Source organism: Macaca mulatta, chromosome 8, assembly GCF_049350105.2.
Source record: "Macaca mulatta isolate MMU2019108-1 chromosome 8, T2T-MMU8v2.0, whole genome shotgun sequence".
Taxonomy (NCBI): Eukaryota; Metazoa; Chordata; class Mammalia; order Primates; family Cercopithecidae; genus Macaca; species Macaca mulatta.
Window position 1 is genome coordinate 84,925,644 of NC_133413.1, and position 72,089 is coordinate 84,997,732.

General features: G+C 37.5%; 1 protein-coding gene across 4 annotated transcripts; it reads left to right on the forward strand.

Annotated features, from left to right (window-relative positions):
- The first annotated feature begins 824 nt into the window (after positions 1–824).
- GDAP1 (ganglioside induced differentiation associated protein 1) lies at positions 825–16,957 on the forward strand. Of its 4 annotated transcripts, none has more exons than XM_015145594.3 (6): positions 825–1,369; positions 1,679–1,871; positions 10,487–10,660; positions 11,930–12,024; positions 12,990–13,104; positions 14,067–16,957. In XM_015145594.3, the coding sequence occupies exons 2-6, from the start codon at positions 1,766–1,768 to the stop codon at positions 14,447–14,449; spliced, it is 873 nt and encodes a 290-aa protein (XP_015001080.2). In that variant the 5' UTR covers positions 825–1,369; positions 1,679–1,765; the 3' UTR covers positions 14,450–16,957. The 4 variants fall into 4 exon arrangements, with proteins under 4 accessions (XP_015001080.2, XP_077799965.1, XP_001086782.3 ...); XM_077943839.1 differs by having other exon boundaries at positions 1,679–1,726; XM_001086782.5 differs by having other exon boundaries at positions 825–1,000.
- Positions 16,958–72,089: the final 55,132 nt, after the last annotated feature.

The window sequence follows — 72,089 nt, forward strand, 5'->3', positions numbered from 1 at the left end:
GTTATAAACAGAATGTTTATAAGGCAACTGAACCTGTGACTAAGACTGAGTGCCTACAGTGTGACAGGGTGTTCTGAGTGTTTAACATTTTATTATTAATTTTTCACAAAAATCTTATGAGAGAAACAATAAAATTATTATTCTTACTTAGAAAATGGAAAAACCAGGACATGAACTTAGGCAGTACTGTTCTAGAATTTTTGTGTTTAACAACTAGGCTATTTTATATCGCCATTGTTTATTAGCTGTTTATGACAAACAGTTTTTTTGCATGACTCCATAGTGGCATCTTTTTTTTTCTTTTACAAAGCACAGTTATCAAAATCAAGTACTTAACGGTTTATACAAGACTATTCTCTAATCTACAGCAGTTAGTCAAATTTGAGGAATTAGTCCACTAATGTCATAGTAGCATCTTCTAATGAAAACTCATAGATCCTTTTCCTGTTGTTTTGTCGACCGGAACTTCCTTTCCAAAAAAGGAACAGGCTCTAAGAGCAACCCTAAGTATCTTGGGAAATTGCTGCTTTTATACCTGAGCAACCTCCAAACCGAAGAGTAATTTGCTATCACCATTTTTCCTTACGGCCCTTCATAACCAGGGTCTCATATTTTTGATTTTTTTCTTCTAAAAAAGCCCAAAACAAAAAACAACCGTTCAATTGCACCTCCCAGGTGCACTCGCAGGCTTGCCAGGGGCTTTCCGGGCGCAGACCAAGCGTTTTCGCAGACTCGGCCGCCGGCGGAACTACATTTCCCAGCGGGCCGCGCGCCCTCCTTCCGGCAGGCACGGCTCAAAACCCGGAAACGCTTTGCGGGGCAGTGTGGGAGGCAGAAGCCCAGGGCGGACAGGCCGGGCCCACCCGCGCTCGCTTACCCCGAGATGGCTGGGAGGCAGGAAGAGCAGAGAGGGAGCCCGCCCTTGAGGGCGGAAGGCAAGGCCGACGCGGAGGTTAAGCTTATTCTGTACCACTGGACGCATTCCTTCAGCTCTCAAAAGGTACAGGCCTTGGCGGCGGAGGGTGACGCGGATCGGGCTTCAGCACTGGGACAGCTCCTGCTGGGTCCGGCTCAGAGAATCCGTTCCACCTAGAAACCCGCCTCCAGCGTCCTGACCCTGGGCAGGCCCTCCCTCCAGGATGCCCCCCGGTGGGGAGCGGGTAGAACCGGTCTGAGATAATCTTATGTGGCTATGACCCAGGCTCTGCCTCTCGCGAAATGCGACAAAAAAAGCATCATTTTCAGTATTTAGCCTGGAGGCCTTGCCTGCTGGGCTTCGGAGAGAGGCAGAGGGAGGTGCCTTCGTGCACCCTTATCATCTGCGATCTCTTCTGCTCTCTCGCATTCACTTTCTTCAGCAAGAGCTGATGTACGTACATGTCAGGTTCTTTTCTGGGGAGGGCGCATAATCAGGTTTAGGACGCCAAGAAAGTGGTGGTGATGAGGAGGGTGACTGTTTAATGAATACAGTAAGAATCATTTCATTACTTATTTTGTGTTCTCTTAATTTGTTGAATATTGTTCTGTACTTGTTAATTCCAGGAATAGGAATTGTTAAAACGACTGTTGAAAATGTCAGTAACACAGGGGAGCCCAGAAAGGCTGCTTAGCGGTGTCCAGGGAAGTCATTTAATTGAAAGCTTACACGTGTTGTAGTAACCAGTGTGAACTCTTCCAGGTGCGCTTGGTAATTGCTGAAAAGGCATTGAAGTGCGAGGAACATGATGTAAGTCTGCCCTTGAGTGAGCACAATGAGCCTTGGTTTATGCGTTTGAACTCAACTGGAGAAGTGCCTGTCCTTATCCACGGGGAAAACATAATTTGTGAGGCCACTCAGATCATTGATTATCTTGAACAGACTTTCCTGGATGGTAATGTTAAGGCTACTTGTGATTTCTTGGATGTACTTTCAACACAACTATGTGTTCCCTTTCTCTTTTTCTCTCTCTCCTCTCTTTCTCTTGTGTCATGATGGTGGTTTGGGATTAAAAACCTTTTCCATTTCCATAAGCACACAAATAGGTCGATAACAAATTTTGTATAAGCTAGTATAATGCTACTTAAAAGAATTTCATTCAAAGTACAAATGTTAATGTTGAAACTTAAAAAAAATTCACTTGCAAAAAACTGCAGATGTGTGGTTTGTGTTGGAGATTTCTTAGCCTTAAATTCATAATATTCTAAATGTGCACTATGACAATTTCATCGAATAAACCAAATGGTTTCACCTTAAAAACAAGGGGGGAAAAAGAGCAACAAATCTTAAAGGAGAATAGGATGTTAGTATACCTGAGTTCTTTGCCCCAGTCACTTCTGAATTGTGTGAATTTTATATATTTACTAAGGAATTGTAGGGCTTAAATTTGTATAGTGCATTTAGGTAAATCATTTATTGACAGCTTGTTATGTGTCAGACATTTTATAATTTCTATACTATGTTGTCTTCAGAAGAATCTGAGACAAGTTATTCCCATTATGTACATGAGGAGAAAGCAACAGGGTTGCCCAAAGTAATATAGCTATTGTATGGCAGAATCTTTGGTCTCCAAAGCCTTCATACTATACTGTCTCCCATAGTCCTTGTCACTTACACATTGTCTTGCTTGTTCCTAATAGTAATCCTTTGAGGTGAACTGTAGCTGCAAGGATTTACCCAAGATTACACAGCTGATCACAACGGACATTGTTGAGAGCAGAACAGGGGGCTCAGAGCTTCCAGCTGAATGCTCTTCTAAAAAGGCTGTGTGAGATTGTTACTTTTCATCTGCTACCAGTTATGTTGATGTTAATAGGGTAGGGTGAAAGCAGAGCCTAGCCCCAAACTACAGGAAGCTGACAAAGGAAATTACTAGGACAAAAAAAAGTCTCAGGTACTTAGAAGGAAAATGAGTATGAGGCCTAGATGGTGGGCAGTGGGGCCGGGGAAGCCCAGGGAATTAGATTAGCAATGGGCTACCCCTGTTCTTAATCTAAGTGCTAGTCCCCTAGGATTGTGATTGGAGGTTTTAATTAAAGGTAGCTTTGGCCTAAACCAAAACATTTAATGAGGTACTTTCTTTTCATCTTTATTTGCTATTCCTTGTAAATTAATATGCTGGGGACTGTACTGAAAATGACGACTAGTTCATTTAAGACAATTTTTCTTAATCTTGAGCTTTTTGGAAATGGATAAGTCTGTTAATAATTTGTATTTCTTGGGAGATGTAATTATAATTGAACAAAACAAAATAATTGTGTTAATAATTCTATTTTAAATGATAAAAAACTTTAAAAAGGTATTCTAAATGGAAAATCCCATTTAAGTTTTTTGGTAGCATTGCTTGAACTGCTTCTACTATCATCATTTACCTCCTCCCTCCATTCCTTACACTGTTTTTCCTCTAAGAAATTCAGTGATATAAATTATATTTACAACATAGTAATGTTACCAATTATTAGGTTTTCTTACAATTTTCCTTAGTCTTTCTCTTTTGCTTTTAGTACAGAATCATAACAAAGCAGAAATATGTTCTGTGTCCTGCTAAGTTGTATTTAAATAACCAAACAAAGGAAATGCTAAATTCTTTTGGTTACTATTTATTGAATTAGAAGAGAAGGCACTGTAGGCTGTGACAGGATGGAAATACGGAAACCGCAGACTTTAATTCTGGTTGAAATATTATTGTAACTCAGCAATCAAGAGTCCTAGCTTTTAGTCTGACGCTGCCACTAACTTGTTGAATCTTTCAATCAATTGGGAAGGACAAAAAAACGATTAAGGGACCCAAAACTTATGGTAGATAGGAAGACAGCAAGAGAACAATAGTTTATATAAATCAAGGCTGTTATATAAATCAAGGTCAAGAAGAAGTTTATCTCAGAGTACTGAAGTTTTAAAAAGTGTTATCACAATTAAGATACTTTAAGAACTCATGGGGAATGAAAGACAACATAGACTAACATCCTATTGTCAAAGACAGGGAAAAGTGAATTCTAGCAATCCTTGCTACTTACTGTATGTTCCCATTCACCAGCAGCACTGGCATCACCTGGGAGCTTGTTAGAAATGCAGAACCTTAGGCCTCTCTGCAGATCTATCAAATTAGAATCTTTGTTTTAACAAGAGCCCCAAGTGATTCATATGTACATTAACGTTTGAGAGTACTGCTATAAATTAGTGTTTAGTTAAGTAAGCACTGGTGTAAATTACTGTCTTTAAATCTGGCAGAAATCTAGAATAGATTGTGAAAAGTTGTTTAAATATGTTTAAAATTTTTGTGTATCTCAGTGAAAGGAACCAGTTTAAGTTTTACACTGCTGGAGAATGTCCCTAACACTTTTAAAAAACTGTCTGTTGCGTGCCAGGCATGGTTCTAGATGTAGTATATCTTGATTTAAGTAGAACATTTGAGATTACATTACATATACCCTTGTGGAATAAAGGAGCAAATATAGCTAGAGGATTGTAATGCACATTTGCAGATGAATAAAGTACCATATTAAAGAATATTAATTTATAGATTTCTTATACCAGATTACCTCTTCAACTGTAGACTCTGATTTTACTTATAATTGTTTTTATACTTTATTTTAAATGTTTGAATTGTACACCACTGTATGTACCATGAGGTTGGGAACAGTGTATCTTATTAAAAACTATCCCCAATGCCTTATACAGTGACTGTTTCTTAATAGGTGCTTAATAAATATTTTGAATGATTAAAATGAGTGAATTATTGAAACAGATGTTAGCCTGGACAGGAATCCCTTGTAATGTTCTTGTAGGCTTCTGTTTTGACTTGAGCCTAACAAGTCAATGATTTGAATAAAGACATAGAAGAAGTAAGATTACGTTTGTGAATGACAGAAAAGATAGTCAAAATGATGACTAGCTTATAAAATATTTCTTATGGAAATACAACAAAATGGAAAAATAAGATAAAGTTTAACAAGACTAAATGTAAAATGAGTATGAGGAAAATGGGTATCAGGCTTTTGATTTAAAAAACCCACTGCATTCCAAAAGAATAGGGCACCTGGTTAATAGATAGTAAGTTACCAATGTTAAATGGCTAGTGTGATTTCAGGTTCTTTGAAAATTATAGATTTTATTGAGAACAGGGTGAGTTGTAACTCTCTGCATTCTGAGCTGTTTGGAATAGTTGGCATTTTGTCCAATTATGGATGTAACTTTGAGGAATGTTGATGAGATAGAGTAAGTGGGTGGATTTCATGAGGTGTGCAGTTGCCCATGGTCATGACAGGAGACTGTAAGTGTAACCATTCCTCTAAAGAACAGAATTTAGTGAACTAGTATGTCCTTCACTGTTATTTGCTGTCCCCTGTTATCGATCCAGTGGGGATTATGCCAAAAATGATGACTTGCTGATCTGGAGACATTTCTCAACTTTTTTGTGTTTATAGTTACATGTTTATATCCTTGTACTTTTGGGATAGTTCATTAAATAATTGGTAGTTTGATAGCTGAGGCAATCCTTTTCAAGTCATAGTCTGAAATAGTGAATATCTGTTGGATAATGGCTATGTTTGATTATTTTTTTTTTATTGGAAAGCAGTCATACGGAAGAATGGTATAGACATGAATGATGTTCCTGAGGGCAAAACTTGGGTCAAATGAGAAATTTAGAAGTATTCAGTTATGGCTGCTAAACTAAGAGCTGGCCAAGAGCTGTCTCTTCATTTATTCTTTCAGTAACCATTTATTGGGTATTAATTGGGTGTAGGGTCCCGGGATACTTCAGAGATATTTTAAAGATCCGAAATCATTAGAAGCTTGCTAGTCTTCAAAGATAATGTCTTTCTATAAATTTGGTGATAATTCCAAATCTGTTCTTAACATATACATGTGCTATTACTGTCCAGTTTTATAGACTCTTCCATGTACATGATACCTCTTTCAGTCTGGGCATGTGGTGAAGAATAGTTATTTTACAGCAAGCAACTGATAAAGCTAGATGAGGTATGAGAGCAAGCAAACTAGGTAAACTGAGGAAGAATGGATGGGACAAGGTGAATGTATGCACAAATATGGATTTTTCAATCTAGCTATTGTACTCATAACCTCTTTAAATAAAATTTAACTTGGCTACTAATCAAAAATATATGAAATAACTATAAAATACTAGAACATATGTATTACTACCAAGTAACTCTGATAACGTGGAATCAAGAATAATGGATTTTTGTAATTTAATACAACAGTTCCTTGAACATCACGTTCATGTCTTATGTCTAGGTATATAATTTATTCTTAGGAAATAGAATTTAGTTTGGAAATAAACTATTCTAGTATGATATTAAAATCACATAAATCTTATTAGGATATCTAAATTTATAGATAATATTGTCTATAAAATATATCTAAATATTACATTTGAATTTCATCAAATGTAACATTTAAAAAGAATGTTAATTCTGGTGTCACTGTTATATTAAAAATAGTTATTTAAGGAATTACCAATTAACATTTATCTTTATGTTCATCAAGAAAAGGCTCTTGTGTATAGTTGAATATAGGCCTTTTAGCACGTAGACTGAAATTGCAGATTAGCACAAAGTATGGAGAAAATATACCATATGGCATGGAAAAGAATATCAGTCTTTATTGTGTCAGTAAAAGTTGCTTTAAAGAGTAACATTTTTTTCTCTTTGTGATTTGTCCAATTTTAGCAGACAAGTGGGGGGTATTAAAATTCAGAGGCCCTCTTTCTATATTATGTGTATCTGACAATTGGAACTGTCTGATAAAGGAGTTTTTGCTTCCATTATTACAAATGTTTCTGTTAAAAGTCTTAACTATAATACCAGTTAAAAGTAGTTAAACATAAAATTTATTGACAATAATGCTATAAATTTGTCTCAAAATCCTGGATGCATACAGTGAACTGATATAATTTGACACCAGGTCTTTTTTTTTTTTTTCCCTCCTCATCTGTATTTAGATTTGCTCTTTCTAGTTCCAGAGTTATGACAGTATTGAATTGTAATCAGTTTGCAATCATATCTTTTGCCTCAGGTCATAACTTAATTGTTTAACACTATTGTGTGTGTGTGTGTGTGTGTGTATGTAGATATATATTTATATATCTCTATATATTTGAGACAGTCTCACTGTGTCTCCAGGCTGGAGTGCAGTGGCATGATCTCTGCTCACTGCAACATCTGCCTCGCAGGGTCAAGGGATTCCCCTGCCTCAGCCTCCCGAGTAGCTGGGACTACAGGCATGCACCACCACACCTGGCTAATTTTTTGTATTTTAGTAGAGATAGGGTTTCACCATGTTGGCCAGGATGGTCTCTTGATCTCCTGAGCTCGTGATCTGCCCGCCTCGGCCTCCCAAAGTACTGGGATTGCAGGCATGAGCCACCACACCCAGCCCCTTATTATATATTTTTAATAGCCTAGTGTGTGACTAGTTGAAGGGTACAATATTGTTCAGCTGTGTTATGCATATTATATACTGATGCAATCACTATACAGTCTAAGTAAAATAAACAGCAAAGGGCTAGAGTGAGGAATGAAATATAATCTGTTTCCATTGAGCTAGTAAGGGAGACTTGAAAATTATACAAACAGACCTAGGGGAGTCTTTCTTGAAAACAAGGCATTCCTGCCTTTGCTAGGAAACATGGGTAACCAGAGTAGTGAATTTAGTAAAATAATGAAAACTTATGCCTTTAAGCCCCTAATTTCTTTTTATTTTTTTACTCTTGGGAAAAACCAAATGTAATTTTTAAAAAAAGGCTCAGAGCCATTGTTATTTTACTCAGCATTACAGGGACTTGAGAATGTACAGACCCGTTTGTCTCTATTACATGGCTGCATAATGCTTTTATTGTTTCTTTCTAATTTTATTTTTTGCTTCTTTTGGTTTCCTCTGCTGTTTATCAGATCTTTCTGTTTTATATCTATCTGCTGGTTTATAATTTGCTGCCTAAATTTATGTGTAATATAAAACTTGTCCCCTACTCAGTTCTTCCAGAAAGTTGGGTCTTGTGCCAACTTATTTGTTCTTCCAGCTTAATACCAAGCCTGATTTCCACTATTGCAATCCCACTCCCCAGTGCTGGCACCTCCTCTCATTGCCTGCTTCTTAAAACTCCGTAATTCTCTATTCTGCCCCGGTATGCCTTATGTTGCTTTCCCACTCCTGGTTGAGGCAGATTACTGAGAAAAAAATTCTTGCTTTTAGTATTTTGATAAAGGTGCTTTACGGAAGGACTGGAAAATAAAATAGGATGGGATTGAGAGGGAAGATCTCCTGTATAATTCAAAGGAAATTCCCAGTTGTCCTTTGAAAAATTCTTTTATCAGAAGCAGCAGATACTGCTGTGCTTCGGTTTGAGGAGGAGGATGGCAGCACAGTGCCCCTGTGATACTGGACAGGGCATGGTTGACACTAACGAAGAAAGAAAGATGGGAAGATAACTTGGGTTCAGTGGGTGCTCTGACAGAGTGCTTCAGGAAATGGTTAGATAGTAACGGCACACTGAGTACAAGAAAATTATTTTCATGGATTTAAACATTTGTCCTCCTTGAAGAATTTGGGCTTGGCCTGATGGATCTTCCCCAGAAAGCAATTAGGCATTGTTCTTCCTGTTCTCATTCACTTTTCTAGGAAGGAAATGGTATGCTGTTCTGGAGAGAAGCCCCAGGGCCTGGCACCAGAAAGCAGCCAGAGCCACCAGCCATTACTTTGACCTTTTGGGAAGCGTTTGAAAATGTACTATTTATGATTATTAGCCTGAGGTTCTTGGACCCCTAAAGCATTAGTTCTTAAACTTCTTGGTCTCTACACCCCTTTGTCTTTGAGGACACGAGAGAGCATTTTTTTAATGTGGATCATGGCTATCAATATTTACCATTTAGAAAGCAAAACTGAGAAAACTTAAACTATTAGCCTACTTAAGCACAATCCCACTAGCTGTCAGAGTGATAGTGTCATGTTTCCTGTAGCCTCTGGAAACTTCTACTGTATGCTTGAGAGAGACAGTAAGAGTGAAAAAGTAATTAATGTCTTAGTATTTCCATAAAAACATCTTGACTTTGTAAATCCCCCAAACGTGTTTTAGGAAAACCCAGGGATCCTCAGACCATAGTGTGAGAACTGTCGCCCTTAGGGGTTTATGAATAGAATTCAGGATATTTGAGATCTTGGATGGGGAATAATTGTAGCTCTAATATTTAAAGCAATTATTTCCTTCCATTGGCAATGTAGGCACAATCCATGGCAATATCAGGAGTGCCTGCGGCTTTGAAATCCAATGGAAATCACAGATATGTTCATGGTTAAGTTATTGCAGATATCTTAATACTTTGAAATTGTGATAGTTATTAGACCTGACATTTTTTAGGGACAGTTTGAGAGCCAGAGGGTAGGAAGAGATTCTGAAGGGACATAGTCCCGACCTTTGGGTTGTATCCCTCACTTTATTCTTTTTGGATAGTCTCTGAAATTAAAATCCTTTGAAGATGTTATGATGGTATAATCAAAGAGAACATTACATTAGGAATCAGATGACTGTAGTTCTAGCTCTGCTTCTAATTAGCTGTGGGATCTTGTGAGAAATTTTCAGCCCTTGTTTCACAGTATACGTGTTAACTACTGCAGCGCTTCTCCAGCTCAAGTAATCTATGTAATAACTGGAAATTTTGGAATGTATTCATTATAATTTATTAGACACCTACTACATGTCAAACATTATACTAGGCACTGGGGATTTAACAGAGAGCAGTACATGGTCCCTGCCCTCAAGGACTCTACAGTCTGGATTTTAACTAGCAAATAAGGATGTATGTAGAACCCACTTTCTAGAGATAATTGTTAGAAATTCCTGGGGAAAGTGTACCTGTGATATTTGAGCAAAGGCCTTTCCTGTTCCATATAGACTGTCATTTCACATTCACATGTGTCAGTAGGGTCACTCTTGATGTTGGTTGGCACCTAGAAAAGAGTAACCCGTGATTATCTTCTCATAATGAGTCCTCATTCAATTAACCAAACTTTGAGGGCCTTAAGTGTGTGGAGAACTGTGCTAGACTCTGGAATGCAGGTTCCTTTCCCTGAAGACAGTCATGGGGTAAAAAGATGCAATGAATTACAATGTGATAAGGGCTGTAATAGAGTGTGTATAATGTGTTATGGATGTATAGAAGAAGGCACATGTGAGCCAGTCAGATGTTGGCAGTTGTAGGAGGTTAGGGAATGCTTCATGGAATAAATGGCATAAATAATTGGGCCTTGAAGGCTGAGTGCAGTTTGCAAGGTGGAGAAATGAGAGAATACCAGTGTGATTATAGTTTGGGATCTTGTCTGGTGCATCAGGCCATTTCAAACTTTGAATGTCTGCGGCGAGGAGACAACGTTCTTTGAATATACAGATATGTTGAAAATGTTAATGATGAGTGGTTAGTGTTTTTGTTTTGCTTTTGAGGGTAACAACTCATTTGTAACATTTTCTTCAATATTTGTATGTGCGTATTTTAGAAAGAACACCCAGATTAATGCCTGATAAAGGAAGCATGTATTACCCACGGGTACAACATTACCGAGAGCTGCTTGACTCCTTGCCAATGGATGCCTATACACATGGCTGCATTTTACATCCTGAGTTAACTGTGGACTCCATGATCCCGGCTTATGCAACTACAAGGATTCGTAGTATGTAAACATTTTAAAGACCTGGAATTCTGTCTGACACTTTCTTTTAATTCATTCTGAGACCTAGCATGTCTCATGGTCACTAAAAGAAAATTGGCAATAGCGTTGTTGAGTTTGCTTCATGGATGTGCATGTTATGGATCGATCCATGAACCAGTCGCATTAATCTGTGCTTCACTTGCTCAGTTGGACATTTATTGTCTATAGGACCTGATTTATCAACTCTTGGCTTTTAGGACCAAGCTTGGGTAAAACTCAAAAGAGTGAATTATGGAAAAGTAAAGAATATAACATATTCTCATGAACAGATGGACTAAGAATCTGAAAAGCTGGGATCTGCCTAGGATTATGGGCACTTGAGTTCATGTTTCTGGTCCTTAATTGTTGTTTCGTTATGTGAGCAAACTGGACTAGAGGGTGTCTAACTATTACTCTGTCTCTATGTTCAGTGATAGGAGATTTATTGGGATTGAGTTGCGACATCCAGCTTTCTGCCTTCCTCCTGTCATGAGGATAGAGTCAGTGCATGATCTGTGGAGCAGGAGGTGTGCTTTATAGCACAGATAATTGGGGATAAGAAGGGAAAAGATGGTGGCAGTGGTCACACTTTGGAAATGTTGATCAGAAACACTCAAACTCAGATCTTCTAAATCCAGAAACCATGTTTCCCCATTATATGATACTCTATTATTATTATTATTCTTTTTTTCCTTTTTGATACCCCTCCTTTTCCTCTCCTCTTCTCTCCCTTCCTTCCTTGTCACCACTTCCTTTTTCTCCCTTCTTTTCCTTTTCCTTCTCCACTGCCCTCTCTTCCTGCTTCTCTTTCCTCTTATTCCTCCTCCTCCTCTTCATAAGTACCCTTTATAGGATGTGAAACAAGAGTTTTGAGTATAATTCTATGACCTGCAGTCAATATTTTTTTAAAATAAGCCTTTTTCCTCCCTTCATATAGGAGTTCATTATAGAAAGCTTGAAAGGTAGAGGAAGGCAGAGCAGCAAGCCTGCACTGAGCATTCTAAAGTGCTGGGCCTTGCTCTAAGTGCTTCCCATGAAGCTTCTCATTTAGTCTTCACCCTGCATGGCAGATACTCTTATGGTTCCATTTGAAAGATGAGGAAACTGAGGCACAGACAGGGTAAGCCCAAGGCAGAGGAGCAGGGCATGAGCCCCAGAGCTCATGCTCTTGCCATTGAGTTTCTCTGCTTCTTGTTTCTGGTGTAGAAGGGAGAAAGTAATTTTCTGTTTCCAAAATGTTTTTATTGTCAGGCCAAATTGGAAACACAGAGTCTGAGCTGAAGAAACTTGCTGAAGAAAACCCAGATTTACAAGAAGCATACATTGCAAAACAGAAACGACTTAAAGTAAGTCAATCAGCTGTCCTCAGTTGACACACACTGCATGGAGTAAATGTTCTACTTTTTGTAAAGTACCGCTATTTCTAGAATATTGTCTTTTAAATATTGCAATTTACTAGTACACATGTTACCTTTGGCTTATGTTCTCCTATTAGAAAGAACTTTTTATTAGACTTGATATTCAAACTTGATGACAAGTGCTTAACAAACAGATATTGAGCATGCTAGTTGCCAAAAAAGTTATGAAATGCAAAGGAAGTTCATAACATATTCTAGAATCTGTCATTTCAGGTATTCCACCACCGGAAGTCCTCACTAGACCTACATCCCTCCATGTGTCACACTGACTCGCTTTGCCCCCTGAGGAGCATGCTTTATGGTCAGCCTTTCTTCTTCTGTTGATTCCTTCCCTGAGCCCAGCAACACACACAAGCTTCTCTCATATTAAAAGTGTAGAAAACGGCGGCACTCCCAACCTTCCCCAACTTCCCACCTTCCTTTATCCTATCTTAGCTAAACGAGCTCCTCAGAAGAAACACCTGCACTCACAGTCACTTGACTGATTCTCCACTCACCCTTTAACTCCTTTACTCGGACTTCTTTCTCATCCCTGACCTTTCAGCTGCTCTTTCAATTACAGCTGCTGCAATTCTTTTCCTGAGTTGGGCTTGGCAGACAGCTCTTCATGTCCCTCCCATTCTTTGCCTTCTCGGGTCACCTGGCCTCATAGGAGCTGCCAGTGAGTGGTGGGTCTGCTCCTGCGGCATTTTCAGAGATGGGATATTTCCTTTCAACTTAGCTCTTTTTTTTTTTCCTGAGTTTTTCTATTTCTTCCTGTTGTCTAAAATAAACAGGCTGAACTCTGTAAGAGTTTGTATCTGCTTTGCTTTACCTAGATTTATTTTTTTTAAAGGTGTAAATAATCTGTTTTGTTTTATTTTATTTTATTTTATTTTTTGGTGGTTGATTAGTCAAAGCTACTCGATCATGACAATGTCAAGTATTTGAAGAAAATTCTTGATGAGTTGGAGAAAGTCTTGGATCAGGTTGAAACTGAATTGCAAAGAAGAAATGAAGAAACCCCAGGTAGGTTCTCATTTGTATTCTTTTTCTCTTTTCGACATCAGTATCATTCATGGGAACATTCTTAGGTCTCACCAAAAACGTTCTGTAATCTGCTTTTCATTATTGTTTTTCACGGGCAGTTTTAATTATGATAGCAACAATGATATTGCACCCAGAAAAAACCAGGTGTCTAATTGTAACTCACCTACATGAAGTAGTCTGCATTTACATGAAGGATTTTTCTGCATAATTTCAATTATGCTTGGGAGATTTTTACCTAACTGTTTTACAGATTTGTAATTATAGTAATTAGTTTGGTTGAATAACTTGAGTAATTGCTTGAATGTTCCCTCTAGTTTTTTCCTTAGGCAGGGAAACAGCCTCCAGTCTAAAGTGTAATAAGGGGGCCAGCACATGGGCATCTGTAAACTGGCTGGTAAGCATGCACGTGCCAGTGAACTGGCTTCAAGGTTAAGACATAGGTGTATACACGTGGGCCATTTATGCTACTCTGACTAGAGTTGAAGACTGTTACCTGTCACAAAAGCTCTTCTGCTTTAAGTGACTAAGAGCAGTAGCCACTGAGTGATGTTTCAGACTCAGCTTTATGAATTTCTCTAAAGCAGAACTGTGTTTATAAACAAGAAGGAAGTGTCTTTTAACGAACTTGGAGGCTCCCATCCCCTTAGTGTCCTTTACAAAGTGATAAGCTCAAGTGGCTGCAGTCTTACATAGGGACCTGGATGGCTGACAGACGTCAAGCAAGTCTCCTTTGGCCTAGGATACATTTGCATGGACTTTTTTTTTTTTTTTTTAAAGCATGAAATTACTCTCTGAGTGTGGCTGTCAAGAAAATAAATACATAATGGCCTTCATCTTTTGGTATACTCACACTCACTCGTAAGGCTGAGACCACTGATACCAGCTGGAGTCTGTCTGTAGAGTGCTTGCCTCTAATTCTCTATGTCCCTTTCTCTAATTAGAAGAGGGCCAGCAACCTTGGCTCTGCGGTGAATCCTTCACCCTGGCAGACGTCTCACTTGCTGTCACATTGCATCGACTGAAGTTCCTGGGGTTTGCAAGGAGAAACTGGGGAAACGGAAAGCGACCAAACTTGGAAACCTATTACGAGCGTGTCTTGAAGAGAAAAACATTTAACAAGGTTTTAGGACATGTCAACAATATATTAATCTCTGCAGTGCTGCCAACAGCATTCCGGGTGGCCAAGAAAAGGGCCCCAAAAGTTCTTGGCACGACCCTTGTGGTTGGTTTGCTTGCAGGAGTGGGATATTTTGCTTTTATGCTTTTCAGAAAGAGGCTTGGCAGCATGGTATTAGCATTTAGACCCAGACCAAATTATTTCTAGGTTTGTTGGGATCTTATGGTGGCAGCTCATCCAAGCATTTAGCTAGACCCTTATGATTGCCGATAGCTCTCTGAGTCTGTCTTATTGAGTAGTTAGCAGTATTTTTTCCTAAAATTCAGAAGTCATCTTTGTTACACAATACAGGGGTTCAGATAGCAATAGGACACAAAATTGCTTCATTCTACGACTGCCAGCTCCAGGCAGAGATAGGAAGGCAAAGAGATAAAAGGAAAAATGAGAGAATGAAGTCTGTATAGGGTAGAGCAATAGAAAGTAAACTTTGGGTGCCTCCAAAATTCATGACTGTCTGTCCCATTGGTAAACCTCACATTTAGTTACTTGTGGCCACTGCCCACACATACACTCCTGTAATTGAGAACTCTTAGGAGAGGACTAGGGAATCACTGGGGATAGTGGGCTGGAGAGAACCCCAGGCTTTATATGTATAGCATCTCATTTGACATCAGCGTTAATTTTAAATGCTTATGAATCACACACATTGCTTTAGTAAGATTAAGTGCTTATATACTTGGAAATGTGATGCTCATTGGAACACATCTGCCTAGCATTTATGTAAAAGTCTTAAGTGATATTAAGATGATTCCTTACCATTTCAGATGGTCCACAATTTGAATTACCAAGTGGTAATGGTTCCTTACTGTTTTAGATGGTGCCTGTGAGATACCATTCCTCTGGATGGTCATGTCCAGTGGGAGGTAGAAAGGGTGGCCTCTATAGCCCTCTTCGTGCACGTAAGTGGCATTTATGTGAATGTCCCAGCTAATCACTAGCATGTCATATGGCTGGGTAGTGGGTATTTTGATGACCTGGGAGCACCAAATATGTTCATTCTTCATTTGGGGAGGCTGGTGTGTTAACACAAAAATTGTTGTCCAGATCTTTCATCTGTTTATGATATTAACAAAAACTTGTTAGAAAAGTCTAGTCTTAGCACTTGGCAGTTAATCTAGGGAAGATGAATTAAAAGGATAGATAGTGATGCATACCTGTATTCATTCATGTATGTTTAAGGGATTTGGGGAGGATACCTCAGTTCATCTGGAAGGGATAGTCCCAGTGTGTCCCATGAATAACCACGGAACTGCAGCAAATGGTTTGTGCTCAGAAAAAGTCTTTCATGGTCACAAGAAGGCACCCTGGAGCTGGCCGTGAAGGCCTTAGGAGCCATTTGTGGTGTCTGGTGGGTAGCAGGCATAGAGATGATGTGCCGAGGTCCCTGTGAACAACAGTAGCCAAAGAATGTACTAACTTTATCATTAATAGGAAAGGCGCATGCCTAGGAAGCAATGACTTTTTGGTGGTAAAATGATTCTTTAATTCTATTTTGATGGACTATAATTCCATTTCGTGACCTAGTTATATTAGAAAACCTTGATGAACTATATGTTCCCGATTTACAAAAGATTACTAAGACCTCCAGAGTAAACTCAATCAGACAATAATTGAGTAGCAGCTTTTTAAGTAGTAACATTTTAAATTTGCACATTAGTGTGTCATCATATGGAGTGTCTGAATCTGTTGCTGGTACATACCAATCCATATACTCATAAGAGCCATAGAACTTATTATTCATTAGTTCATAGTGTTTGAGTTCTTTATGTCACTCTGTTAGAAACAAGAACTGAGTCGTGAAGAAATAAAAATTGGATTTTTATAAAAATCTCTGAAGGATATTTACCTGTGAAAAGGTTGTTAATAAAAATTAGAAGTCCATGGTTAACTTTTCCTTCAATTTATATTATTCCTGAATCATAGGGAATCTTTATAGAATGTGTTTATAATTTCCTTGTACAGTTTCTTTGGAAATACATTAAAGATAGTGGCAATTTCACGTATTTCATGGATACTTGAGTTTATGCTTTTAAGGCGTTTGTTTAGGGATACAATGACCACTAGATGTCGCTGTTCATCCAGTAGACTAAGATTGGGTGTTCTTTTTGTTCACCAACTCTTCTAAAATGTTTCGAGCAAAGATAGTAATGACCTCAGTTTCTAGAATAAGGGCATCTTCATCAGATTATTCTTCTGTTTAAAAAAAAAGCTTGAGGCAAATGTGACTGATTTCTAATGCTTTGTAAGGGATTACAGTATCACACAATGTCAAGCTAGAGTTAAACACATTATTAGCTAAATAGGCACTTATATGTATTTTCTTTTTCATGATTATTGGTGACTGGTCAATGTACTCCTCAATTTCCAAAATTTGTATACATATCACAATTAGAAAAATGCCTGAGGTACTAAAGTTATGTTGGCTTTTTGTGTCTTAACACACATAAATACTATTGTTATTGCGACAGATGCCTTTTGAATCCATTTTCCATAATTGCAGATAGTTGTAAATTGCTTGCTCAATTTTTAGTAATTATTGCTGTTGACACCAGCGTTGTAGATTTTTGGTGTTGTTGAATGCAATAGAGAGACCAAGACACTATTCTGTAAGATCAATAAAAGTATTTGGAAAATAAATATGAACCCTAAAACAAAGTACTCATTTTGTAATCTTTTTTGGAAAACAGATATTTTGTTTCATTTAAAATCAAAGCATCATGTGGTAATTAAAAGGGTAAAATAAGCAGAGGTTAGGTATTCAAGATATACTTAGCTATAGGATGCCATATTTTCCTTATAACAAAATTGCTGACTCTTGCTTCATTTAAATATACACACTTAAAATGAATGGCAGCCTAAAGAGTAACATGGATCTCTCAAAAAACAAAAACAAAACAAAAACAAATTGATCCTGCTCATTAATACAGCTCTTTTGCAGGCAGCCACCTACCATGGGAGAGCATGAAAATGATGAACACTGAGTATTTATCTTTGCAAAATAGTTTTCTTACATGTTTACTGGGTTTCAATTATTACTCATATTTATGTATATTTTTGACATAGCTAATTTTCTTTTATTGAGTATGGATTATGAATATTCAAATTACCTTCCACATTTCTAGCTTGGTAGGCTTAGCCATTCTAATCAAGTAGAAATTGAGTACTTTCATTTTACACTGAACAAAGCAAAGTAAATGCAAGTCTAATTGGCATTGTTTTCCTTGAATTTACAAACAAGACCAAAGGGAAACAATACTGAATACTTGTGGAAAGTCACCCGAATATCTAACTTCGTAGTCTGCTCAGAAAAGAAAAACAATATGGTAAAGACATGAAGGTCAAATTAATGCAATACATAAATTAATATTCAGATATAACCATCATATTGTTTATGCCTATTGGTCCATTTACTTGATCTCTGCTTACCCATATCAGAATGTCTTGATTTTTTAATACTCCAGAACAGTTGTTTTACTAGGTGGGGTAGTAGATTCCAAACAAAGTGAGGAAGTGTAATTTCTAGTGTGAGGATAGTAGTTTTAATTATGTAGTACATTGTGAAAATGAAGAGAGGGAATGAAAGAACTCCGTTTATGGATTAGAAAGACAGTGGATGGATGACAGCAGTATCCTTTATTGATTGCACCTAAGTTGGGGCCTGACTGTTAGGAGGGAGGAGAGATTGGCATTGGTGAGAAGGCAGTGGGGTAAAGCAGCTCTGTAGCACTTGAGACAAAACATGCCTGCGGTGGGCCTTGATATACTCTTTGATTCAAGTAGGGTCGTGTATCTATTTCATTCACATTACCTTGTCATAAAACTCCTTTGGGAAAGTTACAAGTTTTTGTCTTCAGTCTTTTACTTTATTCCTTATGCATTGATTCCTTATTTACAAAGTGCTGTCATTAAAATCCCTTAGTAGGAGAGCCAATAGTATGGGTAAAAATATGAAGATCTTAGTGAAACATAATGAAAGGGTCAGGTTTCCGTGCCAGAAACAATATTCACATCCATGTATGTAAGTTAATTTTTAACAAAGTAAAATTTCAGATGTATGGCCAGCATGTATAAGTATAGCTTTTGGTATCTTCAGATTAAACTACCTTTTGAATTTAAGAATCTGATACTCAACAAAATTACTTGTAAACATTGCCAAATACGTGTCATAAAAATATAATGAGGACAGGTTTTCAAGAGCCTACATTAAATTCAGTGCTCAAAAGAAAATGAAGGTTTGCATTATGAAAATGATATGAACTAAAAATGATTAGCTCTAAAAGCAGAAGTGGCTGCATTGTAAAAATTCTTATTGCTCTGCTCATTCCCTTGCAACGTGATGTTATAAACTTTCCCATCAAGAAATAGCATCTGCAGAGCAAGACTACACGAGGCCTATCAGAGAGCAGTTTACGAGAGATGTTAGACATCAAGCAGTGCTGAAAATCACTGGAGGTTCCTTTCAGGTAGAGAGGAGGGCCTCATTAGCACCTTGTTAATCCCCTAGTCAGGAGTAAGGACCATGGCATGGAGTAAGGCTTACCAGCATTTTTCAGTCTTGGCCCTATTGATACTGTAAACCAGATAATTCTTTGTTGTGTGGAGCTATCCTGTGTGTTGTAGGATGTTTACCAGCTTCCTTGGCCTTTACCTCCTAAATGCCTGTAGTGCCCCCCACCCCACTTGTGGCAACTCAAAATGTCTTCAGATATTTCCAAATGTCACCAGGGGAGGAAAATCATCTCCAGTTGAAGACCACAGCTCTGCACCCATCCTAAAAAAGCCTGAAACCAAGTCATGACAAGATCTGCAAGGGAGACATATTCTGGGGGTTGATTTCTGCCAAGTCAGAGGCCTAGTCAGAGGTTTTTGGGAAACATCTTGGACTTCTACGTGCCCTCCATAACAAAGCATGGGACAAGACGTACACAATTTAAAGGTGACTAGCCAGTAACTGGACTGCCTACTAGAACAAGAATCAACATGCTTCCGAAAGAAGATAACAGAATCCAGAGTCTCTATAAGGTATCACTAACAATGTCCAGGACACAGTAGAAAATTACTAGATAAGCTAAGTTACAGGACTATAGTTGAAAAAAGTAATAAATAGATATGACCTAAATGTTGGATTTAGCAAATACTTTAAAGCAGCTAACAGACAATATATATTTATATAATTAAAAGAAAATGTCTGATTGAATTGACAGAAAATCATGGGAGAGAAATTAAAACCATTAAAAGAAACCAAATGGAAATTTTAGAAAATTATGTAAGTGAAAAATTCACTGGATGGGCTTCACAGCAGATGGAAGATGGCAAAAGAAAGATAAACAGAACCTCAGGAACATGTGGAAAATATCAGCTGGTCTAATATATGTATTATGGGAGTTCTAAAAAGAGAATAAAGAATGGGGCAGGAAATATGTGCATGTGTGTATATATATATTTCATCCCATATTTTCCCAAATTTGATGAAAAAACATTTACTTGCTCATCCAAGAAAATCATTGAACTCAGTGAAAGATAAATACCAAGAAAGTCTCGCCTAGACATATCATTGTCGGACCACGGAAAACAAAAAACCTTGAAAGCAGTCAGGGGGAAAAAAAAGATACACACAAGAGAATGATGATAAGAATGTGTGCTGACTTACCAGAAATCATGGAATGCAGACAACAATGAAAATGTCTTTCAAAGTGCTGATGGGGTGGGAAGGTGTGGTGAGGGAATCCTGCCAATTCAAAATTTTGTATCCAGAGAAAATGCCCCTTAAAAAGTTGGGTTTTTAAGACACTTGATTTCATGTAAATTGAAGCCGAGAGAAGTTGGATCCAGCAGACCCCTGCAAAACCAAAAAATGCTAAAGGCCTTTTTCAGGCTGATGGAGAATGATACAAAATGGAAACCAAATCCACAGAGAGGGGAAAGAAAAGGAGTGCCAGCAATGTCGAATAATGAGTATATATAAAGACTTTTATTGCCTCGTAATTTCCTTAAAAAGGTAACTGTTTAGAACAAGAATAATAGCATTATTATGTAAAATGTAAATTTCTGGGCTCTATAATACATGTAGAAGTAAATATATGAAAAAAAGCACAAAGGTTGGGGGACGTGGATTAATGGAATTATACTACTGTAAAGCTATTAGGTTAGTGATATGTAAAGAATGAAGTGTGAGAACAGATGTGCCAAATGAAAAGTATCAGGTGGGAAGTGTGAGGAAGGAAGTAGTGTCAAGGGTGAAGTAGTGCAATTTTGACACTGAGTAAACTCTGATAACACATTGTTAGCTCTGGAGGAACACTAAAAGCAAATTTTAAAAATCCCTAAGAAACACATAGAAATAAAATGCCAATGAAATAAGCAACAAAACAAATAGAAAGGACAAATGGAAAACACATAGCAAGGTGGTAGACTTAAACACACCAAGGCAGTAATTGCATGATATGTAAATGCAAATAGCATTAAATGTAAAATGTTCCAATTGAAGGTCAGAGATCAGATTAGATAAGAATGGAAGACACAAGTATGCGCTATCTATGAGATGTACTTTAAACATGTATAAAAACATAAAAGTATGGAAAGCGATATACCAGGTGTATAGCAAGAAAGGTGGTATGGCTATATTAATTTCAGAAAAAGTGGAGTTTAAGACAAAGAGTTTCATAAGAGACAGAGGGACATTTATGAATCACAAAAGAATTAGGAAGACATAATCACATACATATTCATCCAAGAGCTTCAAAATTTATGTGGCAAAATCTGACAACCAATGGAAAAAGTTAGTTGGAGATTTTATCACTATTCTCTCAGTAATGAATAGATCAAGTAGACAGAAATTCAGTTGGGATATGGAAGATCTGAGCACACTGTCAGCCAAGTTGAGCTCATTCACATTTACTAGACATACTCAACAACTGTGGAATAAACGTTCTTTTCATGTGTGTATGGAATGCTCATCAAAGTAGACATATTCTAGGCCATAAAACAAATCTCACTAAAGATTCAAAGATTTTTATGTTGCAGAGTATATTCTATGACCATAGTGGAATTAAATGAAAAATCAACAACTAAACTATTTTAAACATTTTCAAATATTTGGAAATAAGTAGCACCTGTGTAACCCATGGCTGAAAGAAGAAATCATAAGGCAATAAGAAAATATTTTGAGTTGAATGATAATAAGAAGACACTTCAGAATTTGTGAGATACAGCAAAGGCAGGGCGTAGAGAGAAATTTGTAGCTTTAAATGCCTGTTTTAGAAGAGAAGGAAAGTTTACAATTTTTCATGTAAATTTTCACTTAAAGAGCTACAGAAAGAGGAGTAAATTAAACCCAAAACAAGTTTAAACCCAAAATAAGTAGAAGGGAAAAAAAATCAGTGCAGAAATCTATGATATAGAAACAAAAATTAACAAAGCTCAAAATTCATCATTGGAAAGATTAATAAAATTGATAAACCCCAAAAGGATGAATCAAGAAATACACAGAGAAATATAAATTACCAATATCATGTAATACAAATAGAAGGGATGTCACTACATATCCCGCAGAGTTTAATAAGAAAATTAAAAATATTAGGAACAAATGTTGCTGATTTGGCAACTAGATAAAATTGACAAATTTCTTGAAAAATACAACTTCTCGAAAGTGACCCAATAAGAAATGGACATTTGGAATAGCCATATGCCCACTAAACAAATTGAATTTGTAATAAAAAATAACCATTTTACAAAGAAGACTCAAGGCCCAAGTGGTTTTATTAGTAAATTCTATCATGTATGAAATGAGAAATAATGCCAACTATACATAAGTTTTTTAGAACATAGATAAGGGAGTGCTTAACAAAATTGTCTTATGAGACCAGTATAACCCTGATACCAATATCTGACTTAAATAAGAAAAAAATGGGGCCAGATGTGGTGGCTCACACCTGTAATCCCAGAACTTTGGGATGCTGAGGGGGATGTCACTTGAGGTTAGGAGTTCAAGACCAGCCTGGCCAACATGGTGAAACCCTGTCTCTACTAAAAATACAAAAATTAGCCATGCATGGTGGTGTGCACCTGTAATCCGAGCTACTTGGGAAGCTGAGGCAAGAGAATCTCTTGAACCCAGGAGGTGGAGGTTGCAGTGAGATTGTGCCACTGCATTACAGCCTGGGCCACAGAGCAAGACTCTGTCTCAAAAAAAATAAAATAAAAATCAGAGATCAACTGTTCCTCATGACTGTAGATTCAAAACTCCTCAATAAAGTATTGGCAAATCAAATTCATTAATATATTTAAAAAGTATACATCATACATTATAGCCAGTAGAGTTAGTAGAGTTCATTTAATGGTTGCAAACTTGGCTTAATGTTTGAAAATTACACAGTGTTATTAACCACATTAACCAAATAAAGATGAAACATCATATAGCCATCTCAGTAAATGCAGAAAAAGATTTGATAAAATTCAGTACATATTCAAGGTAAAGACATTCAGGATACTAGAAATAGAAGGAAACTTCCTCACCCTGATAAAGACATCCATGAAAAATCCAAAGTTAATATTATGCTTAATGGTGAAAGACTGAAGTTTTTCCTTTTTGTAGATCAGGAATAAGGCAAAGGTATCTACTGTGATCACTTCTACTTGTTATCCCATGGAGTAATAGCCAGTGCAATAAGGCAACTAAAAGAAATAAAAGGTGTAAAATTTTAAAGGAATAAGAATTTTTTTTTTCTATTTTTAATTGATATGATTATTCCTAAGAAATCTTCTAAAAAACGCTTAGAAATATTAAATGAAGTTAGCAAGTTCTCAGAATGCAAGATCACCATATAAAACTCAATTGTTTTATTTGCACTAACAACATACAATTGAAGAATGAAGTAAAAAATTCCTTTCGTAGTACACCAAAAAAGGTAAAACACTAAACACTTAGAATCTAACAGATGTATAATACAGCCACATTGATATCTTCAAATAATTGATAAGAGAAATTAAAGAAGACTGAAATAAATAGATATACCATATGCATGGTTTGGAAAATTAAATATTGTTAAGAAGTCCATTCTCGGCAAATGTATCCGTAGATTGAATGACGTGCCAGTCACCATTACAGCAGTCCCCTCTTCTTTTAAAATTAAATCGACAACTTTATTCTAAAATTTATGTGAAAATGTGAAGGACATATTAATAGATAGCTAAAACTATTTTGAGACACACCGGAGTTAGAGGGACTTTTTTTTTTTAGACAGTCTCGTTCCGTCACCCAGGCTGGAGTGCAGTGGCGCAATCTCAGCTCACTGCAAGCTCCGCCTCCTGGGTTCACGCCATTCAGCCTCCTGAGTATCTGGGACTGCAGACGCCCGCCACCATGCCCGGCTAATTTTTTGTGATTTTTAGTAGAGACGGGGTTTCACTGTATTAGCCAGCATGGTCTCGATCTCCTGACCTCGTGATCTGCCCACCTCAGCCTCCCAAAGTGCTGGGATTACAGGCGTGAGCCACCGCACCAGGCCAGAGGGACTTTCATCATCTTAAGACTCACAATAGGCTGGCTCTGAGTGCAGTGGTGTTTACAACTAATTGATCACAACCAGTTACAGATTTTTTTATTTGTTTCTTCTCCACTTCCACGGCTTCACTTGACTAGTCTTAAAAAAAAAAAAAAAAGACAAGAAATCTATAGCATTCAACCTAGTATGGTATTGGCATAAAAGTTGACATACAGATCAATCGCACAGAATAGAGAATTCAGAGTAGACCTTCCATGTGTGGTCAACTTTTTTTCTTTTTAAAGCATAGGAGTCAATTCTGTTTTATGGGAAAAGAGAGTCTTTTCAAAAAATGACACTGGAATAAGTAGATATCCACATTAAAAACATATACCTCAATATTAATCTTAAACTGTACACAAAATTACTTTGAAATCTGTCATGGACCTAAACAGAAAAGCTAAAACTATAAAACTTCTACAAGAAAATAAAAAAAGCTTTTCCATTTTGAGACTGAAAAAATTACTAGAAAGGACACAGAAAAGTATTCACCATAAAAAATGATAAATTAGATGTTATCGAAGTTACAACTGCCTGTTTTCTAAAAGACACCATTAAGAAAATGAAAAGCCAAACCACAGAATCTATGAGAATATTCACAATATACATGCCTAACAAAAGATGTATAGTCAAAATATATAAAGTGTACCTCCAGTTCAATAATAACACAACAAACAACTCAATAAAAATGGGTAAATGCTTGAATAGACGCTTCACAAAGAGGATATGTGAATGGTCAGTAAGCATACACAAAGATGCTGAACATTGTTATCAGATCTCATGTAACAATTGGATTCTGTTGAAAATCAAATATGCCAATCATTATACTAACATAGAAACTATTAATATACAGTCTAAACCAAATCCAAATTAAAACCACAATAAGATACTACTTTATATCTACTAGACTGGGTAAAATTAAAAAGGCTGACAATACCATTTGTTGACAAGGATATAGAGCAACTGGAACTTTTATAAATTACTCAAAGAAGATAAAATTCACATCTGCTTTGGAAAACAGTTTGGCAGTTTCTTACAAATTAAAAATTCAGTTAATATATGACCTAACAATCTCCCTGTTAGGTATTTATCCCAAAGAAATGACAACCAATATCCACATGTTTATGCAGGCTTTCACTTCACTGTTTATAGCTGCTTTATTACTAGTAGCCAATAATTGGAAACTTTTCCAAAGGTACATTGTGGATGAATGAACAAACCGCTCTATTCATACAGTGGAATACAATTCATAGATAAAAAGAACAAACCATTAATATGTACACTAATATAGATAAATTTCAAAAAACATGCTATGTGAGGAGGTAATGGGCTCACACATCTTACTGAAACCCAAGGATGACCATCAGTGGCCCAGAGCCCTGAACTTGTCCTATGTCTGACATGAGTGAGGGTCTCCCAAAATCAGTGTATCAGTGCCATTTTGGCAAACTAATCTCATGTGATTATGTGAAAGAAAAACTGTGTTGGTCAGTGGGAGTGATTTGCCTACCAGGCCACTCTCCTGGAACTGGACCTGACTGTGGGATTCCAAGACACTCTCCTAGGAGCACATTTTAGTGTTCCTCAGGGCATCTGGTGACCCCACATGAAGGTTAGATGGAGAGCATCCAAAATGGGAGAAAGAGGGCCAGAGTCCATGCAACTCCTGGTCTGAGCTCAGCGTTCTTTACCTGGATGACATTGCTGGCCCCAGCCAGTCCCACCACCAGAGGTGGATTGAGAAAATATTGGGAAACACTCTAAAGTGGTGGCCTCCCTGGGGTGTGGAACCCACACTTCTTGCTTGAGTCTAAGGGCAGTACTAAGAGAGGAATGTTTGATTGGTTCAGTGGGCTACCCTTGATTGACAAGGATTGACAGTATATGATACTGCCATTAAACTAGCATCAATTATCCTTAACTTAGTATCACTGCCAAAGGATTCTGAACCAGCAGAGGCCAGGTGGCAGCACATAACTAACAGAGGAAAGTTGTACATAATTACCAAAATGAGGAGGATCTCAGGCAAGTATACAAATGGGAGCCCTTGGCCCATACATAACTATCTCATTTCTCTTTCCACCTGGGGGCCTCACTCACACATACGTATATATTCCAATATGCACATTTCGTACTGTACAACCACACAACCCACTTCCTCTGGGCCACCTCTTGGGTCTAGAGGAATGCATACTAGCAGCATGATCTACCCTTGACAGGAAAGACTTAGGGAAGAGTTGCATGTAGGTTATAGAAGTGGACTCAGGGCTAATTGGGCAGGGAATTTCATAGTCCCTGGTCCTTGGAGTATGAGTGTGAGCCTGGGAGGGCGTGTCCTGTTGGCTCTATGGACTCTTACAGGGAGGGTTTTGGTTGGAGGCTGGAGCAGTCTTTCATTAAATGTGAGTCACAGAGAAATCTAAGGCAAGGGTCATGTTTGTCTGACTTTCAGAGTGATAGTGTACGTGAGGAAAGGGATATGGAATCCTCATATTAATTTCCTGGCATGTGGAGTAAGAGCCACTGTGTAGGAAGGGCCAAGTAGAGGCCGACAATGTTGTAAAAGTGTCCTGCAACACTGCAAATCAAAATGGCAAACTAGAAACCATCTTACATCCTCAGAGGAATTCCAGAGATGAGTGTTGGCATCAAAGACTTAGAGGATAGTGGTTCCCTGTTCACATCACCTGTTTTGACCTTCCCAAACCGAATGGTTCATGGTGGATGATTGTATTATTACATAGGAGCCCTACTTTTAGCAGCTGTGCCAGCTGTGGTATCTTCATTGAGACGTATGAAAACTTCTTCTGGCATTTGAAATGCAGCTATTAAGTTGCAATTCCCATATGTGAAAATGATAGAAAGCAGTGTCTTTTATGTGGGAAAGACAAAAGTATGCCTTTCCTGTCTCGCTCCAGGGCTATGTTAATGTTCTTGCTCTGCATCTTAACATAGCAGGGATCTGGATCAGTTCAACATTCTGTTGAATGTCAAGCTGGTCCTCTTTTGTGGTGACAGGTTAATTGGACTTGAATAGAGGTTGGTAGGAAGTACTCTACTTGCCCAAGAATGACATGTGTCAGAGAAGAAAAACATCCTAAATAGGAGCAGAGACCTGCCTCAATGGTAAGGATTTTAGGGGTCAAGTGATCTATATGCATGCGGGGACTTCACCCCCAACATAAAAAGCCAGTTGTGCTTTAAACCCTCTATTCCTGAGAAAGAGGCACAACACTTGGGTGGCCAGTTTTGAATTTTGAAAGCAGAATATACTGGACTTGGAGTAGCGCTCTGATTCACTTGTGGATTGACCACAGTTTTGAGTGGGGTCAGAACAAGAGGTGGATCTGTAACAGGATCAGGCTGTGGTATAAATGGCTTTGCTTCATGGGCTTTATGAAGCCAACTGATGATGCTTGTGAGGTGAAAATATTTTTCTTCTTTAACAAAGAAGTTTTAGTCATCAGAAACAAAGCCCACAAATACACTAGCAATTAGAATGAATATTGTGTGAGATTCACGGTATAAAAATATTGCATTGACATGATTAGTGACTAGTCTTTCATCTAATATTCTATTCTTAGTTTACAGATGAGTAATCTGAGATATAGGAAAAGTAACTTGCCCCCAAACACAGGCTTTTCTAATTGATGGATGATTCTAGAACTCAAGTCTCCTAAATCCTTGATAACACTGTGCAGCAAAATTTGCCTAGAATGATTTTTAAAAATTTATGCTTGCACATTTAAAGACATAGGTCACCCTACAGAGTCTTTTTTTTTGTTTTTCCCACCAAATGTTCAGTGTATTTCTCCACTTTAAAATTCTTTTATATATACAAAATAAATTTATATTTAGAGAGAGATTTAAAAGCAATTCTAAGGATAAAATATTTAGAATGCTTTGTAAAATAAAATAATCATTCTGTGAGTGTTTTCTGGTAGTTTAGGCATGTAAGTTTAAAGACTTTGGGCCCCATTTAAAAGATAAAAATAATTTTTCTTTAACCATCTTCAGTTTAAGTCTATGGAACAGACAATATTGCAGTTAAGGCCCAGGTGTATAATTTCGTCTAATCAACATAAAATACGAACCATGATTTTTCTCTGAGACTTTTCCACCAGCTCACCCCAGTATTTAAAAATGCTCCTGCCTTTTATTTCAGTGGAGTTAAATTCAATCTCTTCCCTATTGGTAGTCTTAAATAAAGTATTCCTAATCCTGTTTAACTCTGTCCAGTGCAGTTTTCCTTGACGAGTGACAGAAAGCACATCAGTGATTGCCTGGGGATTGGAGTAGGTGAGGGAGAAAGGGATTACAAAGGGGGATGAAGAAATGTGGGAGTGAGGAATGTTATTTGAGTGTGTGTGTGCATAGTGATGATACATAAGTGTATTCACAGTCAAAATGTATCAGATTGTTTATTTATGTCAATAATACCTCAATAAAGCTGTTTATATTATCTGACCCAATAATTTGAGTTTAAAGACTTTTTAATTAAAGTAATTACATACATGTACAGAGATATATGAACAAAGATATTCATGGTAGCAGACTTTGTAACAAAAAAACTGGAAACAATCTTGTTTATCAATAAGAAAAGTATTAAACAAGTTATGGTACATCCATAATATTATGCAGCTATTAAGAGTGAGTGGAAAGATCACCACAAGCAAACTGAAGATTCATAGATATGTATATTATTATGTGTGATTTTATTTATGTAAAAAAAAGTAAGTAGGGCCACGCGTGGTGGCTCACGCCTGTAATCCCAGCACTTTGGAAGGCCGAGGTGGGTAGATCACCTGGGGCCAGGAGTTCAAGACCAGCTTGGCCAACATGTTGAAACTGTGCCTCTACTAAAAATACAAAAATTAGTTGGATGTGATGCCAGGTGCCTGTAGTCCCAGCGACTCGGGAGGCTGAGGCAGGAGAATCGCTTGAACCCAGGAGGTGGAGGTTGCAGTGAGCTGAGATCACACCACTGCACTCCAGCCTGGGTGACAGAGTGAGAATACATCTCAAATTTTTTTAAAAAAAGTAAGTACATATGAAAACATTTAACACTGAAACTCCTGATAGTGGTTGATTCTGGAGAGGCAATTGGAATTGTGCAGGGATATGTGTGAGGGAGGTCTTAAACTTTTTACTTTGTATTCTGTGTTTTATATCAGTAGTTGGTTAATTTTTGGGAGGTCAGTCCTCTGCTTTCTCCTTCATTTCCTCTAATATTGGCCACTATGCTGGGGTAGAGTACCAACTAAAACTTTGTTTTTTTCCTACTATTTTCTAGTTTTCAAAATAGTGGGTTGATTCCCTAGTATCCTTCAAAGATGGGATGGCCAATGAGGGTTTTCTTGGTACTATTATGATTTAAACTTATTTCACATATTTCAATATGTTGCCTTTATTATTTTATGGATGCGCAAATTGTCCTATCTTTGGCCACTCTAAGCTATTCAAGTTGGCTCCTGAGTTCTTTTCTTGTGCTTATAATATAATTTGATAGCTTCCTTGATTTCTGATATGATAAGGTACTTCAAGCTCATGTTTTACATTTTTTGCCCCAGACTTGGAATCAGCTGTTTTTCTAAAGAGCCCTAGTTCCTGTTAGTGGGAAATTATAGGAAGTTTCCTCATTGCTATTGGGTTTTTTTTTCTATATCTTTTCAGTGGCTCCAACTTGGTATGTTCTAAATATTCACAAGCATGAAGTCATAATAGGATTCTATTCTCTAGCTATCATATTGTTAGATAACATGGGTATTAAAAAAGAATATAGAAAATACTATCACTGATCGCTGTTACTGATCATCATATACTAATTATAGTTTACTGATTTTGCCTAATAACAAAAAAATATTGAGTAACATGCTTTGAATTAATTCCTGAATTTATCATCCTTTTTTTCATTGGCAAATACTACTACTAAATTATCTTTATCTGTGTTAAATGATTATACCGAATACATGACTTGGATCTTAAAATAATATCTAGACAAATAATTAATGAAAAACAAACGGAAGGATAGAGCTTTTGTTCTCATCTATAATCCAGATGAGATTATAACAACTTTTTTTTCTGTACAGAATTTCACTTTTTTTCTCCTGAGTATGTATCAGCTTGGAATTTTGAGCTATTCAGATGGATAATTTTTGGATTACTAATTTTGTCTATCTTATCTTTTATTTCAATTACTCTCTGTTTGGAATCTCTTCCTGTCAGGAGTTCTAAGCTTTTTACTCTTATTTGTTAAATTAAAATTTTAGAATTCATGGCATTTGAATACAATTTAAGCTAAGTACCAAACACAACAAACTTCTTCCTCAATTTGCTTACAAATCCATCAGCTTATAAAATGTTGGTAAAACTTTCCAACACTTTTTATAGACCTGGGTTAAGTCTGGATCTTTTCAAGATGTAACATTCAAGTTAACCAAAGTTCCACGAAACATGACATTTTGTTTCCCTGGGTGTTTGCATACAAACTTATTTAAGCACATCCAAATCCAGATTGACCTTTCAGTACCTTAGTTAGCCCTTCCAAAATTGGGTTTGGGAGAAGTCTTAAACTCAATTCAAATTAGCTTGCTCTGCAAAATTTCACCTGTTTGCAGGTTTCTGATGGCTTTCAGCTCAACATTTAACTCAGTTCAGGTTTGTTTAAAAACCAGATGGTATTGGCTTTAAATTGACCTGGACTTGTTCCAAATGCATTCCACTGAAATTGTATCCCAGGTTAGTTAAAAGCTCATCTCTACAAATCCCATTTCTTCTCTTGAGAGAGAAGGAGCTGGCTGCATTTTGAGTAGTAGAACTGATTTCAAAAGTTTTAGATTTAATAATCTGTTTTTCAATTTCTACAAATATTTCCATCCTTAATTAAAAAATGTGTTTCTCTAGCAAAAGAGAATCCGACACTATATATAAGCTTTGACAGAAATCTCATTTCCAAATCTTTCTTTTCATCTTCCTCCAGTCAGAAGCTTAATCACTTATCTACATCCTTTGACATTAATGAGCTATACCTCTTTTCCACACTCTCTCCATGGGGTTGGAAGAAGTTATTTTTCTCTTAGCTTGCCAGTTTATCAGGTTTGGTTTTTAGCTGCACCTCTTGCCGATTCACTTCTTCCATGAAGCCTTCCAATCAAAATCTACGAAATGCCAGAAAGGAAATGCATACACTCACAAATATAACAGATATTTTTCCAACCTGTGATGGTGGTTGTAGGTGTCTAAGAAGTAAGGTTGTTTAAGTCTCATGTTGTCATATAACACACATGAATTTAACTCTTAACTCCAAGGTACAGATTTCCTGCCTCTGAAATGATGAGAATAATGATTTTATTATTTACCTCACAGGAACTTCTTATTTGGAATACAATCAGCTCAATTCAGACAATGCACTGATAACTGCTTGCTTTTTAAAACATTCTGTTGTTTATTTTAAAAACAATTTGTTAAATTTAGTCCATTAATATATAATGTAAGTTAACACTTTCTTCTCTGAGAAGATTGTGTGTGTTCACACCTCTTGTAGCTCCTGGTAATTCACTTCAATGGAGGAAATAACAACTGGCAGTAACAAACTGTATTATACAATTTTAAAAAATTCTTCTCAGGCAACCTCTTTTCAACCACTGTTTTGTTTCCAGAGCCCATGCATGAACAATTTTTATATTTTTCAAAGTAAAAATTGTTTTCTCCAGGTCTTTTCTTTCCACTCGGAAGTCATGCTTTCCCTGTGAATGGAACTCAAACCCCAATTGTTCAACTCTAAATTTAAAACCCACAAAATTTGGCCTAAAGTAAACAAAACGCATTCATTCTCTTGTTTCTAATTGCTCTAAATTCTTTCCAGGTTTTCCAAAAGTTGATTGAGTCTTACCAACATTTTCTATGAGCCACACATGGATTTCAAGTTTATAGAGAAACCCCAAACCTCTAGAAATAAACCCCACATCAAGAAGGTTTCATTTGGTTTCAGGTTTCACTACAAAAATTCAATATAACTTCATTAAAAAAGCATTAAGCAACACTGGAAGAAGTTGGTCTCTGTCGCCAGTGAAATGCCATTCTTGTGCATCATTGTGTGGCTGCACCGACTTACATCTTTATGTCTTGAGTAAAATCCACTTTATATTTTGCATTTACTACAACTATGCCCATTTTATTTATAGCTGAAGTCGCAATACTGACTTTACATGTTGACATTACACTAAAGAGTATAATAGGGAACAATATTATATGGGTATGAATCTATTTCAAACCACAGTTGAATACTTTGCTAGCAAAGCAAATAATATGGATGCTAAATAGCTGAACACTAATCTATTAACTTCTACTAAAAGACCTAGAATCACAGAACTGGAAGGGGACTTTAAGGAATTTTTTAAAAATCATGGTACATCTTCTGCAGTAGGAATTAGATATTACCAAACCCAAGTTGCTTATTTTATGAATGAAGAATTAGGTGGTACATACATCTTTTTAAAATTATTATTATACTTTAAGTTCTGGGATACATGTGCAGAACGTACAGGTTTGTTACATAGGTATACAAGTTCCATGGTGGTTTGCTGCACCCATCAACCTGTCATCTGCATTAAGTATCTCTCCTAATGCTATCCCTCCCCTAGCCCCCCACCCACCAACAGGCCCCAGTGTGTGATGTTCCTCTTCCTGTGTCCATGTGTTCTCATTGTTCAACCCCCACTTACGAGTGAGAACATGCAGTGTTTGGCTTTCTGTTCCTGTATTAGTTTGCTGAGAATGATGATTTCCAGCTTCATCCATGGCCCTGCAAAGGACACAAACTCATCCTTTTTTGTGGCTACATAGTATTCCATGGTGTATATGTGCCACATTTTCTTTACCCAGTCTATCATTGATGGACATGTGGACTGGTTCCAAGTCTTTGCTATTGTGAACAGTGCTGCAATAAACACACGCGTGCATGTGTCTTTATAGTAGAATGATATATAATCCTTTGGGTATATACCCAGTAATGGGATTGCTGGGTCAAATGGTATTTCTAGCTCTAGATCCTTGAGGAATCGCCACACTGTCTTCCACAATGGTTGAACTAATTTACACTCCCACCAACAGTGTAAAAGCATTCCTATTTCTCCACATCCTCTCCAGCATCTGTTGTTTCCTGACTTTTTAATGATCGCCATTCTAACTGGCATGAGATGGTATCTCATTGTCGTTTTGATTTGCATTTCTCTAATGAACAGTGATGATGAGCTTTTTTTCTCATGTTTGTTGGCCGTGTAAATGTCTTATTTTGAGAAGTGTCTGTTTCATATCCTTTGCCCACTTTTTGATGGGGTTGTTTGTGTTTTTCTTGTAAATTTGTTTAAGTTTCTTGTAGATTCTGGATATTAGCCCTTTGTCAAACAGATAGACTGCAAACATTTTCTCCCATTCTGTAGGTTGCCTGTTCACTCTGATGATAGTTTCTTTTGCTGTGCAGAAGCTCTTTAATTTAATTAGATTCCATTTGTCAATTTTGGCCTTTGATGCCATTGCTTTGGGTGTTTTCATCATAAAGTTTTTGCTCATGCCTATGTCCTGAACAGTATTGCCTAGGTTTTCCTGCAGGGTTTTTGTGGTTTTAGGTCTTACGTTTAAGCCTTTAATCTATCTTGTATTAATTTTTGTATAAGGTGTAAGGAAGGGGTATAGTTTCAGCTTTCTGCATATGGCTAGCCAGTTTTCCCAACACCATTTATTAGATAGGGAATCATTTCCTCATTGCTTTCGTCAGATTGCAAAAATCAGACAGTTGTAGATGTGTGGCATTACTCCTGAGGCCTTTGTTCTGTTCCATTGGTCTAGATATCTGTTTTGGTACCAGTACCATGCTATTTTTTTTTACTGTAGCCTTGTAGTATAGTTTGAAGTCAGGTAGCATGATGCCTCCAGGTTTGTTCTTTATGCTTGTGATTGTCTTGGCTATACGGGCTCTTTTTTGGTTCCGTATGAAATTTAAAGTAGTTTTCTCTAATTCTGTGAAGAAAGTCAATGGTAGCTTGATGGGGATAGCATTGAATCTATAAATTCCTTTGGGCAGTATGGCTATTTTCACAATATTGATTCTTTGTATCCATGAACGTGGAATCTTTTTCCATTTGTTTGTGTCCTCTCTTATTTCCTTGGGCAGTGGTTTGTAGTTCTCCTTGAAGAGGTCCTTCATGTCCCTTGTAAGTTGGATTCCTAGGTATTTTATTCTCTTTGTAGCAATTGCAAATGGGAGTTCACTCGTGATTTGGCTCTCTGTCTATTATTAGTGTATAGGAATGCTTGTGATTTTTGCTCATGGATTTTGTATCCTGAGACTTTGGTGAAGTTGCTTATCAGCTTAAGGAGATTTTGGGCTTAGACAATGGGATTTTCTAAATATACAATCATGTCATCTGCAAAAAGAAGCAACTTGACTTTCTCTCTTCCTATTCGAATACGCTTTATTTCTTTCTCTTGCCTAATTGCCCTGGCCAGAACCTCCAACACTGTGTTGAATAGGAGTGACAAGAGAGGGCATCCTTGTCTTGTGCCGGTTTTCAAAGGGAATGCTTCCAGCTTTTTCCCATTCAGTATGATACTGGCCATGGGTTTGTCATAAATAGCTCTTATTATTTTGAGATAGGTTCCATCAATACATAATTTATTGAGTGTTTTTAGCATGAAGGGTGTTGAATTTTATCAAAGGCCTTCTCTGCATCTATTGAGATAATTATGTGGTTTTTGTCATTGGTTCTGTTTATGTGATGGATTATGTTTATTGATAATGTGTTTGTTGAATCAGTCTTGCATCCCAGGGATGAAACCGACTTGATCATGGTGGATAAGCTTTTTGATGTACTGCTGGATTTGGTTTTCTGGTTTATTGAGGATTTTTGCATCAATGTTCATCAGTGATATTAGCCTGAAATTTTCTTTTCTCGTTGTGTCTCTGCCAGGTTTTGGTAGCAGGATGATGCTGGCCTCATAAAATTATTTAGGGAGGAGTCCCTCTTTTTTGATTGTTTGGAATAGTTTCAGAAGGAATGGTACCAGCTCCTCTTTTTACCTCTGGTAGAATTCGGCTTTGAATCAACCATCTGGTCCTGGGCTTTTTTTGGTTGGTAGGCAGGCTATTAATTACTGCCTCAATTTCAGAACTTGTTATTGGTCTTTTCAGGGACTAGACTTCTTCCTGGTTTAGTCTTGGGAGGGTGTATGTGTCCAGGAATTTATCCATTTCTTCTAGGTTTTTTAGTTTATTTGCGTAGAGATGTTTATAGTATTCTCTGATGGTGGTTTGTATTTCTGTGGGATCAGTGGTGATATCCCCTTTATCATTTTTTATTGTGTCTGTTTGATTCTTCTCTCTTTTCTTGTTTATTATTCTGGCTAGAAGTCTATCTATTTTGTTAATCTCTTCAAAAAACCAGCTGCTGGATTCATTGATTCTTTGAAGGGTTTTTCGTGTCTCTATCTCCTTCAGTTCTGCTCTGATCTTAGTTATTTCTTGTCTTCTGCTACCTTTTTAATTTGTTTGCTCTTGCTTCTCTAGTTCTTTTAATTGTGATGTTAGGGTATTGATTTTAGATCTTTCCCACTATCTGATATGGGCGTTTGGTGCTATACATTTCTCTCTAAACACTGCTTTAGCTGTGTCCCAGAAATTCTAGTATGCTGTGTTTTTGTTCTCAGTGATTTCAAAGAACTTATTTATTTCTGTCTTAATTTCATTACTTACCCAGTAATCCATTCAGGAGAAGGTTGTTCAGTTTCCATGTAGTTGGTGTGGTTTCGAGTGAGTTTCTTAATCCTGAGTTCTAATTTCATTGCACTGTGGTCTGAGAGACTGTTTGTTATGACTTCTGTTCTTTTGCCTTTGCTGAGGAGTTTTTTACTTCCAATTACGTGGTTGATTTTATAATAAGGACCATGTGGTGCTGAGAAGAATGTATATTCTGTTGATGTGGGGTGGAGAGTTCTGTTGATGTCTGTTAAGTCCACTTGGTCCAGAGTTGAGTTCAAGTCCTGACTATCCTTGTTAATTTTCTGTCTTGTTGATCTGTCTACTTTGACAGTGAGGTGCTAAAGTCTCTCATTATTATTGTGTGGGAGTCTAAGTCTCTTTGTAGGTCTCTAAGAAATTGCTTTATGAAGCTGGGTGCTCCTGTATTGGGTACATATATATTTAGCATATTTAGCTCTTCTTGTTGCATTGATCCCTCTATTATTATGTAATGCCCTTCTTTGTCTTTTTTGATCTTTGTTGGTTTAAAGTCTGTTTTATCAGAGATTAGGATTGCAACCCCTGCTGTTTTTTTGCTTTACATTTGCTTGGCAAATATTCCTCCATCTCTCTATTTTGAGCCTATCTGTGTCTTTTCTTGTGAGATGGGTCTCCTGAATACAGCACACTGATGGGTCTTGACTCTTTATCTAATGTGCCAGTCTATGTCTTTTAATTGAGGCATTTAGCCCTTTTACATTTAAGGATAATATTGTTATGTGTGAATTTGATCCTGTCATGATGCCAGCTGGTTATTTTGCACATTAGTTGATGCAGTTTCTTCGTAGTATTGTTGGTCTTTATATTTTGGTATGTTTTTGCAGTGGCTGGTACCAGTTTTTCCTTTCCATATTTAATGCTTTCTTCAGGAGCTCTTGTAAGGCAGGCCTAGTGGTGTCAAAATCCCTAAGCATTTGCTTGTTTGTAAAGGATTTTATTTCTCCTTTGCTTATGAAGCTTAATTTGGCTGGATATGAAATTCTGGGGTGAAAATTCTTTTCTTTAGGAGTGTTGAATATTGGCCCCCACTTTCTCCTGGCTTGTAGTGTTTCTGCGGAGACATCTGCTGTTAGTCTGATGTTAGGGCTTCCCTTTGTAGGTAACCTATCCTTTCTCTCTGGCTGCCCTTAACATTTTTCCCTTCATTTCAACCTTGGTGAATCTGATGATTGGTGTCTTGGGGTTGCCCTTCTTGAGGAGTATCTTTGTGGTGTTCTCTGTATTTCCTGAATTTGAATGTTGGCCTGCCTTGCTAGATTGGGGAAGTTCTCCTGGATAATATCCTGAAGTGTGTTTTCCAACTTGGTTCAATACTCCCCGTCACTTTCAGGTACACCGATCAATTGTAGGTTTGGTCTTTTCACATAGTCCCATATTTCTTGGAGTCTTTGTTCATTCCTTTTTATTCTTTTTTCTCTAATCTTGTCTTCAAGCTTTATTTCATTAAGTTGATCTTCAATCTCTGATATGTTCAATCTCTGATATCTTTTCTTCTGCTTGACTAATACTTGTGTATGCTTCACGAAGTTCTCTTGCTGTGTTTTTCAGCTCTATCATGTCATTTATGTTCTTCTCTAAACTGGTTATTCTGGTTAGCAATTCCTCTAACCTTTTTTCAAGCTTCTTAGCTTCCTTGCATTGGGTTAGAACACACTCCTTTAGCTCAGAGGAGTTTGTCATTACTCACCTTCTGAAGTCTACTTCTGTCAATTCATCAAACTCATCCTCCGTCCAGTTTTGTTCCCTTGCTGGCAAGGAGTTGTGATCCTTTGGAGGAGGAGTAGAGGCATTCTGGTTTTTGGAATTTTCAGCCTTTTTGTGCTGGTTTTTCCTCATCTTCGTGGATTTATTTACCTTTGGTATTTGATGCTGGTGACCTTTGTATGGGTTTTTTGTGTGGATGTCCTTTTTGTTGATTTTGATGCTATTCCTTTCTGTTAGTTTTCCTTCTAACAGTCAGGACCCTCTGCTGCAGATCTGCTGGAGTTTGCTGGAGGTCCTCTCCACACCCTGTTTGCCTGGGTATCACCAGCAGAGGCTGCAGAACAGCAAAGATTGCTCCCTGTTCCTTTTTCTGGAAGCTTCATGCCAGAGGGGCACCCTCCAGATGCCAGCCAGAGGTCCCCAGTATGAGGTGTCTGTCGACCCTTGCTGGGAGGTGTCTCCCGGTCAGGAGGCATAGGGATCAGGGACCCACTTGAGGAGGCAGTCTGTCTCTTAGCAGAGCTTGAGTGCTGTGCAGGGAGATCTGCTGCTGTCTTGAAAGCCGGCAGGCAGGAACGTTTAAGTCTGCTGAGACTGTGCCCACCGCTGCCTCTTCCCCAGGTACTCTGTCCCAGGGGGATGAGAGTTTGATCTATTTTCCCCTGACTGGGGCTGCTGCCTTCCTTTCAGAGATGCCCTACCTAGAGAGGAGGAATCTAGAGAGGCAGTGTGGCTACAGTGGCTTTTCTGAACTGTGGTGGGGTCTGCCCAGTTTGAACTTCCCGGTGGCTTTGTTTACACTGTGAGGGGAAAACTGCCTACTCAAGCTTCAGTAATGGTGGACACCCCTCGTCCCACCAAGCTCTATCATTTCAGGTTGACTTTAGACTGTTGTGCTGGCAGGAAGAATTTCAAGCCAGTGAATCTTAGCTTGCTCGGCTCTATGGGGGTGGGATCTGCTGAACGAGACCACTTGGCTCCCTGACTTCAGCCCCCTTTCCAGGAGAGTGAGCGGTTCAGTCTTGCTGGCATTCCAAGCATTACTGGGGTATGAAAAAAAACTCCTGCAGCTAGCTCGGTGTCTGCCCAAACGGCCACCCAGTTTTGTGCTTGAGACCCAGGGCTCTGGTAGTGTAGGCATCCGAGGGAATCTCCTCATCTGCAGGTTACAAAGACCATGGGAAAAGCATAGTATCTGGGCTAGAATGCATTGTTCCTCACGGCACAGTCCCTCACAGCTTCCCTTGGCTAGGGGAGGGAGTTCCTTGAACCCTTCTGCTTCTGGGTGAGGTGATGCCCCACCCTGCTTCTGCTTGCCCTCTGTGGGCTGCACCCACTGTCTCACCAGTCCCAATGAGATGACCTGGCTACCTCAGTTGGAAATGCAGAAATCATCCACCTTCTGAGTTGATCTTGCTGGGAGCTGCAGACCGGAGATGTTCCTATTCGGCTATCTTGCCAGCCACACCCACATCTTTTCTTGCTGACAGAGTAGAATATCAATCAATTATGGTCAAAATTGACATTACTGGTTAATTTTTGCATCACTTGTGATATGGACTTAAGAATATTAGGATATAGCAAAATATATAAAGGTACATCTGTTACATTCACATTTATTATTGACTTCAGATATAAGAATATACAATTTTTTTTTTTGAGATGGAGTTTCACTCTTGTTGCCCAGGCTGGAGTGCAATGGCCCGATCTTGGCTCACCACAACCTCTGCCTCCTGGGTTCAAGCAATTCTCCTGCATTGGCCTCCCAAGTAACTGGGATTATAGGCATGCACCACCATGCCCAGTGTATTTTTGTATTTTTAGTAGAGATGGGGTTTCTCCGTGTTGGTCTGGCTGGTCTCGAACTCCCGACCTCAGGTGATCTGTGTGCCTCGGCCTCCCAAAGTGCTGGGATTACAAGCGTGAGTCACCATGCCCAGCCAATTATTTTTTATTTAATAATACATATTGATTTCAGATACAGGACATAATAAAATCAGATCCAGTTATTTAGTTTATTTGACTTATCTCCTACCACTGTGTAACCTTACTCTACCCATAAAGTGAAGATTTAGATTAAATGATCATGAAAGTACTTCGCAGTTTTATCAATGTGATATTTAAAATATTCCATATCATCAAACACATCCTACTTTGGGATTTTAGCAAGAATTGTAACAATTTTTGATGTCAGTAATTTCAAAAAACAAAGAAAATGAGAGAAAAATATAAAATCTAAATTGACAATTTGTATGGCCCATATAACAGTGGTTAAGGCCTATGCTGATCTCAGTGGAAAATGTTTTCCTGATTGCTATGGTTGCACGCTTTTATCTGTGGTGTAATATCATTTACATTTTAGCTTGTAGTATTTACTTTTACCACATATTATATAGTAGTGAGAAGTAGTAACCCACTAACATTCATGTTCCCCCTTTGATAAAGCAGAGCAGTTCCTGGAAATGGATGTGGAGCCACGAACTACATTTCCCAGCATCCTTTGGAAGTAGGCATTTTCTTATGATGAGTTCTTGCCAACCCAATGACAGCAGAATGATTTATGCCATAAAGAGGGCAACACAAATCTCAATTTTCCCCAAACACTTTTTCCTTTCACTAGAATAGATACAGATGTCAAGGCTTAGGGAATGGCAGAGCCAAAGGACACAAGGAGCTGTGTATGGAAGGAACCTGCTGCAGATGAAGAACACCCATACTGAGTTTACATTAGCAAGAAAAATATACAGGGTCAAGACATGGACTTTTGGGAGTTTGTTACAGAAGCTAGCACTATACACAATCCTAATAAAATATACACTTTACTAATACAGATTGCATTTTATGCTAATATTTTGTGTGAGTTATCTTATCAATATCCAAAATATTAAGTGAAGTTTACATTTATAAGGAGCATGTTTCATATATTCATCAGTGTCTGGAAATTGCATCATATGGGGTAATACTCTTAAAAACAATGAGAATTTATTATAACACATACTTTTCATTTTCCTGGTTAAGTTTATCTAATTTAAATAATTATTTTTTTCTAGTAAAGTGGTTGACAAAAACACAAAAAGAACCTGATAATTTCTGGTATGGACAAAAAATGAGAAAAAACTATTTTTCAATTTCCTCTTTTCACCTTCTAGATTACTGGCTTTAAAATTGTCTCACTGTTTTCCCCTTCTTTTGCTGGGTAAGCTCAGTAAGTTTAGGATAAGGAATGATGGTATAAGATATGAATAAAAACCCTCAGAGAAGTTTAGATGTAAAAACTTGGCCCCAAATTTTTGTTTAATGTGCATAAACTATGTGAGGTATCCTGGATCAAAATGTTCTGAACAGGCTAGAAAAATGATAATGACTATTTGGAGTCTTTTTATTGTGACCAAGGAAAGAAAACATAGGGGCAGAAATTTAAAAAGAAACTTCTGTGGACTTGGACTATCCAAGTGTTTCTTGTTGACCTGGGAGAATAACAAAATATATTGGATGTTTAATTAAAAAACTAAACTCCTTCCAGCAAAAAGTAGATCATTGAATACTGCTATAACTAATTATGAAAAAAACTACTGTAAACCTTTAAGTTTTGCAATAATCAAGTGTAATTAAATGAGGGTAAATACCTTTCAGTAGGACACATGTATCTGTGAATACTTTTAAGAGCTAAATAACTCTAGCTTCTGAGAGATAACTAGAACGCTGAAGGTGGTAGGCACTGTTTGGATAATTTTTGAGACTTCTATTTTCCCCTGTTTTATGCCCTTTTTCCCCTCATTCTTATATAACTGTGCTTATATAACTCCATTCTTATATGACTTTCTATGGACAAATGTATTAGTCCACTTTTTACACTGTTAATAAAGACATACCCAAGATTGGACAATTTACAAAAGAAAGAGGTTTAATGGACTTAAAGTTCCACATGGCTGGGGAGGCTTCACAATCATGGCAGAAGGCAAAGAGGAGCAAGTCATGTCTTACGTGGATGGTTGCAGGCAAAGAGAGAGAGCTTGTGCAGGGAAACTCCCCTTTTTAAAACTATCAGATCTCATGAGACTTATTCACTATCATGAGAACAGTAGGAGAAAGATCCACCCCCATGATTCAATTACCTCCCACTGGGTACCTCCCATGACACGTGGAAATTGTGGGAGTTACAATTCAAGATGAGATTTGGGTGGGGACACAGCCAAAGCATATCACAAACTCTAGTAAAATTCTCAGGTCAGTGTTTGTCTCAAGATAGGAGAGGTAATCAATCACTTTGGGTAGAACCTTCTAGTGGTTGTCACTCCAGTCATCTGACAGGCCCCTGAAGGAGACACATATTCACATCTCTGTGCTTTTCACTTGCTATCCTCTCTCTAGAATACCTTCCTTTTCTTCCTAACTTTAATGGTCACTCTTTAGCTTCCCCAGGCAGAGTTAGTCATTCCTCTGTTTTTAAAGTATTTGATTTGTAACTTGGCTCTTCACACCCATTCACACTATATCTGTCAATATTGACCAGAGGACTGAACATAAAGTCATGATGAGGTGCTGACTCAGAGAGGGCACTGCATTAAGTAGGTGGAGTTAAGCTAAGCTGGGGATTAGGAATGATACTGCTGGTGACAGAAGGAGTCAGGAGCCAAGAAACAGGGACCTGGAAATGGCAGCTCAAAGAAGACTCATACCTGGAGAGGGCCATCATGGGAACCAGGTCATGTCAGGAAGTAAAATTGTGAAACCCAAAGTGGAGCAAATACCTGAAGTTGCATCAATTGCAAATTAAATGCATGCCAGGGGCCCAGAAATTGCTACCTTAACTGGACTTTTCATCTTGTTTCATCCCTTTGGAGTGTCTTTTGATCTCCTTTGCTAGCCTGTAAACTTCTCATGGGCATTTTCTATATTTTATTCACTTGAATCCACAGTGCTTATTTCAGTTTCTGATGCCAAAACAATGAATGTTAAATGAATGAACAAACTGTGGAAGATATGTTCATCTTATTTTATAGATGATAAACCTGGGGTTTGATCAGAATTTTTAAGCATGTTAATGAGTATGGACACCACTTCAATAACATATTTCAAATGTGGTGTAATTTAGTGTTTACCAATCTTACTTTTAAGTTCAGGGACCTGGTCCTGTCCAAGTACTGTATCTGACTTACATGTAAAGGCTCCAGTATGTGTCAGGGGTGGATATTAAACACCGGGATATTAAACAGTCTGGGTATTAAACACCCAGAATACAGGAATCTTAATTTCAAGTCCTTTCTCTTCTTGAAGAACAATAGTAAATTGGATGAAGAGAAATAATCAATCCCTTTTATATAAAAGACAGCTTCACTGTATAGCTGTCCTAAGCTATGTTGCCGTGAGTATGCGTGCAATACAGTATGCTGAGGTTAAACATAGGGTCACACAAGCCTGCTTTCATATGAATGACACTAGCACATTGCCATTTAGTCCTGATGTCCTAATGTATGTGGGTGTGTCTGCAATGCTGTGGACAACTCTAACATGGTAGTGAGTTTAATTGCATCTTCAGTCATATCTAAATAAAGCCAACCATCAAAACACCTGTATCTGTATCTCTAGTCATTTGGTTTTAGGCTTAATGGAAGTTTATTAGAATCTACCCCTACTCACATTTATTTTACCCTCTAATAGATGTACCACATTGTTTGACTTTACAGTAAGATGGAAAAATGGGTTAAAAGAACTAAAAGATCAAGATGTAAGACAGGGTTTACAAGCTAGTGGTAACAACACATTAATGTATGGTGAAGTTAAAAAGGAAAACCATAGAATAAGAGAGTAAATGTCAGAGTGTCTCACATGTGTAGTAAGGAGAAGTATTACTGGACAGAAACATTTTTTCCCATATATATGTGCACAAATTCCTTACTGTGTATCACAATCAAAAGAGTTTGAGAACCACTACTTTAAGGAGTTCTACTATATAAACACTGGAATTTACATAATAATTTTTTGGGAACTAGAAACACCTCCTCCCTTATACAGTTGGTTTTGAAATGTCTAAAAAAGATTTTTTTTTAACATCAGAAAAATGTTTTAAAAAACTCATGAAATTTATTGGGTTTCCACAATTCCAATGTCATTTTATTCAACCCAAATGTCCATCAGTGACAGATTGAATTAAGAAAATGTGGCACATATACACCATGGAATACTATGCAGCCATCAAAAAGGATGAGTTTGTGTCCTTTGTAGGAACATGGATGCAGCTGGAAACCATCATTCTTAGCAAACTATCACAAGAACAGAAAACCAAACACCGCATGTTCTCACTCATAGGTGGGAACTGAACAATGAGATTACTTGGACTCAGGAAGGGGAACATCACACACCGGGGCCTATCATGGGGAGGGGGGCGGGGGGAGGGATTGCATTGGGAGTTATACCTGATGTAAATGACGAGTTGATGGGTGCAGCACAGCAACATGGCACAAGTATACATATGTAACAAACCCGCACGTTATGCACATGTACCCTACAACTTAAAGTATAATAATAATAAATAAATTTAAAAAAAAATAAAAATAAAAATAAAAAAAAATAAAAAATAAAAAACTTTTAATTTTTTGCACTAAAAGCAAAAATACTTTTACTTTAAATATAAACAAATGACTTTTTTGCACATACAAAACATCTTAAAGTTTACCTGTAAAATTTCCAATTTAATGGAAGTTACTCCTCCATAAAATTATTTGTCGAGACATATCTGAACAGATATATAATTGATTATTCTTATTCTCTTGTTGTGGTTTTTGTTGTTGTTGTTGAGTTGTTCTAAGTAAAGACAATTCAAGTTTCAATGTATGATGTTTTTCAAAATTTAATGAGAAAAAAATTAATGGATATATAGGAATTTATAGTACCCGGATAGAAATACTTCTATAATACGAAAATGGACATTTTCTTTACAAACACATACATGATAATAGTGCCCAAACAATCTAATGTTAAAATAAGCTAATTTTATACCTCGCAGTGATAGGAGAGTCATTCACTGGGTGTATTGGGCCTATTAAAAACATTTAACTATTTCATTTAGTTTGATTACATTGAGCTTTTAAAAATGATATAGATGCTTTATCTTAACTGTTTAAGGTGTATTAGTATTGCCAGCTCCATCCTACCAATTTCATTACAGTATTGACTGCATTTTATTGTTTTATTTGAATAAAATCTAAAAAGAAGAAATAGAAGAAGAGGGTATTGCAAACAGATTTAAAAGTTTAGTTATGATTATTTTTTCTATCCTCTCAGAGAAAAGCACAGGGCATGTTTACATGTTTTATTTGGGTGAATATCTCAGTTTACCCATTCCACATAGGAGATGACTAGAATTGCAGATGAACCCAGATGGTGGAATTTTCCTTTCTAAACAAACTGGCCAAATGTTTATAAGTTTTACACACTTACGTTTTAGCTTTTGCTGGTGAAGCATATCTACTAAATTTCACCATAAGTTCCAGTAAAAGTATACGAATTATGGTCAGCAGCATTTGGGTAAGACATTTGGGCAGATTTCTGACCTTGCGGGGTCTCTGTAGTGTATAAATTAGTAACTTTTACAGATCACTTGATAGAACAGTGAGGATGAACTGTAATCATTTGAAGCGCACTGCCTATCTGCCTGTGTTTAAACGTGAACCTTGATGGAGCTGCTTTTTTTTTGTTAAGACTCAGTTGAGATTTAAAAACTCAATACTCAAACTAAGTTGGTGTTATGTATAAGGCTTTGACAGTCTATATCTGCAAAGTTTTGTGTTTTATTCTCTTTATTGAGCAAAATGTATGAATAACCAGTCTTTAAATATGAGCTTGTAAACAAGAAATATCATAGGATAGTGAGTATTTTGAGTTTATCCAGTACAAATAATTGAGAATGTTAGAAATCTCTATGATAATAAAAAGATCATAAGACAAATTAATTTGTGGTTAATAAAAATAATGATAATGGCTATTTCTTGAGTATTTACAATGTACCAGGAATATGTTAAGTGCTACCTGCATACTCTCATTTGATTGCTAAGTGAGAATTATTTAGTTTGTGCATTAACTTAAAAAAAATCCGTCTTAGGCTTATTAATTACATCAATGTAATAATAGTATTAGATCGGTGCAAAAGCAATGACAGTTTTGACTCTTACTTTTAAATGGCAGAACCACAATTACTTTTTCACCAACCTTTAGTAGTTAGTATTTAGTAATATCATTACTAGTAATAGTAATATCATTTTCTAGATGATTACTATGTGCTGGGCCATTTACATGAATTAACAGAATCAATCATGACAAAACTCTCCAAGGCATATATTATATTATATAAATATATTTAATATAAGTTATTAAGTTATTCTCATTTTAAGAAGTGAACATACTGAGATGAAGAAAAGCTGAGTCACTCACCTAAGGTCACATGGCTACTCAGTGTGGAGTGAAGACTCCACAAGCAAGTCTGTCTGGCCTCACAGATTGCATTCTTCTGTAATACCTCTCAGAGCTCTGTTCCTTACTAGTCTATGGTTATTAATATTGTCAGCTGATCTCTAGGGAGACCGTTCTCTTTCCTCCATGACTTTTGAACCTATATCAGTGTTATCTCTCCTCCCCATCCTCTTCTCTCACCCTTTGAGGATATTCTTGAGACACTGAGGGTGCAGAGTAAGTAATCTCTTAGTGTCCATGGGGGATTGTTTCCAAGACCCTCCCTCAACCACTGATACCATAATTCAAAGATGCTCAAGTTCCTCATATAAAATGGTGCAGTATTTGCTTAAAATCCATGTATATCCTCCTGTATACTTTAAATTCCTTCTACATTACTTATAATACCTAATACAATGTAAATTATATTATGTATATTAGTCTGTTCTCATGCTGCTAATAAAGATATACCTGAGACTGAGTAATTTATAAAGCAAAAGAGGTTTAATGGACTCACAGTTCCAAATCACTGAGAAGGCCTCACAATCATGGCAGAAGAGAAAGGAAGAGCAAAGGGACATTGTACACGGTGGCAGGTAAGAGAGCTTGTGCAGGGGGATCTCCCATTTATAAAACCAACAGATGTCGTGAGAGTTATCACTAACACAATATAGGGAACCACCCCTGTGATTCAGTTATTTCCACCTGGTCTGGCCCTTGACACATGGGGATTATTACAATTCAAGGTGAGATTTGGGTGGGGACACACAATCAAACAGTATCATTATGTAAATAGTTATTATACTGTATTGTTTAGGGAATAATCTTAAGAAAAAAAGTCTTTCCATGTTCAGTATAGACAAAATTCATTTTTCAGACATTTTTTATCTGAAGGTGGTTGCATCAATGGGTGAAGAACCCACAGATAGGGAAGGCCAACTATGTTTGTTAAACTGAAGCAAACTAAAGTTTACCATTGCCCATGCTGGGCTAAGGACCCTCTTTCATGCTTTGCTAGTGTCATCTTCTTATCTTCGTTACTGCACTTACTGAAAATTTGCTATTGAATGTATGTGGGCTTAATTTTTTCTTGAATTTAAAAATAATATTTTGAGTGAATAGATAGTCCTATTATTTTCAAAATTGTTAAACCTATCTTGAATAGCAGAGTTGAAGCATCACAGTAACTCCTGACATTGAGCAAGGGGAGATATTGAGGAACTAAAACATGAGTGAATGTTTAGAGGGCAAAAATCTGTCCAAAGGAGTAGAATTTCAATATTTGAGCATTGGAGGCCAGTCATTAATATGACATTGAGACCATGAAGGGGAGCCACTGGGGTACGGAATGGTGTATTCTGGCAGAGAATAGATATCCGAGGAGACCTTCTGAATTGTGAAAGTTTCCACATGGGAGATTTTCCAAGGAACCAAAAATATATTGGAATCAATAAATGTCAGTCGCTTGCATAGGCTTTTAAACCATTTTAATGTAGGAATATAAAGGCCTTGGCATAAACAAAAGCTAACTCTTCAGCCAGATCCACATGCCTTGGATCATCTAAGATATTCACCTGACCTTGTCTTAGTTTAAATCCTGTTTTTAATCACTGCTGAGTTATAGTTCTTAGATGCTGAAAGGCAGATGAGGTAAAAATGTGTGGTACACATGTCTTTTCAACAGCATGGCAATACGTTGAGAATATTTGTGGTTCAAATTAAAGCTTAAGACACTCAGTGCCATTTAATGAATTCTAGGCTAGCAATGATAATAAACATTGACTCAGCAACACTGTTTGTTTTCTGTGCTTGAGACTTTACTTTGGACTGAGCCCTATAAACACACATGCACTTCTAACAGGACCGGCATTAACATAAAACTCGGTGATACCAAGAAAATCTGGTCTGAAACATCAGCTCTGCCTGGATGAACAGCTCCCTTTACTTATTACAAGCAACTGTGGAGAAATTGCATTTACAGCAGCAGTCTTATTTAATAGGCTTCTATACTGGGTACAATTTTAAGGTCACTTAAGAAATCCTGCAATTGTTATTGCTTAATTTGAGACCAACGGATGAGGGATATCATGTTGTCTCTCTCTCTTACTTGTTTTTCTACTTGGTGACATTTATAAATGGTGAAGTTTGCATAGTATTAATAATTCAGCACCACTTCATTCTTTACATCTACCATGGATTTCCATAGTGGACTGCAGATTTTGACAAATAATTGTTTAGGTTGGTGCTAGGGAAGTCCCAGAAATTAACTTAAAAAATTAACATGAAATAATTCATCTTCCAAAGCTAGAGGAGGGCTTCCATAGAATACCTGTTGGTAGCTGAGTGCAGTTAACTCACAAGGGAAGGTTTACTTAGAATGGCTGTTAATCAGGCCCACCAAGTGTTTCTTAGCTGCTTATTCTTAGAATCACCAGAATATAATTTTGTCTGCTGACATAATTCTTCATTGGAGTTGGCATACTTGAAAAAATATTCTGTAATCACCCTTATGTTATATAATGTTTAGGCTTCAGTTAACAGGAGGAAGTACAAAAGAAAAGTAAATGTATTCCATTAATTAGAAAAATTGTGATCTGGGTGCAGTGGCTCACCTCTGTGATCCCAGAGACTTGGGAGGCTCAGACAGGAGGACGTCTTGAGACCAGGAGTTTGAAACCAGCCTGGACAATTTAATGAGAACCCTATTGTGATGGTTAATGTTAAGTGTCAACTTGATTGAATCAAAGTATTGTTTCTGGCTATGTCTCTGAGAGTGTTGCCAGAGGAAATAAACATTTGAGTCAGTTTACTGGGAGAGGCAGACCCACCCTCAATCTGGGTGGGTACCTTCTAACTGGCTGCCAGCGTGGCTAGAAAAAGCAGGTGGAAGAAGATGGAATGAACTGACTTGCTGAGTCTTCTGGCCTCCACCTTTCTCCCATGCTGGATGCTTCCTGCCCTTGAACATCAGACTCCAAGTTTTGGGACTCGGACTGAGTCACTACTGGCTTCCTTGCTCCTTAGCTTGCTGACAGCCTATCGTGAGACTTCGCCTTGTCATCGTGAGTCAGTTCTCCTTACTAAACTTCCATTCATGTATCTATATATTCTATTAGTTCTGTCCCTCTAGAAAACCCTGACTAATATAACTGTCTTTATAAATGAATTAATGAATGAAATTGTGGTTCTTAGGGAGCAGTATTAGTTTAGAGGGCAAGTGCTCTGGCAATACCTTGACAATTGCCCCTACTCTCTGTTCCTTTTTTTCTACTGGCAAACTGACTTAGACAACAGGAAAAGAACCTAGATCTTTACTTCTCTTAAATTTTTTTTAAGAAAAAAACTCTCTTAAAACACCAAATCGCAAGTCTAAAATTTTCTCTTTCCTCAAGTTTTCAGAATCCAATGAACTTCCCCCAGTGAAAATAACTGTAGCCCAAATTACATTTTTCACTCAAGATACATCCTGATAGGTATCCTTTAGGCTTTACAATTCTTTTACACTCCTGAACAACCAAAATCTCTCAGGCAAAAATGTCACACTTGAGGCCTGTATGTTCCAAAATAAGAAAAGAGGAAGAGTGAAAGTATGTCTGTTTTATTGTCTTCTCTGGAGACGGACTTAAAAAAAATTCTTCCCTGCATCTATTTTGTATTTCCATCGTGGTTTGAATGCATTCTCCACTGGAGATTGTCAAGTTCTCCCAGGGTATCTACCAGTGGAGGTGGCTTGAAATGGTCTGAATGTTTATGTTCCTCTAAAATTCATCTATTGAAAACTAATCCCCAGTGTGATGGCATGAGGAAGTGGGGCCTTTGGGAGGTGATTAGGTCAAAAGGACAAAGCCCTCATTAATGGAATTAATGTCCTTATAAAAGAGGCTTCAGAGAGCTGCCTTTCCCTTTCCAACAAGTCTTTCAGGACTTAGTGAGAAGGCACCATCCATAAGCCAGGAAACACATCGTCACCAGATACTAGATTTATCAGTACCTTGATCTCGGACTTGTCAGCCTCCAGAACTGTGAGAAATAAATTTCTATTGTTTATAAGCAACTCAGTCTATGATATTTTTGTAGCGGCCCAAATGAACCTAAGACATGAGTGGAAGAGTAGAACGTGGCACCATTCTCTGAATTATCTGCCTGAGCCCCTGTATTAAATTCTCGACTTACTGGTTAATGATGTTTCTAAGATGAAGGCCATCCTGGACCCCCAATCCTTGAATCCTTCTAATGTGGCAGTGAGTATTCCCCACTGAAATCCTGAGGAAGACATAGCCCAGGCTCTAAACAAAGATATCCTTTATTATTGGCTGGAAATTTCGTCACCATTCCCTTTCTCGGGTGAACTGGGATGGGTCTTCGTAGAGCTTCAAAGGCTATTTCTTGCAATGTAGTCCCAGACTACCTGCATCAGAGTCATTTGGGGTGTGTGTAAAAATAAAGATTTATGGCCCCCATTCTTCAAAAATATAAGTTTATAAAAGTGCGCTATAGGTGATTCTGATGTGCAATCAGAATGTCAAAACTTTTATAGAAGCCCCAAACTGGAAGCAGATATGATTAGCTAGTTTCGTTTAATGTTCTCTTTCCCTTTGGCCTGTGATTAGATGTACCTAATATATTCACAGTATTGAAACTGATCCAATTGTCCCATAAAGCTGATGTTTATGGTTTCTTTTGAATAAACATAGAAATCAGCCTTTCTGACCTTGAAACTTGAGAAAGTTACATTTTTTCTTATCTGAGTTCCTTTCTTTTTTTTTGAGAGAGTCTCACTCTGTTGCCCAGACTGGAGTGCAGTGGTGCGATCTTGGCTCACCGCAACCTCTGCCTCCCAGGCTCAAGCGATTCTTCTGCCTCAGCCTCCTGCACAGCTGTGATTACAGGCACGCACTACTACTGCCCTGCTAATTTTTGTATTTTTATAGAGACAGGGTTTCACCATGTTGGCCAGGCTGGTGTTGAACTCCTGACTTCAAATGATCCACCTGCTTCAGCCTCTCAAAGTTCTGGGATTATAAGCGTGAGCCACTGCACCTGGCCCTGAGTTCCTTTCTCAGGAAACCAATCATAAGGCCTCCCAGAGAGTATCAAGGAATTGAAATTTACCAGGTTATTGCATCTGGACAATGAGATACCAGATCCCCACCCATCATGATTGCCTAAGCGACCACTTGCTTCCTGTTGACTACATCCTCTTCCTTACCCTTCCCTAATTCCTATTTTCCTGCATGTAGTTACATTTTCTCCCTGCTATATAGACCCCAGATTTTAGTTGGTCAGAAAGATGGACTTGAGACTCATCTCCCATCTCCTTGGCTGTGGCACCCAATTAAGGCCTTCTTCCCTGGCAGTACTCATTGTCTCAGTGATTGGCTTTCTGCACAGTGAGCAGCAGGACCTAGACTGAAACTGGTGTTTCAGTAACAGTATCCCCAGCTCTGTATAAGTGCATGCACATCACTGAAGAGAATGGAGAGAGATATAAGAGAATTGTCAAAAGAATATGACATATGACCTAAGTTCCACCTGTCTCTTGAATCAGTTAAATGAAGTCACCATAGGACATTCTGATGCCAATTCTGGTGCCAACTCATCCACCAAGACCTGAAGTCGGCTGAAAATTAGAGCATTCATGGGGAGAAGAAAAATAGCAGCAAGAAGAAACCTTAAATTCATTGAGTTTATCTGCATTTCCAACCAGAAACTATTGGGAATTAGCAATGTTACATTTTTTACCATTAGCAGTAATGCAGGCTTCAGAACTAAATTCGAGTCAGTTACTGAGAAAACACAGAGTCGATCAACATGAAATACTAAACAAGACATAATTAAAAATAGTCATATACAGTTCAGTATTAGTGTTTTCATGTAGAATTTTCTTCCCAGCATTACTTGGGATATTTAAAATGGGCTTTTTTTTTTTTTTTAAATATTGAGAAAACGCAAATGGGAGAAAAGTATAGTAGTTCTTTGTATGAGTTAAAGCTTAACAACATCATAGTTACTGATTCCAAGGAGTCCACTAATAGCAAGTCTAAAGTAAGAACAGGAGATATGGGGACAAATTTTAAGGTGGACAAGTCTGGGAACCTGGACAGAAGCATGTGAAAAGAAGCAGCTCAGTGGTCAGGATCTGCTCATTTTTTCTGGCTTATGGCTGTTGCCATGTTGAAGTGTGTTCTTATGGCGCTGTATTGGTAATGAGGACTTGTGTTTGCAATTAAATAAAAGTTAATATGTTTTTACACATAGCATATGATATGGTTTGGCTGCGTCCCACCCAAATCTCATCTCAAATTGTAATCCCCACGTGTCAAGGGAGGGACCTGTAATCCCCAGGTGTTGAGGGAGGGAGGTGATTGGATCATGGGGGAGGTTACCCTCATGCTGTTCTCATGATAGTGAGTTCTTATGAAATCTGATGGTTTTAGAAATGTTTGGAAGTTCCTCCTTTGCTCTGTCTTTCTTGCCGCCTTGTGAAGAAAGTACTTGCTGCTGCTTCTCCTTCTGCCATGTTTGTAAGTTTCCTGAGGCCTCCCCAGCCATGCCGAACTGTGAGTCAATTGAACCTCTTTCCTTTATAAATTGCCCAGTCTTGGGTAGTACCTTTATAGCAGTGTGAAAACAGACTAATACAGCATACTTTATTACAACTCCTATGAGTGGTATCCTAAGAAATACCACTCATTTTGTTTTGGAAGCAAAATAAGTCCTCAAATTGACAATTTTGACTCATGATTCTGTGTAATGCTATTAACTTTGCTAGGCAATCTGAATGTTATGTTATGAGAATACTATCCAGTAGTATTTGCTGAAATTTTTCAGTGTTTTTAATGTTTGCTACAGTCTACAGTTACATGTAAATACTACTAAATTAGTATTTACTATTTATTAAGCAAATATATATATACACACACACACGTATACACACACACACACACACACACACACACAACAATTCATAAAGAGTGAGGATGTTGGAAATATTTTTTTAAAATATGGCTGGGTGCAGTGGCTCATGCTTGCAATCACAGTACTTTGGGAGGCCAAAGTGGGAAGATTGCTGGAGCCCCAAGAGTTTGAAACCAGCCTGGGTAACATAGTGAGATCATGTTTCTACCAAAAAAAAAAAAAAATTTTTTTGCTAAGCATGGTGGCTCATATCTGTAGTCCTGGCTACTTGGGACACTGAGGTAGGAGGATCACTTCAGCCTGGGAGGTCGAGGCTGTGGTGAGCTGTGATTGCACCACTACCCTCCAGTCTGGGCAACAGAGCAAGACCTTGTCTCAAAAAAAAAAAAAAGTAACTTATGAGATTATAACTTATGAGAATTAACTTTGCAAATTCTTGAGAATTCCTGGGAATACCAATTTTTCATTCCTGAGTCCTAAACATAAATATCTGTCAGAAATTTGGAAACATTAAGGGTAATATTTTATTTTGAAAGTGTCTTTAAAAATTTGAGATAAAAGTTGGGACATTTTCTTAGCCACGTAATTCAAGATTCCTACAGATAAAGCCCTATAAAACAAGTTCACAATCCTCATTATATAATAAAACAATAAACTATATGAGAGTCAGACTCGTTGGATGAATTAAAAATCAGATTATAGTTAGACAAAGAGAAAATGATTAATGGAAAATATATTTGAAGAATTTTGAAAGTGTAACACAAAGATAAATAGAGATGAGAAATATTAAAGAGATATGAAAGACGGGATAAGGAAGTCCAACATATAAAAGTCAAGCTGAAGTTCCAGAAAGAGCAAAGAGAGGATGAGAGAGAGATAATATTTGAAAAGATAATGCCTTGGAACTTCCAGAAATGGCTAAAGACGCAAATTCTGAGATTTAGGAAGTGCAGCAAGTGTCAATCAAAGAGAGAATATGATTTTAGAAGCATCAAAGGAAAAAGTCATGTTACTTATAAGGAAAATTACAATTTGACAGCAGATTTGTGGACAAAAAGAAATAGAAATTAGTAGAATAATAGACGCAAAGTATTAAGAGAACATTACTGTCAATCTAGAATTTAGTAATAAAGGCAAAGCAAAATTTTACTAACAAAAATACAATAACTGAGGGCAAAGAAACAACAAGGTGAATAACAAGATGAAATAAACACTTAAACATTTTATGTAACATGCCAGAGGGTGATTTAAAGATTTCTGAAACCTCAGCTGGGCATGGTGGCTCACGCCTGTAATCCCAGCACTTTGAGAGGCTGAGGCAGGCGGATCACAGGTGAGGAGATGGAGACCATCCTGGCTAACATGGTGAAACCCCGTCTCTAGTAAAAATACAAAAAATAAAAATAAAAAATAAAAAATTACCTGGGCATGGTGGCATGCACCTGTAGTCCCAGCTACTCAGGAGGCTGAGGCAGGAGAATCCCTTGAATTCGGGAGGCGGAGGTTGCAGAGAACCGAGATCGCCTCACTGCACTCCGGCCTGGCAACAGAGCGACTCCGTCTCAAAAAAAAAAAAACCAAAAAAAAAAAAAAAAAAAAAAACCAGATTTTTGAAACCTCTGTATACATTAACCATAGATGTTTAAAATTCAACTGTGTATGCTAAAAGTCATGGAGAGGGGTTCTGTTTCAGGATAAGATGAAGTAAGCATGCTTCCCCTGCTGCTTCCATTTAATGCAGCTATAAAATCTGGACAGAATGCACAGAGCAGCTATTTGAGGACTTTGAAAAGTAGAGTAGCAGGCAGATTCAGGAAGAAGGCAAAAATTGGAAATACCGCTGAAGTGGTAGTGAATTTACCATTCCCCCTTCCTGGTCTGGTATTTCCCTCAGCCTGGATCCAAAACAGCCCAGCCCCAAAGTGGGTATCAGTGGTGATGTAGGGAGAGGGAGAATGAGCACCAGGAGAAGTCCTAGTTATGGATTAGTCCTAGTTATGTATAAGTATTTTTTTACTGAGAATTAGAAAGGAATCTTTTAAACATTCAGAGACTGTGAAAATCACCCATTTCTTCCCCCTGTGTTTTCTCATGCCCCATCTCCCCAGCATTCCTGTAGAGATTTTGGCAGCAGCAGAAACAAGGGCGTGTAGGAGTCTAAATCTCTGAGGGAGGGGATCTTCCTTTTTGATTAGAGAAGGAGTGGTCCTAAGTGGGTGGAATAAACTACTAAGCTTTTTTTTTTTTTTTTTTCTCACTGTGTCCTCTCACCATTTGGCCCCAAAGTTTGTGCAACCATAGGAAGTGCATAACAGAGCAGGGTCAATAATGCCCCCAGAGACTGGAAAGCACAGAGGGCTGGAAAAGGGAAGCACTAGAGAACAGGAAAGTACTGGAGCGGTTTCAGGGAGGGAGAACTTTGAGAAAGTGACTCTTCAAGTTGTTTTTGAATTCCTGGGCTCACTCTTGAGTTGTGCAAGCCTGGATCTTTAAAAAAGCATATGTAGACTTTGAGATTCAAACTATTGGCTAGACTACTACCAAAATCCAATACTAGTCAATGGCAAGTGTGTACGCCAGGCAGATCAGAATAGTACTGGTTTGTGAATGCTGTGGAAATGGAAATGACATTAGAACCACAACCCCCAGAAGGTGGACTGGCTTTAATCTGGTCAATTGCCTGCCCAAATAAAAAAAAAAATGGGTATTATCTGTTGGACCTGAACAAAATCCAGAGTCCCTTAACACAATATTCAAAATGTCTACAATATAATCCAAATTACTTGGCATATGAAGGATCAAGAAATCACGTGGGAAAATACAGTTGACAGATGCCTATGTTGACATAATAAAGATGTTGGAATTATGTGACAAGGGTTTTCTTTTTTTTTTTTTTTTTTTTTTGAGACGGAGTCTCACGCTGTTGCCCAGGCTGGAGTGCAGTGGCGCGATCTCGGCTCACTGCAAGCTCCGCCTCCCGGGTTCCCGCCATTCTCCTGCCTCAGCCTCCTGAGTAGCTGGGACTACAGGCGCCCGCCACTGCGCCCGGCTAATTTTTTGTATTTTTAGTAGAGACGGGGTTTCACTGTGGTCTAGATCTCCTGACCTTGTGATCCGCCCGCCTCGGCCTCCCAAAGTGCTGAGATTACAGGCTTGAGCCACCGCGCCCGGCCGACAAGGGCTTTCAAGCAACTATTATAACAATACTCGAATAACAGCAAGCATTCTTGAAATGTATGGAAAGATAGAAAGTAATGGTGAACTAATACAAGAGATGAAGAACAACCAAATGGAAATTTAAGTAATTTCATCTGAATGACTGGAAAAATAAAACCCGCCCCAAAGTCATTGACTGAGCTGCATAGCAGAATGGAGATGACAGAGGAAAGAGTCACTGAACTTGAAGATAAATCAATAGAAATTATCCAATTTGAACAAGAGAGTAACACGTTAAAAGAAGATGGAAAATTAAAAGGAAACAAAAAGAACAGAGCCTCAGGTACTTGTAGGACAATACCAAAAGATCTAACACTCAATCTTCAGAGTCTCAGAAAGAGGATAGAGAATGCAAAACTGAGTGAAGATTTGAAAAACATTATGATTGAAAACCTCCCAAATTTGGTGAAACACCAAGCCTATAGGTTCAAGAAACTCAATAAACCCTAAGCAGAATAAACACAAAAGAATACAAGTCCATACACATAATAATCAAGCTGCTTGAAAACCAAAGACAAAAAAATATTCAAAGCAAATAGAGAAAATAATGTGTTACTTGTTGGGAAAATAACTAAAGTGATGGTCGATTCTAATTCAAAACCAGGGAGGGCAGAAAGGAGTGGTACACTTCTAGATTGCTCAATGAAAAGAACTCTCAATCCAAAGTTTATGTCTAGCAAAGATATCCTTCCAGAGTGAAAGAGTAATAAAAAGAGTCTCAGGTGAAGCAAAGTTGCTTTAAAAGAATTGCTTAGAGTTAGTTAGAAGAGAAATGATACCAGAAGAAAACTTGATATATTAGGAATTATAGAACAACAATAATGTATATATCTGGGTAAACATAATAGACAATGGGTTCTTCTAAGTAAGTTTGAAAATTGAAGCAGAAATTTTAATATCATTTTAAAATAATTTATTTGAAAATCATAGAAGAAAAGCATCAAAATGGCGGATTAGAGGCATTGTTAGCATGCCCCTCCCACTTGGAAAGACAAAATATTAATAGTGTGTAGAGATTCACACTGAACTTTTTCCAAGAAGCAACACAGGAACTTAACAGGACAACTGAAAGAAACCACATGTGGTGAAACATGTGGTGGGCTGCCACCTACACTGTGAACCAGGCAGAAAACTGTAAGTCCCCAGAGTGTGAATGGGGGATAAACTGCCTCTGGGATACACACACCTACTGGACAACCTGGCAGTCCAGGCCTCTGGAAAAAGCCTTAACCTTGCCCAGAGCTGGGGCTGATTTGGTGAGTGATGGGAAGCATATGAGAGGGAGAGGCACTGGGGTGAGCTCTGCATGCACTCCCAGTCTCCAGTGGGGATAAAGGGAAGCCATTCCTGACCCTACTTCACAGAAGACCTCACAGAAGTCTACCAGCTGACTCAGGTGGCAGTCACAGGTTGGGAGAAACCCCTAACTATGAGAGAAGTTCTGGCCAAGGGGGATTCTAACTGTGAGAGAGGTTCTGGCCAAGTAGGGATTTCAACCCTACTTGAGATTCTCAATATAATCTCGAGTGGGGATGATCCCCCTTTGCCAGAACCAATGGGTCATGCACTAGGAGGGTCATGGCTGGAAAGCTGTGGTTTCTGTCTCTGCAGGGAGGCTTATGGCCCTGGGGCAGTTTTCAGATCTGAGCTCAAGACTACCTAGAACCTAACTAGCTGCTGCTAGCAGAGCACTGTGAGCAGAGGCAGCTATGCTCTTCCCTGGATCATTACCCCGGTGGCCAGAGAACTGCCGTCTGATCCCACTGGGGCTGCTTATTATACCTCACATGGAGAGCCAGAGTGTGGACTTGCCTGACCCAGCCCCAACCTGGCTTTGCCCCTCCACCTGCCCTGGTAGCTTAACACAAAGGACAGAAACTTTTGGGAGCTCTGTGGCTCTGCTCATTGCCTGAGACACCATTGAGCCTCCCCTGGGTAACATGAGGCAAGCACAAATCTCATCACTACTACTGCAGCTGGTACTCTTTTGCAAGTGCCACCTCTTGGCTGGAGGCCAACAAATACAGTGCATTACAGCATCTGCAAACAGAATAACACACTGCCCAGGAAGGAGAAAACTTTTGCGTGACCTCAGCTATCATCATTGCCTACAGCTCCCTGGCTAACCAGGAGGTCCTGAGTCTGTTCTGTCCACATGACCAGTTCATTACTACTACAACTGGCATTTCAGAAAGCCAACACAGGCTTTTTGTAACCAAGGAACCTCACAGAGTCTACATCATTCTCCTGCCACCCCCATCAGAGCTGGGAGACTTGAGGACCGGTCACATCATTGGGTCCCTTGAAGACATTCCTTAGCACCAGCCTGGAGTGTGGCAGTCCCACTGGGCAGCTAGACCCACAGGAGTAGAAGCATTCACAGTATTCTCACCTTCAGGGACTCCTGCTCCTAGGGGGAAGGGGTGTGCACCGCATCAAGGGAGCACCCTGTGGGACAAAAGAATTCAGACAGCAGACCTCGAATCCCAGCACTTTCCACTTATGGAAAGTTTTTTTTTTTTTTTTTTTCTTTTCTTAGCAGAGGCACAGTGCAGTGCTGGTCTTAGGAGGGGAAGTCGGCAGCTCTACCCCAGTAGTCAGGCAGCCCTGGTGCTCATGAAGGTTCTTGGAGAAGGGTACTTCTTCTCCCCCTCACTCACCACTGCAGACACAGCTGGGGCTTCTCCCATGGGAGCTTGCAGTGGGTGCACTTGTAAACCAACATATTAACAGTGTAGAGAAGAAAATCCACATAACCAAAAGAATTGATGCAGAAAAGAAATTGACTAAATGTTGATTTATTCATGCTAAAAACTCTCAGCTTACATAGAAGAAAATTTCCTTGACTTGATAAAGGGAATCTATAAAAACTTTAGAGCCACTATCATAATTGACAGTGAAAGACTGAATGATTTACCCCTCAGATTAGGAATAAGGCAACAAATGCTATTCAACATTGTTCTATACTTCCCAATTAGTGTAATATGGCAAGAAAAGAACTAAAAGATATATAGATTGGATAGAGAAAAAATAAAAGTGTCCCAATTCACAGATGCTATGATTGTTAGTGTAGAAAATCCCGAACTCTTGACCTCAGGTGATCCACCTGCCTAGGCTTCCCAAAGTGCCAGGATTACAGGCCTGAGCCACCACGCCCAGCTAACATGGTAAAACCCCATCTCTACTAAAAATACAAAAATTAGCTGGGCGTGGTGGCACACACCTATAATCCCAGCTACTCGGGAGGCCGAGGCAGGAGAATCACTTGAACCCGGGAGGCAGAGGTTGTAGTGAGCTGAGATTGTGCCATTGCACTCCAGCCTGAGCAACAAGAGCAAAACTCTATCTCAAAAAAAAAAAAAAAAAGAAAATCCCAAGATGAATATAAACAAATATTGTAAATTAACAAATGAGTTTATCAAGGTCAAAGAATGTAAGATAAACACATGAATATCTATCGTACTTTTATATACTAGGAATGAACAATTGCAAAGAAAATTTTGAAAACCACCAATTCAATAGCTTTGAAATACTTAGGTATAAATCTAGCAAAACAAGTACTGGATCTATATATTGAAAATGACAAATTGCTGATGAAAGAAATCTACGAAGGCCTAAATAGTGGAGAGACAAACTGTTTTCATGGATTGGGAATCTCAACGTTTCAAAGATTTCAATTCTTCGAAATTGATTTATACATTTAATGCCATTCCAGTCAAAATCCCAGCAGATGTTTTACTAGATATAAATAAGCTTGTTCTAAAATTTGCATGGAAAAGCAAAGGAACTAGAATAGCCAAAACAATTGGCTAAAGAGAAGACCAAGTTGGGGAAATTATGCTACCCAATTTTAAGATTTACTACAAAGCTGCAGTATTCAAATTGATGTGGCATTGGTGAAGGGATAAGCATATGGGTCAATGGAACAAAACAGAGAGTCTAGGAAATAAACTCACACAAATATGGCCAATTGATTTTTGACAAAGAAGCAAAGGCAATTTAGCAGAGATACTATAATGTTTTTGGCAAGTAGTGTAGGAACAACTGGATATCAATATTAAAAACCTCAACCTAAATCTAATGCTCTGTGAAAAATTAAATTACTTCACATATGTAGATGAACAACGACAAGTAACTATAAAAATTTTACAAGAGGACAAGGGACTGTTGTGCCCTGGATTAAGCAAAGGAATCTTATGCATGACACTAAAAGCATGGTGCATAAAAGGAAATCTTGATAGAATGGACTTCCTCTAAAATAAAACTTTTGCTCTGTGTTAACAGTGCTGTGTTAAGACAAGGAAAAGACAAAATACAGACTGGTAGAACATATTGGCAAATCTCATATTCAGCAAAGGTCGTGTATTTAAAACATATAAACAACTATCAAATGCAACAGTTATAACTATTCAGTTAAAAAATGGACAAAAGACTTTAACAGACATTTCATCAAAGAGGATATACAGATAGCAAATAACCACATCATAGTTATTTAGCATCATTAATTGTTTAAGAAATTCAAATTAAAAGCATGGTGAAATACTGCAAAATATTTATTGGAATGGCTAAATTAAACATACTGGCAATACCAAGTGTGGAAAAATGCAGATCAAGTGAAAGTCTTACACATTGCTCCTGGGAAAACAAGATGGTATAGTCACTCTGAAACATTCTTTGGCAGTTTCTTATAGTTAAACCTGCACTTACCATATAACTCAAAAATTCCACTTCTAGGTGTCTACTGTAGAGAAATAAAAACTTGTGTTCACACAAAACACTTATATAAATGTTTATGGTGGTTTTCTTCATAATTGCCTCCAAGTAGAAACCATCCAAATGTCCTCCAATAAGTGAATGATAAACTGTGGGGTATTCATATAATGGAATAGTTCTCAACAATGAAAACGAATGTCCTATTGACACATGCAACAACTTGGAGGAACCTCAAAGGCATTCAGAGTAAGAGAGGCCAGTCTCAACAGGTTATATTCCATTAATATTACATTCTTGAAAAGGAAAAACTGTAGCAATGGAGAACATATTCAGGGTTGGGGATTTGCCTATTTTAACATTGGGATGCTTGCTTTTCTTGTCATTGAGTTGTAAGAGTTTCTTATGTATTCTGGACACTAGACCCATCAGAGCTATTATTTGAAAACACTTTCCTACACTCTGTAGGTTGCCTTTTCACTTTCTTGATAATGTCCTTTAATAGAAAACATTTTTAAATTTGATGACATTATATTTATTTTTTCTTTTCTTGCTGATGCTTTTGGTGTCGTATCCAAGAATCTGTTGCCAAAGCCGAGGCTATTAAGAATTAACTCTGTTTTCTTCTAGGGGTTCTCTGGCTTTAGCTGCTACATTTAGGGCATTGATCTATTTTCAGTTAATTTTTATGTATGGTGTGGTGTAGCTGGTCCACCTTCATTCTTTTGCATGTGGATATCTAGTTTTCTCAGCACCATTTGTTGAAGAGAACATTTTCCCCATTAAAATGTTTTTGGGACTCTTGATGACAAAAAATTGACCATAAACATACGGATTTATTTCTGAACTCTCAATTCTATTCCATTGGCCTATATGTTTATCCTTGTGACAATACCACACTGTTTTAATTACTGTAGTTTTGCGGTAGGTTGTGAGATTCGGAAGTATGAGGCCTCCAACTTTGTTCTTTTTCTGGATTGTTTTGGCGTTTGGGATCTCATGCAATTCCATATAAATTTGAAGATTTTTTTTTTTTATTTCTTCAAGAAAAGGCCATTGGACTTTTGGTGGGAACTTCATTTTTTAAAATATAGTGGAGTGTCATAAAAAATGGAAGTGGTCAATCTTTTATGCTCAGGCCCTGGTTGAGTATCAACATAATAAAGTAGGAAAACCCTAGCATTTGTAATTTATAGATCCAGATTCATGTTTCTGGATCAGTTGCTTAATTTTCAAGGCCTTACTTTCTACATTTAGGAAATGAATGTATCAAAGAGAACTCTAAGCTTCCTTTAACTCTTATATACTATAATAGTAGGTTAGCATAGAATAAAGCCAAGTAAAATGTTGGAGAGAAATTTCAGAGGATAAAGGATTCTAATGGTTCACTGTCCTATAACAACACAAACAGTAACAGCAGCAATAACAACACCTGCAGCTACCGTCTCTTGAATGTGTCAGATGCTGTGCAGAGTGCTTCGCATTACTTACTTCATTTATTCCTTAACACGACTCTCTAAAGTAGTTATTATTATCACCATTATACAGATAAAGACAACGAACATCACTTTGTCTTTTGTGTTCAAGGTTATGCAGGTAGTAGATAGTAGAAATGGGACCAAAGTGTGTTCATTGTAAATTATGCTGTGGTATACTGATTCCTGTATTTTTTTTTTTTTAATGTTTCAGCAATCTAGTGATTGACGTTTTTTATTTTATTTTAAGTTCTGGGGTACATGTGCCATGGTGGGGCCTGGTTAGTACTTGGATGGGAGCTTGAATCTTTTTTATTATAAGTATTTTTCTTTTCCATCCTGAAACTCTTCTCTTTCCTCATCTTTACTGCTTTCACTTTTGTCAAAGCTCTGGGATAATCAGAAGAGATAGATGATAGATAGATAGATAGATAGATAGATAGATAGATAGATAGATAGACAGACAGACAGACAGATATTGCTATTGTGGCCTTAAAAGGATTGCTCTTCTATTGGGTGAAGCAACTCCAATTGCTCTTCTCATGAGGACAGAAACATTGACCAAGCTTATGATCTGTGCAGAGGCAAGGAGGCAGTAATAAACATTGGCCTAAAATATAGTTTTACTTCCTAGGTTAAATAGTTAAAAACATTGGAAATAACTTAAAGCTCCAGGTTGTCAATACTCAATGTAACAAAACATTTCTTCTTTTTGTAGGTTCTTTTTTTTCCTTATAGGGTTTATTACATGTGCTTTTTTCTGAACTGAAATTAAGCAAACTGGAAGGAAAATAAAAAGGAAACAATCAGAGAACTTAGTGTTGACTCCCACACAAGTATTTGGGGTGAAGAGTACTTGTCACTATTGTCATAAATAACAAGAATGTCTTATTTCCCCGTTTCTAAAAACAAAAGCCTACAACCTGAAGAGCTAAGATTCTTGCCTGGGAGTGAGTAGGTGAAAGTGATGGTAACCATATTGAACAAATTTCACTTAGAGCAAGCTGCACAGTTCAACCATAGCCTTCAGGACTGTAATTTGTAAAAGGGCGCTGTGTGAAATCCGGTGAGTGGTGTCATTCCTCAAGGGGAAATTATGTCGTCTCTTAGCTCTCTGCTGGTACATTACAGCAGGGCGGTTGGTCCTACCTTTGCCAGTAGGTCTGGCTGTGAGATTCGACAACTGGAATGCAGTTTGGCAACTGGTAAAAGCTGTTTGCTTTTTACCAGACAAGGCACTGTTATTTTATTTTCATTAAACATGGTTTTTTTGGATACATATGACTCATGTGACATTAGATCACAGAATTTTTCTTTTTATTATTAATACATTGCCTTTGAACTACATTTCTAAACCTGGTCTTAATATCTGTGAAGTTCTAACATCTTGCCACAGCTTAGTTAGCTTTGAGAGGGAAAGAGTAGAATCCACTTAAGGAGACAGGTTAAAAAATGATATATTTAAGCATATATGCAATGGTAGCACATGATTACCAAAACATAATTAGCCTTTTCTTTCTTGCTTTATCATTTTCTTTCTTTCCTTCTTCATTTTCTTTCTTTCTTTCTTTCTTTCCTTCCTTCCTTCCTTCTGTCCTTCCTTCCTTCCTTCTGTCCTTCCTTCCTTCTTTCTTTCTTTCTTTCTTTCTTTCTTTCTTTCTTTCTTTCTTTCTTTCTTTCTTTCTTTCTTTCTTTCTTTCTTTCCTTCTTTCTTTCCTTCTTTCTTTCTCTATTTCTTTCTTTCTTCTGTTCTTTCTTTCTCTCTCTCTTTCTTTATTCTTTCTTTCTTTTCCCTCCATTCCTTCCTTCATTCCTTCCTTTCTTCCTTTCCTTCCTTTCCTTTTCCTTTTCCCTTTCTCTTTTCTTTTCCTTTTTTCCTTCCTTCCTTCCTTCCTTCCTTCCTTCCTTCCTTCCTTCCTTCCTTCCTTCCTTCCTTCCTTCCTTCTCAAACAGCTGTGAGCTTAATTCAAATACATGCAAAATCTTTTCTGTGTCAGAGTCTTTGAACCATTTTGCTGAAGCACTTTCTCCCAAGGTCTTTATATGATTAACTCATTCACCTTCATGACATTGAAGAAAAGAGGCCTTCCTGGCTATCTGGGCATGATTTTGCAAAACCCCTTTATTCTTTATTTCATTTTAAAAGAAATTGGCACTGTTTCTCTTTTAGGTACCTACTATGTTTTTAAAAGTTTACTTTTTATTTTCCATTTTCTTCTCACTTGTCACTTCCTGGGATCACCAAACTTGCAAGTGTCACAAAAGGCAGGGACTAGAGTTGTTTTATTCAGGCATATATGTCTAGAAATATAGACATGTATATATATAAACTGAGATTCGTCATCACTAATGATAACACCATCAATTCATCTAATGAATATTTTTTGAAGACCCAATCTATGTAAAATAGTATCTATTTTATAAATACTATTATATATATGCTATTATATGTAATAAACATTATATATGCTGTATATACTATAAAATAGAGAATTAGATTTGTCATTGCCAATGATAGCATCATCAATTCATCTATCAAATATTTTTTGAACACCCAATCTCTGTAAAATAGTATGTCTTATGTATATGCTATTATATATATAAAAAATAGAATATATATATATACTATATGTGATATGTATACTATATATAATGGTATATATACTATTTATTATAGTATAATAAATTATAAATTAAATTAAATTCATATAAGATAAATAGTATATATGTATACTATATATTTTATGTATACTACATATAATAGTATATATACTATTTATTGTATATATAATAGTATATGTAAGATATATACTATTTTACACAGATTGGGTGTTCAAAAAATATGTGATAGGTGAATTGATGATGTTATCATTAGTGATGACAGATCTAATTCTCGATTTTTCCAATCCTTCCCCTTTTCATAAACCTAATACAAGCTAAATAATTTTTAGTGTCTATGCTTATTGATATTATCATGGATGCAAATGTGGAATATCCTCAGTAAAACAGATTTACTATTATTGTTTAGAGCAATATGCTTATCTGTGGTTGAGTTCTTCTTCCTTCTGGGGTCAACTGATGAGAGCCAGATGGACTCTGTAGATGCACAAATGGGATTTCTTGCATCACAAGAGAGGAACTCCCAAATTATGAGTTTGGGAGCTTATGCACACACTGCCCATCCCCTCCTGAGAGAGGAATAGAAACTTAATTACTCTGTTGTAGAAAAAGCCTTCTTGGGAAGAGAAGGGGAAGTTCCCTAGGTTCTCATCGTTTGAAATATTAACCTAATCACCAAAGGGAAGATAAACCCCTCTGGGCTGCAACCCTGGAATGTTTTCTTGGTTCCAGGTTTTATCTCCTTTTGAAATGTAAATACAATTGTTCCTCAGTATTTGTGGGGGATTGGTTCCAGGACCTCTGGTGGATTGGTTCCAGGACCTCTGGTGGATACCAAAATCTGCAGATGCTCAAGCCCTTTATATATTATAGTGTAATATTAGCATCTAACCTATGTATATACTCCTGTATACTTTAAGTCATTTCTAGTTTATTTATAATACCTAATACAATATAAATGATATATAAATAATTGTTATACTGTATTGTTTAGGGAATAATGACAAGAAAAAGAGTCCATATATGTTCATTGCACACAGTTTTTCCCCAAATATTGTCAATCCACGTTGATTGAATCCACAGATGTAGAGCCCATGGATATGAAGGGCTGATTGTATATACCTCAATGGACACAAATCACTTTCCTGAGTTTGCTCATGATCCATTCTGTCATCATTTAGCCTCCAAGATTTGTCCTTTAATGTAAATTCCAGTAAAATTTACTCAGAAAGCCCAAACCATGCAAAAACATGATAATAATGACTTCTGGACAAGTGTTGCAGACATCTAATACTGTTTTTGCTCTTCACTGTGGTGATTATTCATACTGCCTTCAGAGCTTGTTATTTAATATTTTGTAAAGGAGTACGTACATTGCTATAGCATATGTTTATTTTAAAAATATTTTGACAAGTGTATTGCAATATAACTAGTTTCCTTTGTAACCAAATGTATTTCATTTTGTGAATTTAAAAGAATATTCTGAGAGGGTGTTCATAGGCTTTGCCAGACTGTCAGTGGCATCCATGATGCAAAAATAGTTAACAGCCTCTGCTCTAAGTATTAGAAATTATGTCTGTGGATTATATTGATCAATATCTATTTCACACATCCAAGACCCTACCTCCCACTAACACACACTGTGTTTGCAGGTTATTATAGGTTTTTGAATTAGCACTTAAAATCTTTAAACTTCCCTCTTATATTGTTTTATACTCCTAAGAATTCTTCATCCCATAAGATGAGAGTCAGCATCTACTGACTTCTTGGATCCTTCTCCTTTTGAGGGGTCAACTGCATTCTACTCACAGCAGCTGCAATATCTTCATCAGCGGGTCAAACAGGCATCACAGGCACACACATTTGGTTTGGGTCCTCAGGAGGAATTCTATGCTTTGCGGATGACCTTGGCAATGCTGCAGATTAACCTCCCGAAAACAAATTGAACAACACGTTGCTTGCGCTATACCCTTGTTTGCCCTGGGGCCCTGGCCTCTGAATGGTGCTGTTGATGAGAACCATTTGCAATGTCTCACATAATATTATTCCTTTTTTACTTGTTCCAGAAAGTACTTATGATTAACCTTAGCCTTGTTTAAATTGGAATATGAAGACAAATGATGGTTCATTTAGCTGGAGTGGGAATCAACCAGAAATATTCTGTAGCCACATGTCATAACTCACCAAATACAGTTTTTAAAACCAGACATTAAAAGGTTAACAGTGGTTGTATGGGACAAAGTGGAAGGAGACAGAAAGTGGGACTTGATGGATGGCAGGAATAAAGCAATTACCCTTATCTGATGAAAGGACTGGGAGGAAGCGGGTCAAACCGTAGCAGTTGGAATATCAGAAACTGCAATATCAGAAACTAAAGTGCAGTTTCTTTGAATCAGAAAAGAAAGTTGAGTATTTTGGATTTCGATTAAAAGTGGAGATCCTTTTGAACCTTTGAGTGAAGAGTGACATAAGAGAACCTCTACTATGTGGAAGATATAAGCTTATCATTGGTCAAGTGTTAGCTAACAATTCCTATCTCTAGGATGATGGTGAAGGCTGTAGGTAGAACATTTTTATGTTTAGAGGATTGCTTCTACCTTGGTATATATATATCCTCCTCTTTTTTTCCTCTTCTTTAATTATCTCAATTATATGTCTTTCTGAGAAGTGACTCCAGACTTTAACCCATTTCCTCCATTTCCAGGGCCGCAGTCTGATTTGCATCCTGCACTGTTCTTCCTCACTGGTGACTTTTTACTCTAAACTTTGATATGTTAATTATTGAAATCCTAGACTCTGCAGTTGCTCCTAGTTCTGCTAGCTTAGATATACATGAATATTGCATATAGGCATGCATGCACATGCACACACACATAACTTAGTTTACTGACTATACGTATTTTTTAAACTTTCAGATTTTGAAATAATATTAGATTCACAGAAAAGTGCGAAGATAGTGCAGAGGGTTTCCCTATACCTTTCACCTGGCTGCTCCGAATGTTAATATCTTATATAACCTTGAAACATTTATCAAAATGGAGAAGTTATCATTCATACAATATAGTACTGGTAACTAAAGTGCAGACTAATCTTTTACCCATTTTTCTACTAATCAAACAAGAAAGTTGAGTATTTTGGATTTTATTTGATTAAAAGTGGAGATTCATTTGAATCTTTGAGTAAAGAGTTTCTGTTTTAGGATCCAGTCCAGGATACAACATTGCATTTAGGACAACTATGTTTTCAATGCTCTTGCTATCAATATTTGCAATTCTGTGTATTGTAGTTATAGCTGGAAATGTAACATTCTTGTATAACTGTTCCAAATTACTTTTCTTGAATAGTGATTGCTTTTTTCCTGGAAGAAGTTTTAGATTCAGGAATGGGAGTGTAGTTGTAAAATGATATTGTCTTTTAGATTGAATGCTGGCTAGAAGAGCCTTTTCTAATACTTAGATGTCTTTCTTTTACTTCTATGACATTGTTTTTCTCTTTTTGAACAGATATCTTCTTGATTGCTTGCCATAAAATGCTGTCATATTCTCAGGGCTTTGTTTTTATTGTTAACTTTTTCGTGTTGGTTACATAGGAAATACATACAAAATAACTGCCCCATTATTTTAAGTCTTTTCTGTTTTGCCGTTACTCACTCCGTCTAGAAATTATAGAACTCTATCCTAATGGCACTTGGCTTACTTTGAGCTTAGACCTATGTGGTAGATTGTTAAAACCATGGCCTCTTATAAATCACACTTCTTTGCATCTCTACCTGTATGTGGCCTCTTCTTACATGGACTGTGGAATTGGTCATGTGATGTGGTTTGGCCAATGAGACTCAGCAAATGTGATGGAGAGGCCAGAAAAATGCTTGTACAAAAGGCTTTTTCTTCATGGAATTCTGTTGCCTTGTGAAGAAGCTTGTGTTGGCCTGATCAAAATATGTGATCCAGCTGACAGCCAGAATCAACTTCCAGATGAGTAAACGAGGCCATGTGGTGCCAGTACGTCCTGTGTGAGTTACATCTCATGGTAGCCATATATGTGATCCCAGGTGAAACCAGCATAGGAACTGCTCAGCTCAGCTCAACCTGGCCCAAGTTCCTGACCCATAGAATTGTGATAAAATAAAATCTGCTTTTTATTAAGCTGCCAATTATTGGGATAGTTTGTGATACACAACTGATAACTGGTAGAACCTATAAAAGCTTATGGCACATGGCTCAGTGGTGGATACATGAGTCTCAGAAGTATTAGTTTTCCTTAGGCAATCGTTTCTTTTGTTATAAAAATGCTTTATTCATTCCAGTTCTATCCTAAAACAGACAATCTTTGATACTCTTTCCAACCCAATTTATCAATGATTTATTGTTTTTGTACCCTGAGAGGCCTTTTTTGAACTATAGGTTATTACTGAAAAATTCAATAAACAAACACATTTGCTAAGAAATGAGATAAAAATGTGGACTGTTACTCAGGCAATCTGTACTCACTTTTTCTGTTCAGTGTTCATCAAGAAGAAAATAGTAAGAAACTGGGTGGAACATGGGTAAACAGATACTTACTTTTCTCTCCACGATCCTTTTGTAAGGTAACTTGAATTTTGTGCCTTGTGCATATATTACCTTTTGTGTCTATTACCTATTAATTTTTAAAAATAATTTTAAAATTTAGTTCACATTATAAAATAATTTTAAAAGCTCTATCCCTGACAATATCCAATGTCAAGAATATTTTTAAGAAATGTTTTTAAGAATGTTTTCTTGAAATTTTAGCTGCCTTCTAAATCCCCAGAGGTAACGCACCTAAAGATCAGATCAGTATTTGTCACCGTTTCAGTTGTATGGTCTTTCAGTTTTCCTAAAGAATGGTCACCCAGCAGTTGGGAGCAATGGCTCACACCTGTAATCCCAGCACTTCAGGAGGCCAACATAGGAGGATTGCTTGAGGCCAGGAGCTCAAGACCAGCCTGGGCAACATAGTGAGACCCCATTGCTAACAACAATAACAACAACAAAAGTACAGTCACCTAGGAAGAAGAAAGAAAAAATCATCATGATCTTTGAAGAGATGTTGCCCTAAAACAACAGTGAATTACAATGGTGGTGTCCCTGACCATCACGGGAGAACCAGAGTAACTCTTAAGTGTGTAGGTGGAAAGGATGCCCACATTTTATGTGAAATGTCATCTCAGAATTTTGTTTTGATTGTTTTGTTTTGTTTTTTAATTTTGAGACAGAGTCTTGCTCTGTTGCCCAAGCTGGAGAGGAGTGTCATGATCTTGGCTCACTGCAACCTCTGCCTCCCAGGTTCAAGTGATTCTCCTGGTTCAGCCTCCCGAGTAGCTGGGACTACAGGTGCGTGCCACCACACCCGGCTAATTTTTTTGTATTATTTTTTAGTAGAGATGGGGTTTCACCATGTTGGCCAGGCTGGGTTTGAACTCCTGACCTCATGTAATCCGCCCACCTCGGCCTCCCAAAGTGCTGGGATTACAGACGTGAGCCACCCAGAAGTTTGGCCCAGAAGTTTGTTTTGTTAAGAAAGCTACAAATAAATAAAAATCTAAGAGATAAATGGCTAATTACAGTAATTTATTCTTATACAAACGAGAATAAAAAATTCACCCTTCAAAATAGTATATGTAATAGTATTAATTTGTTAAGGCTTCCATAACAAAATACTACAGATTGGGAGGGTTAAAGAGCAGATATTTGTGTGCTCACAGGTCTGGAGGTGAGAAGTCTGAAATCAGTGTGTCAACAGGATTGGTTTCTTCGAAGAGTCCCTCTTCTTGGTTTGTGATGGCCATCTTCAGATGTCTTCACATGGTCTTCCTTCTGCAAGTGTCTGTGTCCTAATTTTCTGTTCTTATAAGGATACCAGTCATATTGGGTTAGGACCCACCTATAAGGCCTCATTTAACTTAATTACTCTTTAATGGCCCTATTTTCAAATACAGTCATACTTTGAAGTACTGGGGGTGTGGATTCCAACACGTGAGTTTTGAGGGGATGCAATTCAGCCCATAGCATGTGGTACTGTAGAATGTATGTACAATCAATAAAGGAAAGAATACAATATTTGTAATTACGTTTAGAAAAAGTATAACTTTATATATCAAGGAACATGATAAGCAAAGTAAAAAGAAAATAACAAACTAGGAAAACATATTTCCATTGCGCATCACAGTGTTACCCTTTCTAATATATAGTTTCCCAAAACAGGGAAGAACAACCACATAGAAATATGTGGTTGAGAGAAATGAACATAGTTCAGACAAAAAGAAAAGCATATGGCTTATAGCCATATAAAAAGATGCACAACTTCATTGATTGTAAGAGGAATGCAAATTAAAAATACAACAAATACCATTTCTCAACTATTAGATGGGTAAATGTTTCAAGTGTGACAATGTACTTAGTTGGAGAAGCTAAAGGGCATTTTTATACATTGTTGATGTGATTGCAAAATGGTTTTACAAAACACCATATGCATTTATTCTTTGACAAAACAACTCCACTTCTAGAAATTTATTCCACTGGCAAAATTACAGAAAGATGTGTGGACATGGCTTTCATTGGATATCTATTGGAGTAGCATAAGACTAGAACCAACTCCAAATTCCCAGAGTAAGAAGCTAGTTGAATAAACTGTGATACTCCACACAACATGGTTCTATGCAACTGTTAAAGGAATGAGGAATATCTTTATGATATATTGCCCACTGAAATAAAGCAATGTAAAGTGTATAGAGTATTTTATTATTTACTGGAGAAAGGTAGGGTGCACATATATACAAAGGAAGAATAAACTGTAAAATAAAAAACAGCTACTATGTAAAAAGGGAGAGAGAAAGTAGGGTAAAGAGAATAGGCACAGAAGCGAATGTGCCTTGTAAACTTGACTTCTGAGCTGCATAAATATTTTATGTAATTACAAAACAAAAAATAAAAAAGCAATTTTTACAAATCTTGTGTGTTCAGTTAGGAGCACACCTTCACAGAGAGGAACTCCTCCAAATGGCTTTAAGGCATAATTATTGTTGTTCTTTTTAAAAACATCTTTAAAACATTTTTGTTTTTATAGATTTAGGGGGTACAAGTGCAGGATTGTTACATGGATAAATTGTGTGATAGTGAAGTCTGGGGCTTTTAGAAGACCAATTATTTGACTCTCCATCCCTAGTGCACAAAAAAGAATTAAACAATTTCCGTTATTCAGGATCCAAATGAGGTTCATACAATGATTGTTTGAAGTAACTTTTAAGTCTCTTATAATCAATATTTCCACATCTATTTCTTTCTTTTTTTAATCTATAAATTTTTCTGCTTATTGAAGAAAACTAGTTATCCTGTATTTTT

Bases quoted from the DNA above. Each gene is read 5' to 3' on its own strand.
- GDAP1 (XM_001086782.5), top strand. From the start codon at position 884: ATGGCTGGGAGGCAGGAAGAGCAGAGAGGGAGCCCGCCCTTGAGGGCG. The intron at 1,001-1,678 runs GTACAGGCCTTG...GAACTCTTCCAG, and splicing joins ATTCCTTCAGCTCTCAAAAG to GTGCGCTTGGTAATTGCTGA. The intron at 1,872-10,486 runs GTAATGTTAAGG...TGCGTATTTTAG, and splicing joins TGAACAGACTTTCCTGGATG to AAAGAACACCCAGATTAATG.